Source organism: Alosa pseudoharengus, unplaced genomic scaffold, assembly GCF_046254945.1.
Source record: "Alosa pseudoharengus isolate Yale_2024_CS ecotype anadromous, Long Island Sound unplaced genomic scaffold, YU_APseudo_1.1 YU_APseudo_1.1_scf_5, whole genome shotgun sequence".
In the NCBI taxonomy this organism is placed as follows: domain Eukaryota; kingdom Metazoa; phylum Chordata; class Actinopteri; order Clupeiformes; family Clupeidae; genus Alosa; species Alosa pseudoharengus.
The window spans coordinates 33,075,550-33,135,549 of record NW_027468837.1 but is presented as its reverse complement, the minus strand read 5'-3'; the positions used below and the strand labels follow the sequence as shown (position 1 = coordinate 33,135,549).

The window sequence follows — 60,000 nt, the reverse complement described above, 5'->3', positions numbered from 1 at the left end:
ACAGTAAGCGTTCCTAAGGCATTTCTGGAGGCACAGAAACATTTATTGAGCTAATGGTACTGTAACATGGGGACAAACAAAAATAGAGTAAAAAGACAAATTTTACATAAAGTCAACTTTTTGTAGAACATTACTGTAAGCTAAAGTCCGATTACTGTATTTTCTCTATTTTCAAAGTATCTGCATTGGTTCTGAATATTTCAACCGGAAATCCTCTAGGAGCAGATTGAAAGGGTCTATACCTATATATATCTATTCATAGGCCTATACTAAGGCAATGATTGGATGGTGTTCAGTAAAGTGTTTGCACATGTGAAGAGAAAGAGTGAAGCACTGGTGATTTAGTGTGGCATTTTGATGGGTTGTGTTTGAAGAACGAAATCAAGTTACTTCCTGTTAGATTTTTATGTGTTAGGTAGAAAATTGTGTGTGGTGTTTTGCAAAATGTGTTTTAGTCCATTGAAAACTGAGTCAAACACTGAGAATTAGTGTATGGTTTTGCAGATTTGGTGTGGGGTTATGATGTTTGGAAGACATGTTTAGAAAATTGTGTGACAAGAAAAGATTTAGTGTGTAAGCAGTTGAAAAAAACTGTAAAATTTCGAACTTTGTTGGAATATGTTAGTTTGATGCACATCTGATGGACTGTTGAGTTTTGAACACTAATGTTAGAAAATATCTCACGAAGCTATCTGACGATCTTCATGATATCAGCTGAGTGCTTTGAGACAGTCTGCCCATCAAATAACATTATATATCTGATCTGGGTAGTTTCGTCAATATTTGAGGGGTGTGTGTTCTGGCATTCACATAAACACATATCTTTGTTGATTAACCAGACGTAGATAAACCAGCACAGCCCACACAACGATGACCGCTGGAACAGGCATGTTCCTGAATGAAAATAGTAGCAGGCTACTACCGGTAGACACGTCGGCGCTGCGCGTGACGTAGGTGAGCACGTTCGCTACGCTAATTTGCATATAGTGATGTCCCAATTTATAGGGAAAGATCTTAACCTCCACTTTCCTTGTCGAGGGGGCTTTAATGTTGAGGGCAATCAAAACCAAGTGGAAGTTTTAAGGGGGGAGAAATGGGACGGACCCATATGTATTCATAGGCCTATAGACCCTTTCAACTGCAGAAACAAACAATTCTACAGTAAGCGTTCCTAAGGCATTTCTGGAGGCACAGAAAAATGTATTGAGCTAATGGTACTGTAACACGGGGACAAACAAAAATAGAGTAAAAAGACAAATTCTACATAGAGCCAACTTTTTGTAGAACATTACTGTAAGCTAAAGTCTAATTACTGTATTTTCTCTATTTTTAAAGTATCTGCATTGGTTCTGAATATTTCAACCGGAAATCCTCTAGGAGCAGATTGAAAGGGTCTATACCTATATAGAGAGTATATCTATTCATAGACCTATACTAAGGCAATGATTGGATGGTGTTCAGTAAAGTAAAGAGTGTTTGCACATGTGAAGAGAAAGAGTGAAGCACTGGTGATTTAGTGTGGCATTTTGATGGGTTGTGTTTGAAGAACGAAATCAAGTTACTTCCTGTTAGATTTTTGTGTGTTAGGTAGAAAATTGTGTGTGGTGTTTTGCAAAATGTGTTTTAGTCAATTGAAAACTGAGTAAAACACTGAGAATTAGTGTATGGTTTTGCAGATTTGGTGTCGGGTTATGATGTTTAGAGGACATGTTTAGAAAATTGTGTGACAAGCAAAGATTTAGTGTGTAAGCAGTTGAAAAAAACTGTAAAAGTATGACAGCCAAAACGGGCAGCCTGCAGGAATAAATGTTATGGCACAGACTACACAGCCATACAGTATCTACCGGTAGCCTATGTATAGGTTCGCGCATGCATAAAAGTTACCTTAGTTCGTTGTGTTTGTGACTTTAAACAGTGGATGTGCTTTAGTAAAGCTTTGTGCTTCATTCAGCATTATAAACCAGTTCTTACGCTAACGTTTTGACCAGCAATGTATCTCTCTCTTGTCTACCTTGCCTCACCATTTCTGTTTTCGAAAGAAAGATGTATGTCCATGGCCTTCAAATCTTATCCTAGTGTTCTAATCCTTGGTGCTTGCACTCTTATTCTCATTCTCTCTCCTGCGCAAACATTATGTCCTGCATGCCTACTGCGTAGTTCTACTGCATAAAGTTTCGCAAATAAATTAGTTTGTTTTACAGAAATGGCCTACTGTCACACTGCATGCAGGCTATAACCAAAAGCACACATTTTGTAAATAAGCGGGTCGGATCGCGGGTCGGGTATAATTTTGTCCTAATTAATATTCGCGGCCCGAGTTGCGGTCGGGTTGATTAAAATATCGGGCGACCGCGGGCCGCTTGTGAGAGCCCACAACACTAGTGTATATGTGTGTGTGTGTGTGTGTGTGTGTGTGTGTGTGTGTGTGTGCGTGTGTGCGTGCGTATTTACTCCTGCTCCACGTAGAGCAGGACTGGAGACACGGCCTTGAACTAGCCTCCCCCAATCCCCCTCGACACACAGACACACACACACACACACACACACACACACACAGCCACACACACACACACACATACACACACACACACACACACACACACAACACACACACACACACACACACACACACACACACACAGACACACACACACACACACACAGCCACACACACACACACACACACACACACACAACACACAACACACACACACACACACACACACACACACGCACTCCCCTCTTGTTGACCATATTGACTGATGCACAGCCCCATTAGCCCACACCATCTAAGCCCCACCGCCACTCTCTGTTCTCACACCATGGCACTGGTGGCAGAGGGCAACAGTGGGCACTCTCCCATAATGGGCATCCACTGGCATGCTGCACTCATTTACCCCAGAGGGTCTATTCAGCTGCGGCATGAGTGTGTCATTCAAACACCTCAAGCACAGGTGAAAGAAGGTGACAAACATAGGATCATGATTACGACCAATGATGGAGCTCTTTCTTTCTTTTCATTTGGCCCACTCCAATACAGTGATGTAGTGCAACCCTTCACACTAAACCCACAGAGAGCTAAATGGAGCTTTTTTCTCATTTTGTGCATTGCACAACTGAAATGAAATCTGATTAGACTAGCGAGTCTGAATAAATCACACGACAAAAAATAGCAGTATTTCATTACAGTAAATAACAGTAGAAATATAAATGGCACTAATGCACAAAGAGAGCCCACTACATCTTCTATAAATGCATGGCATGCTATATTTATCATTGCTGACATAAAAACAAGATTTACATAATCAGGCTCAGCACTTGAATGTAGCCTTTGTTAAGGTCTTAGGTGCTAATCCACAGCCAACGGCAGATAAAAACAACTCAAGGGGACTTAGCTGAGGTGAAGGTTAGCGTTAGCGGTTGCTACATGTCTTAACTAAGAAAGGCCACCACCCTGAACCAGAGCCACGCCTAGACAACAGAGCTCATAGTTCAGCTGAGCGTCATATAGACATAGGCCTATATTCTGAAGACAATCCCCCAGACTGCAGCTGTTATTAGCATGAATTCAGATATAATCTGGTATGAATTTGCACCCAGTCAGAGTCAGATCAGGCACAGGTTTATTTCTTTACGACTAAGGAATGTTATGATGCTATGACCTGGCAATGGAACAATGTGTTGTGTATCTAAGCTCTGTCTGTCTTTTGTTATATGTAAATACTGTGGTATTCTCTAGCTAGATGACGTGGGTTCAGACCTACCATGTTTAAATCTGTTATGTCTGGTGCTCTTGATGAAGAGATAGCATCTTCATATCCTTCACGTCACGCGGATTTACGGCACGTTCCCCTCAGCAGGGTGATTGTATTCTCCCAGCTTCATTTCAGAGGAAAAACCATCTATAAATCCCCTTTCTCCCGCTCCACGGTTGGAGATATACAAAGGCGGAGCAAAGACGGGAGAAAACACATTCTGTCCAGGCCTGTGCATGAACAGGTACAGAACTCAATGCCAAAGACAATAGTTATAAGTACTGTGCGGTGTTGCACACAGTCATAAATAACTCCTAATGTAATTATTATTTCTGGGCTAAACACCAAACAGTGTTTGGGAAAGCACCGACAGGTAACATTTTAAGATCTGCAGAAGCAAAACAGTATTATTTCGTAACGCTGTTAAGCTCAGGCTTGCCCAATCTAATTCACCTGAAACATTTTTGTTGTTCAGGACATACAGATAACAATCCAAAGCAGAGAATCTTAATATGATTCCAGAATCGTTGTCCTATTCTGGAACATTAACACAATTTCCATTCATGTAGCTCTTCACTGCGCCTATTTACGAGCTTAACACTTCACTTGTAGGGCTGTGTAAATGGGCAGGGCCATACTTCACATGCATCAATGCCAGGCTAGGCATTAGACATATTTCTCTCACACACATTCATCATATAGTGAGTGTGTATGTGTGTGTGTGAGCGTGTGTCTCTGTCCATAAACGTTCAATAAATCACAAGGAGGACATGCCCAAGTAGCCCTTACCCAGCAGTCTCGGTGCTGGATCCAGTGAGAGAGCCCATACACTGGACTGATTCCTTCACTTTGCATTCTCTGTGTTGAGTTCATGCTGTCTCTAACAGAAACAACTAAAATACTACATCAAAAACAAAAATGAATCTGTAAAGTTCTATATTCTTAAGATTGAAATAAGTACATATACTTTATATGCACCAGAAATGGCTGCAATGTGATTTTCAGCATTGTGTCTTTTTTTTATTTGATTGTTTTGGTAATCTGTTATGCTGTTAGAGCCAGTTTGTGAATTATTAGCAGCCATCATCTGACTGTTAATGATAAACACTGACTCCCACAAATCTGTTAACTGTATCACATTTCATGAAATTAATTCTTAAATAAATGCACAAGGTGGCAGGGCTACAGGACCACGTGTGCTGCCCTTTTTTCATCTGTGGTGAGAACATCACGGGAGCTAAAAGATGATCAAAAGCAGGTTAACTATCATGAGCAGAGCACCAGGCACTACATGCAGGTAAAAGTGGAGAAAGATGATCAAAAGCAGGTTAACTATCATGAGCAGAGCACCAGGCACTCTATATGCAGGAAACAGTGGGGATGAAAACACAGTGTAAACACAGCCCTGGTGTCTAGCCTTGGAGTCTGGGCCTGTGTGTGTGTGGATGTGTGTGTGTGTGTGTGTGTGTGTACGCGCATGTGTGTGTGTGTGTGTGTGTGTGTGTGAACGCATCTCTCTCTCTCAGTCAACCGCTGGGATTCTTCGCAGGTGAGGTAATGAGGCCCAACTCTGGACTGGACACTGGCAACTGTCCATGTCTGTGCCCACCGGGGGGGGGGGGGGGGGGGGGGGTGATGTCGTGTGGGGCGGACTGGAGCTGAGCCCTTCAGGAAGTGATTGCGTGTGAGCGATGAGGACACAGTGATGGGTGAATCTGAGTGGGGAGTCTGGGCCACAGCACGGCAGAGAGATGGTGCTCTTCTCCTCTCTTCCTCCTCTCTCTCTCTTTCACTCTTTTTCATTCTCTCTATCACTGGACAGAGCATGACAGAGGGATGGTTCTCCTCTCCTCTCAGGACAAGAGTGCTTTCTGTCTCGCTACCACTTCATTGTTTCGCCTTCCTGAGTTAGTGAGTCAGCACATGCCTTTACACAGAGGCAAGGGAGAGACAAGGGCTGTGTGACTCTCTCTCTCTCTCTCTCTCTCTCTCTCTCTCTCTCTCTCCATCTCTCTCTCTGTATGTGTGTATGTGTGTGAATGCGTGTGTTTTGAGGCCACGGGTTGACTCAGTGAAAGTAGGTCCACACAGCAGGACATCAGGCCATCTAGCATGGTTAAGCTTCTAAGCTTGCTCTCTCTCTCTCACACACACACACACACACGCGCGCGCGCGCGCACGCATGCACTCACACGCACTCACATGCGCGCACACACACGTACACTCACGTACACACACACACACACACACACACACACACACACACACACACACACACACACACACACACACACACACACACACACAGAGACACACAGAAATGTATGACTGAACACTGCGTGAGGGCCTTTTCTTACACGCACCAAGTGATGAAAGAAACAAACAACAACAATGACAGAAACAAACAACAACAAAGATGTTCTCTCAGATTATTCAAAGCACCTCACCCACAAGCCAGTCCCTCTTGCCTGGGCATGGCTGATATCTGTGGCCACTTATTGGTTCATTTCCAATAAGCACCACTGCCACTTTCTGTGATTAAGATAGAAAGTTCCTAAATATGGACTTTCTCACATCAGGGGCTGAAACTGACACATCTGTGCTGGATCTGCTGTACTTATTGGCCACGACAATAAATTATTGCAGCGTTAGACGCCAGCGGTCATGAATAAAACATCCACCACCAGCTCAATGGGCTTCAGCATAATCACTTTTTGCTATGTTCGAATGGGAACAGACTTAGCTTACCACCACCTACAAACACAAGCAGGCCTGCTGCTGCAAGTAAACTTTCTCTTTACAGACAAGGGTTTTTTTTCATTTCTGTGCATCTTTCACAATGAAGCAGTGATGCAAGACTTGCAAGGTGGTCCATGTTTTTGGACAAGGTGGCCCAACAGTAAAAGTCTATGGACACACACACACACACACACACACACACACACACACACACACACCATGTCAATCTATCCAAAACTACATTATCTACATTTTTGAGCCCCAAATCAGGTTGGAGTCTTCTGGCTTTTTAAACCATGTAACCGTGTTCATGTTTGTAACCCACTATGTACATTTACACAATGTGTTAACTTACTTCCATTCATGGTCACTTTAAACTGAAACTGTCACAGACTGGCAATCACTTCTTGCATGCTGTTCTGCTGCCAATATATTTTACTGCAATGAATCAGGTTGCCTTGGGCCTATACGAATCACTTCCACAACAACACTAGTGTTGTATAGCCTACGTTCCACTGATTCCTGCCACTGGCAGTGCAATAACATGTAAGTATTTATTGCAGACAGACAGAGACGTAAGTTATACGCATTTTGATGCAGTGATTAAAACATGCGGCTGGCTGGCACTCATTAAATGAATGCAGCACTTTGGATGGGATAGGCTACTCACTTTCTCTTGTAGTCGTCTCTTTCCCGTTTGACTTTGGCCAGAACATTGTACAGCGCTCTGAGTTCTGGGGTGATGGTGTCAATCTGGACCCCAACCCCGTCCGGATGGTTCCACGACACGCCGGGGCCCTGAAGAGTTTCCAAACGCTCGCCCTGTCTCCTCACGTGTGTGAAACTCCAGATGGTCCCGGGGAGTCGGGACTCCAGTGAATCCGTCTGAACGCCCACCTCACGAGAAAAGTAACCCTGGTAACGCGACTGCTCCAGTGCCTCTTGTAACTGGTTCTCCAGCAATTTATTTCTTCTCTCCAGTTCATGGACTTTGGCGAGGAAGCAGCGGAACCTCAGGTTGAGCGTCTTCAGGACGTGGATATTGGAGCCCAGATCGTTCCGCAGGGCACTTGTCACCGCACCCGACCCAGAAGTGGAGGCACCGCTGACTGGTATTGTTGCTATCATGCTGGCCGGCAAATTATCACCATAAAAATACGAGTTCATTCTTTGTGTAAAATATAAACCGCACACGCTGGTTTCGTTCACTTGGGTCAGAGTAGGCTATACAACTCCGTCACATTTCAGTCCCTCATACATAGGCCAGGCAATCCGTTCCTCTAACAGAAAAGAAAGTGATGCAACCATTGTTTCTTTCCTTTTCTAATAAATGCAGTTCTTTTTCTATTCAAAACAACGCGCCTGCTAGCTACTAACAGCAGTGTCCAAAAATAGCTGTCTGTCAGCTCATTTTCTTGAGCCTGAAATTCAGGAGCAGCGGGTGTGCGACTGATGCATCCTGCGCAGAAATAAGAAAACAGCCCTTCGTGATCCCAGCAGCCCGTGATCAGGTGTGACTGATGCCGACTCCTGGTTAATCTCCTCTCCTTCCTTGGTTAGTTCCGATGTCTTTCATTTAGTTGCTGTCCTACCGGCATGGTAACGGCAGGCTTGGGCTATATGTTGACTCCGCCGCCCGCGGGGTTCGGATTACAAGCTGCTAAAAAGGGGATGCTACCGCATCAGCTACCCCGCCCCCGACACACGCGCTCACTGCGAGTGCTCGCGCGAGCCGGTGGCAGAGCCAGAGGGATTGGGGTAACTTCACCACTGCACCACACGATGCCACTGTTTTTAAAGAAACAGACAGACACTGTCATTTTCAAAGATTGGTTTGTTTGGTGACTGATTGTTTTACCTGACTAAATTAATTAGACACCATAAGAGAAAGAAAGAGAGAGAGAGAGATTTACACTTTCACACACTCTCACAAATGCAGGCTTGCGCACGCAAGCACGCAAACACACACACACACACATGATTGTATTTGAAAATGTGCACAAGTGATGATTCCACAAAAAATGTGGTTTTGATAGCTTTCTTAGTCTTACCACCACAAACGTTAGCTATGTATTATGTTGAGGTCTGACCATGAGTGTTTTAGTGCCTTGGATAACTAATATGTTTGTGGTTATTGACTATTGTTATTATTTTATGGATAGGAAACTTAATTTTAATGACAGTGTGTAGGCGTATTGTTATTATTGCCCGTTTGTTGTTTAGGACGAAAGCGTCTGGAACATTACCATAAACATTATGAAAGGAGTGTTGTTTTGAGGTGAATGACATCCTAATTACTATTCAATGCATATACATTTAAAGGGACACCATTTAACGTATAGGCTAGTTTAATGCATAAAAGGCAGCTCATTTCCTATACCACAAATGCAACATTTTTTTAGAATTCTTCAGTAAATGATTTGTTCTCATGTGTTATTCTCATGCTCATGTAAAACCAGATAAAGCCATCATAAACATATTTATTTAAAACATCAATATATTTATCAATATCAATATATCAATTCAAATGAGACATGAACAATTGAAACTACAGTCGTAATACTTATTACCTATTCAACCACTTGCATAGAATATACAAGTATTATACATATTCATATGCAAGTCAGTTTTTCCATGTAACACATGGCCTATAGTAATAACACATATTCTTCAGCTTTTTTACCAGCAGATGTCGAAAAACACACAAGTTCTAATATATCATGACCTATGAAACCAGGTCCACTCCAAGTATTCATATGATTCCCATCCCAGGTGATACCATTGTTTTTGTTCTGGTAGGATTATTTTGTTTACCAGAAGGTGTCGACACAGAGCCTGGTGCAAAAGTCACAGACTGAAAAACATAACAGCTGTCTTTCCTTTGACATCATTGAAGAAAAACCAGGCCGTTTTCTGTGAAACACATACATACACACACACACACACACACACACACACACACACACACACACACACACACACTCACTCACTCACTCACTCACTCACACACAAACACACACACACACAGACACACACACACACACACACACACACACACACACACACACACACACATGAACAAACCATTGGGGAGATACACAGTGCTCTCAATAAGTGCCCAACAACTCAACAAATATAACAAAATTATATCGCATTACAATACACTACAACCATCATACACAGCACTTGGGTATCAGAGGTTAACTCACATTTGACGTAGTAGAGCGGCCACGATGCAAAGCAAAGTTATTAAGTTGTACAGAATGCTCTAGCCACCACAACAATAGCCCTGCCTGAACAGACTCATGCTGCCACAGGCAGCTATAGCATACTCTCTCATAAGACTACTTGTCACAAAATGTATAATAACCTAAGAAACACAAACATTGAAGCATATCAAAGTATAAGCCTCATCATAGTTTGGTAATACACATACTGTACATCTTATAACAAAAAGCAGTAAGGGCATTGAACACATTTACTCTATGTTTGCTGTTAAGAGTTTGTAAAAAGCAAAACTTGCACTTGGCACATATGACATAAATAACAAGATGTCAATCTTGCACAAGAGTGACATCATGATAGTGAGCCGCTATACTCATTCAGAGTATTTGCTTCCCCATTATACGCACAGCATCAGTGCAGGTTTTATACAGATTTGTAAAAATTAACGATAAAACAAATGAACAACTATTAGAACATTGAAATTACATAATTTGTTGCCACTGTTTGTACCAATACATTCTGTACATGCATAGACACTGCATAAGAAACAATATTTGTTTATAAGTTCATGCTTTGATATGTAAAAAATTAACAATGGAATGAACTGATTGAAACGAACCAACTGAGAACTATAAATTACGGAAATTTGAGAGCATGCATTTGTCGGGAGGTTAAGTGTGGCGCAATTAACTAGTGTCAAGCAAAGAAAGGTGACTTCTGATTAGTGAGTTTTCCCCATGAGATGTTTCCCATGGGTGTTTCCCTGTAAACAAAAGGACCAGCTGTGTGGTCACTCTTTGCTCTCCCTTATTTCGTGTATGGGTGGTCTCTCCTAAAGCTATTTAAGGCTCGGCCAGCTGAGCTCTGAGGGTTCTTCTTCCCCCCAAAGCTGCCTTTCTGCATGACACTGCAGTCAGCTGTACACTGATTACAGTGCTTGTTCGAAATGAAGCCTCTTGGTGTGGCACGGACCTTTGACAGGATATGGCTGGACTCGCCAAAACAGAGCAACGCTGACAGCACAGCACTGTCACTTCTCTGTTTCTGAAAATCTGTCACAGGTGACTTCACAGGCGTGGGCATTATTTTGTCCTCTCACAGCTTGCATTAGAGGAGCCGAGCAATGTCACACAGCTGCCTCTCCAGACACTCACTGTCCCTGTGCTTTCTTCTGACGTGCCTGGACAGATTGAACAGCAACCTTGTTGAGGTTAATAGCTTAATTGGCAGGTTAAAACCTCATCCTGTGGATTTCTACGACTCTGAATTCTGAATTACAGTTTTTATCAACTGCTTACACAGTACAGTAAATCTTTGCTTGTCACACAATTTTCTGAACATGTCTTCCAAACATCATAACCCCACACCAAATCTGCAAAACCATACACTAATTATCAGTGTGTGACTCAGATTTCAATTTACTAAAAACACATTTTGCAAAACACCACTCACAATTCTTCAACATTTTGTTTTTCAAACTCAACCCATCAAAATGCCACACTAAATCACCAGTGCTTCACTCTCTCTTTTCACATGTGTAAACACTCATTACTTTACTGAACACCATCCAATCATTACCTCTGTTTACACACGTTTTCAAAACTCTGTGTCTATTTTTCAAAACTTCACACACAAAACCCACAATTGCTCACACAAAATGCAAAATGCCTCAAATCTCCAGCAAAATGACACACAACATTCAAAATGTCATAAACACTTACAGTTTTTTTTCTGATTGCTTAAGCACATTTTTTGTAACTATGGCTTTTTTTGCAAAACTCTACACACAAATAGGAAAACCTTTCACCAAATCAGCAAAATATTGTAGTTCTCTTGCAAAAGCTAACACACCTTGCTTAACTCTTCACACCTTTGTAAAAAATTATGTTTTCGTATCAAACAGTAAACACAAGCCATCACAATAGTAAGCACAATGTGCCAACTACACACTGATGGTCTGAATAAAAATGAGGTCATACTTTTGTCATAGTTCTGTAAACATACAGGGATCCAAACTTCAAGTATTGGTATTTATTCACACACATCAAAACAAGTCAAAACACAAAATAGCAATTTCACTGAGACAAAACAAATCAGTCTACATCGGTCGTCTCTCTCAAAATTCTGTCTACATCACATGCAATGTCCTAGTCCAAGACACCGGGAAAAATATATTCTGGAATGACGTATCCAGGCCTGACATGACAATATCCCCACATGTAGACTGTTTTTTTGTCTGTAAAAGGGCTATTTCTTTATCTTCTCACTCTTCCTGTTCCCTCCATTGTACCCATTGTACATTACCTGTGGCTTATTTATAGTGCTGCTTAGGCTGATTGCAAAGTGATCTAATTATCTAAAACAGTTTTCACATGAGAAAGTGTGCCAGAGAGTTGGCAAAATAGTGTAAATAATAGCCATACATGTGTATAGATTTGCTATAGCCCTCATGTTATCCTTGGGGTCAATTTGACCCCAAGCAACGTTTAACATCATAAAATATATAGTTCACTTTTTTTTTTTTTTTGCTTCATGTTTCATGACTTTTCCTCAATTGAAGGGTACAACAGAGTTAGCATGAAATTTGTACAATAATTGTACATTACCTGTGGCTTATTTATAGTGCTTAGGCTAATTGCAAAGTGAACTAATTATCTAAAACAGTTTTCACATGAGAAAGTGTGCAATGTTTGTGCTTTTAGTTTTGCGAACTCGGTGAGTGGTTTTGCTATATGTATAATAGTTTTAGGAATTGTGCTATAAGAATCACATTTGTGTTTAAGCATTCAGAAAAAACTGTATTTATACTATTTTGCCAACTTTGTAAGGAAAGCTGGCTCTGTCGTGGGAGCCGAACTGGAGTGCATCACTTCAATATCAGACAAAAGGACCCTGAACAAACTGATCAACATCTTGGACAATGAATGTCATCCACTATTACAGCACTATTACAAAGCAGAAGAGCTTGATCAGCTGGAGACTTCGCTCACTGTCATGTCAAGTGACAGACCGAGGAAGTCATTTGTCCCCAGGGCCATTGAACTGTTCAATGCTTCACTTAAGGGTAGAGGAGAGATAGACTTTTCTGCATAGTCTGTCTGCCTCTCCACCTTCTCCATGTGTGTGTACTGACTGTCCACTAGCCTACTGTTTTGCTGCTACACTGTTTACATGCTATATTAGCACATATGCATATCCCCTCCCTCCCTCCCACAGCCTGGATTGTGGCCGTACTTAATACTTAATACTTAATACTTAATACTTAATACTTTATACTTAATACTTGACCAATGGCTGTAACCCTATTACTTCAACCTATTCTTGCACTGATACCGTTTTTATACTTTGTCTACATTATTCTCTTATATGTCCATATGTTTTTTGTGCTGGTCTCTAGACTTTATTCTTGCAGTGTTGCACTGTTGGACTTATAGAGCACCTTACCATAGAGCAGTGGTTCTCAACCTTTTTTCAGAGATGTATGAGATTCATGATGAAATTTTTTTTACCGCTACGCTTCAACCACGACTCCATCGTTTGAGTTTTGACAGTGATTGACAGGTGATGGTGGGTAGCATGTGACAGGTTGGGTCGAACCATCCTAGTATGGGGGGGGGACTCTGGGTTTTTAGTATAATGAAATTGAATAGCCTACTGAAATATAAAATTAATTTTATTAACTTATATTTTCCTGAAATATTTATTAAATAATTGTTTTTAAAGTATTTTTGCATGGATTCTACTTTTTAAATATATGTATATTTTAAAATCTCACGTACCCCCTGGAGTGCCTTCACGTACCCCCAGGGGTACGCTTACCCCCATTTGAGAACCACTGAGAGCACCTTACCATGCATAGTCCCTGCCCTGTCACTGCAAGCGCCTCATGCTTGATCATCCTTAAGCACACTATGTGGATATTTGATTTATTTTATTTAGTATATTTAGTATTTAGTATTTTTTTTTTTATCTTCTACTGTATTGTGCAGTGGAGTTTTTTTATATTTATATACTTATATTACTTTTTCTGCTGTAAGTGCATGTTGTGTGTGATGTCTGTATGCTACTGAGACCTTGAATTTCCCCTTGGGGATCAATAAAGTATCTATCTATCTGTCTATCTCATTATTACCATGATATTCATACAACCAACATTTTCTTTAAAATGGGTGTGATGGCAGTGCATCTGCTGGTACAGCACCTCAGGTAAAGCCTGCTTTGTGGTGTGTGACAACCCCCTTCAGGTCTTGGCCTGTCAGTGCACTGGTAGGGAGAATGTGAATGTGGATGGAGTGGATACAATGAAAGTGTCTGCATGTTAGATATCTGAGAGTACAGAAGAGAGAAAATTAGGGACAGAGGGAGAACCTGTGTCAAGAAGGAAACAAATGCAAAGAAAAGTGCCAAAGAGCGCCTACTGAGAGAGAGAGAGAGAGAGAGAGAGAGTGAGAGAGAGAGAGAGAAAGAGAAGGCCCCTTTTATAGCCCCATCCCCAAATGTCTAAATAGGCCCAGCCCTGCCCATGCAGACCAGGAGATGGAGTAATGATAAGTAGAGACAAGGAACTGGGAAATACTATTTTGAGCTATCCGTATTGTTTTCTGAGTGGTGCAAAAATATGACTTACGTGTTTTAGGCTACTGCTGAATTTAATCAAATATACAGTTGTCTTCCACATCCATGCCTTAGTAAAATTTTTTAAATGTAAATTGTCATCACAAAATGTCAAGGTTGTCAAAAGGGAGTTAAATAGACTACAACATTGGGGTGAAAAACATAGCGAATATCAAAAGAAATAGTAGAGCTAATACCAGCTTGTTTATTTTCTTTATTACCAGTCCAGTGAAGAGGAGAAAGCTGCTCTCAACACATCTGCAGGGCCGAGTAGATGTACTTTTCACAACTTCTCAGAGTCATCCAATCCTCTCCCCTGACACTGACATTAGGGAGCATATATTTTATTTCACAAGATGGCGCCACCATGTCAATCAACTTCCACTGGAATATCAAAGCTATCACTACTTGCTGGCTGTCTGCTGGCAATAAACAGATTACAGTTTTTTCTGAATGCTTACAGTTTTTTCTGAATGCTTAAACACATTTTTTGTAACTATGGCTTTTTTGCAAAACTCTACACACAAATGGCAAAACCACTCACTGAGTTCGCAAAACTAAAAGCAAACACTGCTTTGCACTCAGTTTGCAATTTTGTAACACACACTTTGCACAACTGTAGGCACAATGGCAATTATTTATTTTGCCAACTCTCTGGCACACTTTCTCATGTGAAAACTGTTTTAGATAATTAGTTCACTTTGCAATCAGCCTAAGCACTATAAATAAGCCACAGGTAATGTACAATGGGTACAATGGAGTGAGCAGGAAGAGTGAGAAGAGAAAGAAATAGCCCTTTTACAGACAAAAAAACAGTCTACATGTGGGGATATTGTCATGTCAGGCCTGGATACATCATTCCAGAATATATTTTTCCCGGTGCCTTGTACTAGGACATTGCATGTGATGTAGACAGAATTTTGAGAGAGACGACCCGATGTAGACTGATTTGTTTTGTCTCAGTGAAATGCTATTTTGTGTTTTGACTTGGAAAAACACACTTGTGTTTGTTTTGATGTGTGTAAATAAACACTAATACTTGAAGTTTGGATCCCTGTATGTTTACAGAACTATGACAAAAGTATGACCTCAAACTGACATAGTCTACCTTGTGCACAGAGAAAGCAAAAGCCAGATGTGTTTTTTATTCATACCATCAGTGTGTTGTTGGCACATTGTGTGCTTACTATTGTGATGGCTTGTGTTTACTGTTAGATATGAAAACACCATTTTTACGAAGGTGTGAAGAGTTAAGCAAGGTGTGTTAGCTTTTGCAAGAGAACTACAATGTTTTGCTGATTGGGTGAGAGGTTTTGCCATTTGTGTGTAGAGTTTTGCAAAAAAAGCCATAGTTACAAAAAATGTGCTTAAGCAATCAGAAAAAACTGTAATTAAAATGCAGCATATTTTGTTTACACACATTTTCAAAACTGTGTCTATTTTTCAAAACTCCACACACAAAACCCACAATTGCTCACACAAAATGCAAAATGCCTCAAATCTCCAGCAAAATGGCACACAACATTCAAAATGTCATAAACACATAAATCATTAAATCAAATATTCGCCTCACATTATAAACACTTTTGTCATAATATGACATTTTGGATACATCATGTACACACACAAAACCTAAAGCTCTTCTGCCTTTCATTGGCTTTATATATGTATTTCCATGCAAGAGTGAATGTTATGGTATCTACAGAGAGAAGTTGAAATACACAGTAAAAATGTAAGCAATATTGAAACCAAAATTTGGTGAACTGTTGAAACTGTTGAAAATACAGTATTTTACAGCCAAGAAAAGAACAAGAAAAAAACTAAGGAAAATACAATGGAGTTTTGAAAAAGCTGATTTTGCCAGACAGAAATGACTGACTACTATCAAATTACTTTGCTTTGTGTGTGTCTGGGGGGGGGGTTGTGTATGTATTCATAGGTCAACTGCAGAAACAAAGATTCCTAAGCGTTCCTAAGGCATTTCTAGAGGCACAGATAAATGTATTGAGCTAATGGTAACTTGGGGAGAAACAAAAATAGAGTAAAAAAGACACGTTTTAATTACTGTAATTTCCCTTTCAAAGTATCTGCATTGGTTCTGAACATTTCAACCGGAAATCCTCTAGGAGCAGATTGAAAGGGTCCATATCTACATAGAGAGTATATATATTTATAGGCCTATACTACAGTTTTTTTTCAACTGCTTACACACTAAATCTTTGCTTGTCACAAAATTTTCTAAACATGTCTTCCAAACATCACAACCCCACACCAAATCTGCAAAACCATACACTAATTCTCAGTGTTTGACTCAGTTTTCATTTTCCGAAACACACACAATTTTCTACTTAACACACAAAAATCTATCAGGAAGTAACTTGATTTCAACCCATGGAAATGCCACACTAAATCACCAGTGCTTCACTCTCTCTCTTCACATGTGTAAACACTTTACTGAACACCATCCAATCATTGCCTTAGTGTAGATCTATGAATAGATATATGCTCTATAGGTATGGACCCTTTCAATCTGCTCCTAGAGGATTTCCGGTTGAAATGTTCAGAACCAATGCAGATAGGACAATGAAAGGAAAATTACAGTAATCGGACTTTAGCTTACAGTAATGTTCTACAAAAAGGACTTTATGTAAAACTCTTTTTACTCTATTTTTGTTTCTTGCCAAGTTACCATTACCAAGAATACCAATCTTACCAAGAATACATACATACCCCCCCCCCCCCCCACACACACACACACACACACACTTCTTTGGAAAAAGCTAAGTAATTTGATAGTAGTCAGTCATTTCCATCTTGTTGGCTGTAAAATGCTGTATTCGCAACAGCAAAATATTTGGGGAAAACCACTATTTTTGGTTTCAATATTGCTTGCATTGTTACTGTATATTTCAACTTCTCTCGGTAGATAACATAACTTTCACTTATCTATGGAAATATATATGTAAAGCCTATGAAAGACAGAAGAGCTTTAGGTTTTGAGCAACAGTGTGTACATGATGTATCCAAAATGTCATATTATGATAAAAGTGTTTATAATGTGAGGCGTATGTTTGATTTACTGTAAGCACACAATGTGCCAACTACACACTGATGGTATGAATAAAAACACATCTTTCTTTTGCTTTCTCTGTGCACAAGGTAGATGTCAGTTTGAGGTCATACTTTTGTCATAGTTCTGTAAACATACAGGGATCGAAACTTCAAGTATTGGTATTTATTTACACAAACAAACACAAGTGTGTTTTTCCAAGTCAAAACACAAAATAGCAACAAAACAAATCTCTCTCAAAATTTCGTCTACATCACATCCAATGTCCTAGTCCAAGGCACCGGGAAAAATATATTCTGGAATGACGTATCCAGGCCTGACGTGACAATATCCCCACATGTAGACTGTTTTTTTTTTGTCTGTAAAAGGGCTATTTCTTTCTCTTCACACTCTTCCTGCTCCCTCCATTGTACCCATTGTACATTACCTGTGGCTTATTTATAGTGCTTAGGCTGATTGCAAAGTGAACTAATTATCTAAAACAGTTTTCACATGAGAAAGTGTGCCAGAGAGTTGGCAAAATAGTGTAAATAATAGCCATACATGTGCATAGATTTGCTAGGAGTGTGTTGATCATTTGGAAATTGAGTGTAAAGCATGAGTTGTGTTTACAGTTCCGCAAAAAGAGTGCTGTGCAGTGAATTGTGCCTACAGTTGTGCAAAGTGTGTTACAAAATTGGAAACTGAGTGCAAAGCAGTGTTTGTGCTTTTAGTTTTGCAAACTCAGTTTTCCTATAAGTATTAATAGTTTTAGAAATTGTGCTATAAGAATCACAGTTGTGTTTAAGCATTCAGAAAAAACTGTAATTAGTCTGTTCATTTCAAAGGGAACGAATGTCTAAATGTCTCTGTGTTATTCTGATTACACCATCATGGGGTGTTATCTTCTATATGTTGTCTCCCCCTAGTGGTGATTGTAGTTACAACATATTCTTGGTAAAGATATGCCAGTCTATGAGACTGTGAAGCGACTAAGATCTATGCTAAGCGGAACTAAACAGTCTGGCCATTGAAAACAGTTCTATAAAGAGTCCATTCGTGATACTTCTTTTAATGTTGCTGGAATAAACGAAACTGGCAAATTCAATGTTGCTCTAAACCAGATGAGGTAAAAAAAGTAAACAAAAGAAAGCCTAAACACATTTTTTTTATTCCTTTGAAACAGAGATGTGGTCATAAACATGAGGCTGTTTTCCTGAAATCAGCCCCTTAGTAGGCCTATGCAATTTGTGAGTATTAAACAGTGCCACCCTTACCCATGGTGAAGCAAAGAATTAGCTGGAGCTGATTGTTTCACTACACAGATATCTTTGTCCGTCACTTTCAGTGTGAATGCAGACAAGAACCTGGTGGCTCGATGTTTTCTAGGTTTAAAAGTACTCTTGTTATAGCAGATAATTCCCACCCATGAAACAGTGACTACGGTATGTAATGTAATAGGCTACAGCTACCAGAATCAGAATCAACTGCTTCCTTGTTGTCCCTGTCAAGGTTGCCAAGTCGTGGACACCTCAACAGGCACAGGCAAGATGCAATATACTGTAAAATTAAAAATAAATATAATGCAAGGCAGTTCAGTGCAATATAGTGCAAGGCAGTTCAGTGCAATGATAATCTATTAATAACACTATTGTAACTGTAAGGTTGAGCAGATGAGCAGAAGTGTTGATTGACTTTGTTCAGAGTAAGGGTGGGGGCTGTTACTGAGTGTTCAACAGAGTGACTGCTTGGGGGAAGAAGCTGTCTTTGTATCGGCTGGTTTTGGCAAACAGTGCCCTGTATTGTCTACCAGAGGGAACGAGGTTGAACAGTTTATGACCAGGATGTGAGGGGTCTGTAGAGATTTTTGCTGCCCTTTTCCTGACCCTGGAAAAGGGCAGCAACATGAATGCAATGAATATTTACTTTCACCCAGAGCCATAGAAAGAGAGAGTTGCGACACACTTTGATGTCACCGCCACGTGATCAATAGCTCCAAAAAACCTGTGCTGAATGGCTGTATCATAGGAAGGTGGGATGTATTTCTAGATGTTGGAGGGTGTAATCTAGTAACCCATTGGCTACTGACCAAGTGATTGGCAGTTGTTTTCAGTTCCAAAACTGTCTCCTTAACCTGGAAACTGGCATGGAAAAGTGCTGCCATGTTTTTCCATGGTCTCTTATGGGAGTGTCCCCACTCTGTTTTCTCTACCACTCTGGTTTAGGCAGCAGCCAGACCAACAGATACCCTGTCTTAGCTGAACTACCGAAGCTAAGCCACTGAAGCTAAGCCGGTGTGGGCCTGGTTACTAATTGGATGGGAGACCTCCTTGGAAAAGTAGGTTGCTGCTGGAAGTGGTGTTGGTGGGTGGCCAGTAGGCGGCACTCAAAAGATCAACCCCAATGCCCCAGTGAAGTGACCGGGACACTGTACTGTAGGAGATGCCGTCCTTTGGATGTGATGTTAAACTGAGGTCCTGGTCATTAAAGATCCCATGGCAATTATCGCAAAGAGTAGGGGGTTCCCCAGTGTCCTGGCTAAATTCCCAACCTGGCTCATTCAATCTGGCCCCCTAATCATCCCCCATAGACCAGTATAATTGGCTCATTCACTCCCTCACTCTCCACCTCAAGCTGGTGTATGGTGAGCGTTCTGGCGCATAATGGCTACCGTGCATCACCCAGGCGGGTGCTACACATTGGTGGCGGTTAGTGAGGTTCCCTCTTCCCTGTCAAGCGCTTTGAGTGTTGAGAAAAGCACTATATAAATGTAACGTGTTGTTGGTTTCACCAAACAATTTGGTCAGCAGCCACCACTGGTCTAAACCCTGCTGGCACTCATTCCAAACCTTTTGTTGTGCCTGTTATTTGTGCTTGCTTACAGATTTAATCTTGTTAAAGTCCCTGTAAACTAAAAAAATAAATGTGCTCTGAGTTTGTCCCACCACAGACAAAAGTGTCACACCACAGACAAATCTGGTATCAAAATCATTAAAAAGGTAGGTACACTCTGGTCTCAAATGCTGTGGGCCGGTCTGCTGATGCTTGTTCGTCTGCTTACTCAACTCTGAAGGGAAGGGTATGGTAAATGGAGAAATATTTAAAGCATAACCTTGATCAGAAAACATTCATAACAAAAAGACCTTATAGCTTAGAAGTTACCTTTAGTTTAGGAAAGGGCCGTTGGGTTTGTAAGGCAAAATCCAGTCTGAGAATGATTACATCTAGATGAATGGACAATGACGTTATTTGCCCGGGTGGCCAAAAAGACAAGGCACCCCACAGCTTCCCAACTTGAACTGTTTGAATCCATGAACTGATTACAGTTTTTTACAATTGTTTACACACGAATGTATTCATAGGTCTATAGAAAAAATTATTGAGCTAATGGTAACTTGGGGAGACACAAAAATATAGTAAAAAAGACAAGTTTTACTGTACATAAAGTCAACTTTTTGTAGAACATTCCTTTCAAAGTATCTGCATTGGTTCTGAACATTTCAACTTTATTGGATTTCAATCCATACCTACATAGAGTACAGTATGTCTACTCATAGGCCTATACTAAGGCAATGATTGGATGGTGTTCAGTAAAGTAATGAGTGTTTACACATGTGAAGAGAGAGAGTGAAGCACTGGTTATTTAGTGTGACATTTTGATGGGTTGTGTTTGAAAAATGAAATCAAGTTACTTCCTGTTCGATTTTTGTGTGTTAAGTAGAAAATTGTGTGTGGTGTTTTGCAAAATGTGTTTTAGTCAATTGAAAACTGAGTCAAACACTGAGAATTAGTGTATGGTTTTGCAGATTTGGTGTGGGGTTATGATGTTTGGAAGACATGTTTAGAAAATTGTGTGACAAGCAAAGATTTACTGTACTGTGTAAGCAGTTGATAAAAACTGTAATTCAGAATTCAGAGTCGTAGAAATCCACAGGATGAGGTTTTAACCTGCCAATTAAGCTATTAACCTCAACAAGGTTGCTGTTCAATCTGTCCAGGCACGTCAGAAGAAAGCACAGGGACAGTGAGTGTCTGGAGAGGCAGCTGTGTGACATTGCTGTGTGACATAAGCATTTGAAAAAAACTGTATATCAGACACCCAAGGTCTGGTCACAATGCTGCTAATTGCATCTCCTGTGTCCTTTGATCATTTGATCCAGCCCTTCACCAGGGTCAGAGATCTGTTTGATCTATAATTGATCCATGTTATATGGGCAGCAGTCTGATCATGGTTTCATTACAATCTGAGATATGTTCCATAGTTTTATAGCTCAACTAGTCCACTGTGATCTCTACTGGGCCTTGATTAATGGTTGGTATAGTGTTATCTTAGGGCATCACAGGAATTGGTCACTGGCAAATGCATAGGAATGAGTTTTAGTGTATAAAACCAAACATCTAAGAGTGTGCGTAAGCCTGGCTTCTCTGCCCTGCTCACCTCATTCTTTCACACTCTTTTCACTCACTCCCCTTTTCTCTCACTCATTCATCCCAGGTTTGGTTTTGTGTTTACTTGACATCTGTAACATTTAAGCTACCGTGTATTGCAGTATTAAACTGTTTCTCCCATACATATAACTCTTGGTGTGCCATGCCTTTGTGTTTAACATTTGGTTTGAAAACTGTTTAGTGATATTGTAGGTTGTTTACTAATTATGGAGTCAGATTACAAATGTTTTCTACAATATTCACAAGTCTAATGCATCTTACTGTCCCATAAAGTTCTGACATGCCTGAACCTTCCCGTCAGCTGTTTTCTGTCGTTGGTAACATTTTGACGACCTTTACAGGTTAATTTGCTCAACTTGAATAAACCAACTTGAAATATTTATTCTTGGGAACTTTGATACCAACATTACTGTAAACCAAGGTCTAATGATGACCTTGGATGACCAAGGCCTGATAATGCAGCCATTACCTTAAACCAAGGTAATGTTCGCATCGTTAGGCCTACTTACAAATAATAGAATAATAACAGCTCAGTGTAAAAAAACAGAGTAGAGTTGTTGAATAGAAAACAGCAAAACCTTTAAAATAAATATAAGTTTGCTGTACTTAAACTATGAGTTGTATTTACCAATTTAAGTTAATTAATTCCATCGCAGGTTACACACTTGAAAAACCTCTCCACACTGACAACCAAACACCAGCTTGGTTTAGGTCAAATTTCTCCACAGACAAGACAAACAAGTTCAAACAAGTTCAGTTTTCAACCATGTTTATTTGGCCAGAATAATGAGCACCTTAACACACAAGAGCTTACACAAGCTAGAAGTCCTCTTAGTACAAATGGTGACACGTGATGGTCTCCCCAGGGGAAACGCAGTGAAACCATCAATAAATGTCATGACATGTCACTACAGACAAAGCCATAGTCAAATGGTGTGCTCCTACCAGATAGGCCTCAAATGTAGGACACCTGCAACCACCAGGTGCTTTTGAAGAGACTGGCATTAACCATGCCACTAATCATAATGCACATTAATAACACTGAGCTGCTTAATATTGTTATCAATAAATATGATCAGACAGGTGAAGTTATTCCATATAAAGATATAAAACTGTGACAAAATATTGCAGTATAAAAATGGGCACAGCTATCCCTCAATAATAGGCCAATTAATTCCCACTATGCTTCAAGCAATAGAGTACATTGAATTAGACACCTGATACAGCAGTTAAATTGCACTTAAATTTCTTGTTTATATAACATATATAATTCTTATTATATATATTATATATTAATGTGAACCCCCTGATAATATTGAAACATTTCAATGCCTCAACAAACTGAAGGTATGAAATGGCACAACAGACTTGTTGAGAGAGGACTTGTTTTTCCATTGATCTGTTTTTTTTCCAATACTCTTTACCACATATAAAACGATTATATTAAAAACATTAAAAAGGAAAAGAAACTACTTGTCTCCTCAGTACTGCTATACACATCACCAGACCATCCAAATACAAAGGTTACAAGACACTCAGTAAATGCTTGCAGTTACACCTTCTTTTGCAGTAATTGCTCTAATCCACACTGGGTCACTTGTTTTCCTCACAAGTCACGTTAGCTTAGCTTTCAAACAATAGCATAAATAAGGTTTACCACAGATATCCTGAAGCCGCAGCAGCACATGCATGCTAGCAGGAGGGGATAGGTAGAGTTCAATACAAATATCCATCACCTCAATACTCCAGTAAAACTACCTCACAAAAACGGGTGGTTTTTGCTCTCTGGTTAAAGAAAAAAAACTAACTTATTTCTGAAGAAATAAAAGGCACTCATGGCGTACTACTGAGACAGAAGAGGAGAGGAAGCAAAAAAGAAAGAAAACAAACAAAAATATAACTATATTATGTAATTCCGGCGTGGAATCTTGCGGTTGTGCTTCCGGTAAAATTGTTCCATCCGTTCATTCTTTCAATAGGCTGACCCCAGAGTCCAAAGGTAGACATTGCTAGATTAAACTTGGATACAGGTTAACACGAAGTGTCATAAATACATACTTTTTTGTTTGCTCTCCCTGGATTCTGTTCATAACATGGCAGTTAAACATGCAAAATGTTATTGAAACACCATACAACCATACATATATTAATGAAATAAAAAAACAGTTCCTATTACATATGACAAACAAAAACAAAGCTCAAAGACTCATCACGAGCATATCAACAGGAATACACTGCCCATCCACAACCCACGGCTATTAGCCAAACCCCCGTCATTGAGCAGGGGGATCCACATAAGCTCAATTTAAGGCCAATAGATTAAGTCCAGACTTCCTAAGTGCACTCTGCAGATGCTTTGGGCACTGAAGCACGTCAGAACAGTTTTTGCAATTAGTGTCATCCCCACTTATTTAAGTGTGATCAATTTGAAATATAGTGAGCCATGTGGTATATCTTGCATAGGCGGGAGTTGCTTGAGGGGCAAGTGTACACGAGAAAGTGCAATTTGAGGAAAGATGCAAAAACAAAATATGTAACAGAACAAAAACAAATGAATGTGAATAATGCACACATGGAGAGCAAGTCGGCTCAGGGTTGGAAATTAGGGTGGACTTTCCAATGTACCTTGAGCCCCAGTTTCCAACTGACTTACTATAAGGAAACTGCATCGACACAGCTAAGGAGTTCATTTAGGATTAGGGATACTGTAAATACTAGGCTATGCCTGTCTGTCTGTTTGTCTGTGTGTGTGTGTGTGTGTGTGTGAGAGTGTCATATGCATCTTTATCAATGCGAGTGTGTCGGTGCTGTGCATATTTTGGTGGAGCAATCAGAACGCTCGGGAGCTATAATGTCACAGGGAGGCTCTACTGTAGGAAGCGTCGGCAGGAATCAGGGGATCACCATCAGGGAAATCACAACATCCAGCTCAACTACGTTACTGCAAAACCAAAAGATAAACACACAGGGTCAACAACTGAGCTAACCAGATTATTATTATTCACAGTAGTGTACAACCAAGACAGCGAGAGTCTCACTGAGGACAGGAGAGGACTGAGCGTGCATATGAGAGGTTACATGAGTGAGTGGGACTTTAAAGTATGACAATGCCGACTCACCAGGAAGGGCTATTTCAGCATGCAAGCCGTTTTAAGAAGCTACATATGAGTGACAGATGGAGGGATGAATTTAGAGAGCAATGTTAATACACATAACATGGAAAAAAAGAGATGCCCCAACCTCACCCCCCTCCCTCCCACACACACACACACACACACAGAGGCTTGACAACAGCAATGCTGAGGACAGCTCAGCATGAAAGACCAAAACAGCGCACATAGTCCTGCTTTGAAGACAGTGGGGTGATGTATAAGAACTGGAGGGGGGGGCTACAGCATTAACCACAGGTAGAGACCGGCGTGGACATGCATTCATCTGCAGCCGTGTTAAACAAATGGTCATTCCAGGGTGAAGCCACATATCTCGGTGTGTCCCTGCATGCAGCGGTCTCCTGCCAGGCCTTTTGTCAGCCTGGCCTAGAGAGGTGATCATTAGCTTGGGGGTGAAGCAGATGTAGGTTATGGGGGTGCAATGAAGCAGGCAGGCAGATGAGTGGTGGTAGTGATGGTGAGGTTTTGGGGTGGTAGTGATGGTGAGGTTTTGGGGGTGGGGGTGGGGGTAGGGGACATGGCTCAGGGGTCACATACGATCTTATATTTCTCGCTGCAGAAGACCATGGGTGCTCCCATGACGGCGCGGGGCTGCTGGCGACCCCTGCAGGTCAGCCGGGGACTTACATGGGGGCTGGAGTGGGCGGAGTGGGCGGAGGAGGTGGAGGAGGTGGCGCCTCTCCTGCGGCCGGAGGAGGTGGTCTTGGACAGGCCGCCGGCCCCCCCTCCTCCGCCTCCCCCGCTGGTGCGGCGCGCCTGCTCGTGGTCAAACTCCAGGTCCTCCAGCCGCTGGGTCAGCGCCAGCTTCTGCTGGATGGCCATGCGCAGCAGCGAGTTCAGCGTCTTCTTCTCGTCCTCGGCGGCGGCCAGCTGCCGCTGCATGTCGTCCAACTGGGTCACGTACTCGTCACAGCTGAGGATTGCGGAACAAAAGGAGAGGAGAGACAGGAAGAGAGGAGGGGGGGGGGACGGGGGGTTGGTCAAGTGTTACAAACAAAGAATTGAAGAGGGAACAATTCAAATGAGACAATGTACTGTACTGTGCAGCCATCTAAGGCTGTGCATTTTCATATATAGACGCATAATGGCAGTGAGTGTAAGTGCAGTTGTGTGTATGTGTATGTGTCTGTTCATCTGCTGGTGTGCTGGGAGGCATCGTACCGTGTGGCAAACATAGCGCGCAGAGAGGAGAAGGTGGCGGCATCCTCCTTCAGGGCCTTGAGCTCGTTCCTCAGCTTCATCATGGTCTCCGTCACCATGGCCTTCTCATTGTCGTACTTGCTCTTCAGATTGGCCAGAGCCACCTCGGCTGTCTAGACACACAAAGGGAGAATGGGACTCAGGAGTGGTCACTCAAGGTCAGGATCCTGAGAGACGCGTAGAGAGAGAGCACACAGGAGGGATGTCTATTGGAGCGTACCTGTTTGTTGGCCTTGAGGACGGTCCTCAGGGTGGCGATCTGCTCCCGCTTGGTGCTGAGCAGGGACTTGAGCTTGAGGATCTCCTCCATGCAGGCCTCCTTGTCCTTATCAGGCACGGCGGAGAGCTCCAGCGAAGCCACCCTCTGACGGGACAGTTCGGTGGTGCGGTCCACGGCCTGCTGCAGGTGGCGGATCTGGTCGCGGATGATGGCCACCAAGTTGTAGATGTCCATGGGCTCCTTGCGGGTGTCGTCCATAGCGAGGGTGAGGGGCGGTGGCGAGGTGATTGTGTCTCGGCCGTTGGGGACTTGGCCTGGGCCGGCCTTGCCCTCCTTGTAGAAGTCCAGCATGACGCGCTGGGGGGTTTCGTTGTTGCACATGCAGACGTGGTGGTACAGGTTGGCCAGCTCCTCGCTGAAGGCCACCAGCTCGTCCTGGGCCACGCTCAGGCTGCCCTGGGACTCGCCCGCCACCGCGCTGGTCTCCCGCAGCTCCTTCTCCAGCCGGGTGGCGCGCTGACGCTCCTCGCGGCTAACGCTCTCCAGGGAGGCCAGCTGACCGCTCAGATCACGCACCTGACGCGCGCACGCACACACACACACACACACACACGTAAGCTTGTAAGTTAAAAATCGCTAAACATCTTTTACTGTATATTCCATTTTCTACAGAAAAGAAAATCCGATGTTTCTACTGTACGTAGTTTCTACTGACATGTGTAACAACCGTTTACTATTATGTCTCACAGTTTCATTTGTCATCTGACAGAAGGTAACACATTTGTCATCCTGATTATTTTGACAAACATGAAAATCTGTGGGTAAACATTTTTTTTATCCAGACACAGACAGTAAAGGTGATGACGCATGGGGCAAATTTTTGAGCAATGTTGCTGGGCAACCACATAACCAATTCCTTTTATTCTGATTGGATGATTTGACAATTGCCTACTGATGATTAAAGTTCTCTAGAAAATAATCTGTTGCCCAATATCAATGGGAACATGCCAGGACCACAATGGCGAATATTGCCAAGCAACATCGCTCAAAAAGTTCCCCCATGTATTATCAGCTTGAACGTTTCTTTCAGCTGTTTGTTGCCTATGGCTTATAATTATAGACCCTTTCAACAATAAAAACAAAAACAATGCTTGAACGTTCTATTTGGTTCCCAATCTACTTCCTCTGCATTAAGATGGAATGTTAAAACGGAAGCCTTGAGGGGCCAACTATGATGCTGATAATGGAACTCTCTTGAAAGGGTCTATACTGCTGAGCAGGACAACATGGGCAGCAGTATTCCCAATGAAGCTCCGATACGCACCTGGGACTCCAGGCGTGACCGCTCCTGCTGGTAATGAGTGGTCTGCTCTTGCTGTTCCTCCTTCAGGCCCTTCAGCTCGGCCCTCAGCTCGCCAGCCTCGTTCACCGCCACCTCGTACTTGCAGCGCAGGATCTCCGGTCCGTTGATGTCCAGCTCGTAATAATCCCCGTCGCCGTCCTCGCGGCTGTCCCGCTCACGCTCGCTGTCCAGGGCCGAGTGGCGCTCCTTGCTGGCCTGCAGTCGCCGCATGGCCCCCAGGTCCTGGTTGAGGCGGCCGTTGGCCTCCTGTTGCTCAGCCAGCGACCCGCGGGCCTGCTCCAGCTGCTTCTGGCTGTCCTGCAGTGTGGAGAGCAGGGCCACTTTCTCACGCTCCACCTGCAACAGAACCAGAACCAGCATTAGACAACAGAAGCAGGACAGAACTTGTCTACAAGATAACTGCTCGCAATTCTAATACAATGAAAAGGAGGAAGAGTAGAAGTGCCACACCTCAGATGAGAACTATAGAGATTGCTAAGACACGTGACCAAGATTATAGGTACGTTTGGCCGTTTACATTGGTTTACATGGGCATGGATTGCCGCGGATCCCCAAAATGCTTTGCGTTCACCAATGGGAAAATGCCATGATGACAACACATTCTCAATCTCTATACAAGGACACAGAATCAAGCGTCACGCTCTTCCACAGCGTGCACCTGCTCACTGAATGAATGTGTCTACTGTAAGTAAGGGTGTCACGATTTCGATTTTATATCGAAATCGTTCGAAATTACATCTCAATCTCGAACTTCGAATTTAAAAGTAGAATCGACGATGCAGCCACACCCCCAATGTCACATCCAGCATGTATGCCAAGACGCACAAACGCACGTGCTGAACTGCAGCATCAACATTCCTCTAATTGTAGGCTGCAGCCAGTTAAAATATACACATCAACCTACCGAAATCAAAGCCCCTCTTGCTACTTTGAAATCACCGGTGTGGAAGTACTCGTTCATTCACGTCAATTAAAACTAACTTACCCTACTCAACTTAGCAAGTGAAAAGATGATCTAGTTACAGTCCAAAGTTACTTTAAGGCTTAAAATGCACATTGATAAGTATCCATGAACACTAACCTTGGGTCTCGTCAAAGTGTGCTGAAACGATCAAATTATAATTCTGTGTTGTTTCATTTCACTATGTTCACGTCTCTGTTTTAGCCTAATGTTGGTTCTGTTTACATTACAACCTCGCGGTTGGAACGGTTTCAAAATAAAAAGCGGTTTCAAAATAAAAGCCCCCCCGAAACAGAAAAGGAAAAGGCCAAAAAGAGTAAATAACATATAAGTAATGCATTAATAGTAATGTTGAAAAAAAGATCGAAAATCGAAATCGAATCGTGACTTTAAAATCGAAAATTGCATCGAATCGAGGATTTGGAGAATCGTGACACCCCTAACTGTAAGTAAGCTACAGCACAGGCGATTGGGACAGTTACCTGGAGCAGTTGTTGTTTGAGTTTCTGGATCTCGGAGATGTTGAGCTCACTCAGCAGGTCATCCACCAGGCTGGGGGCTGGACGGAAGTTATCGGACTTCTTGGGCGTGGACGCGCGGTTGTCGAGGGCTTGCGCTTCGGTCATCTTGGCCAGGCCGTTCTCAAAGGTGCGGATGACGTCGTCGTCGTTGTTGGGCTCGTCGGCGTTCAGCTTGAGGCCGTCCAGCGAGACGGCGAGCAGCGAGTCGCCCAGCGTCATGTGCTGCGTCAGCTCCTTGCGCAGGGCGGCCTTCTGCTCGCGCTCCGTCTTGAGCGTCTCCAGGGCCTCGGCCAGCTGCCGCTCGCAGATCTCCCGCAGGCGCAGCGCCTCCTCCAGCTGGCTGTTCAGGTACTGACCCTCCTCCTCCAGACGCCGCAGCTCATGCTTGACCCCCTCAAACTCCACCTGCGGACCAGCAGCACACGCCAGAGGGAGCAGAAGGAGCAAGAGATGGAGCAAAGAGACAGGTGTGAGTGCAGGTACAGGCAGACATACTCCAGGTCAGATATCAGAAAGCTAGATACCGCATTGAGCTCCAGAACGTACGTAAATAGCGACGCCATCTTGATGGGGGCAACAATCACTGGAGGCCAGTGGAGAAGCATGTGACCGACTGGAAATCAGTCACACGGACTGCAGTATCTAGCTTTCTAATATCTATGCTCCAGGTAACCAGAGCGGGGCTCCAGGTGACTAGACTACTGGGTTAGAGGGACTCACCTGGCCTTGCTTGAGCAGAGAGACTTGTTTCTGGAGGGTGATGTTCTCCTCCTCGAGCTCGGTGTAGTCCTGCAGCAGCCGGGCCTCGCGGATTTTATACTCCCGAACGTCATCGCGAAGACGAGCCCTCTGGAGCTCCACCATCTCGTTACTCTGCAGACAGACAGCTCAAATCAGCGCTTCAGCTTTCACAGAAATAAAAACATGATGCCCCTGTTGATGGTAATGATTCAGTATGTTTGGTAATGTGACAAAAAAACCTGACTCATTGGTCTTCACCAGATCTGTTTTTTTTTTGTTGAGAAAGTTTCAGCTAAAGTCCTCGTGATTGGCTGGGTGACATAATTGTGTCAGCCTATTTAAGGTCAGCATAGTTATTTGAAGTTTATTCGTAAAAGGCAAAAACTGTGCCCCAGACATCCCTTATCATCTATCATCGGAGAATAGTCAGCAATGCATCATTCATAATTTCCCAAAAGGCAATGGCATACAGCTAAAACATTTACGTTTAACAACAAAAGTTAACACAGGTTATGAGGAAAAGGATGATTTTCACAATAACACTGCTATAAAGCATATTCAACAGGATTTTCATGGAATATGGTTCTCTCAAAGATGAAGAAGAACCCTAGTACTTCCTAGATCTATGAGAGCGATTGACTCTGATTTTGTCATGCACAGCCCAGTCTTTCCGTCTACATTAAAGGTCATCAACAATGAATCAGCGGAAATAGAAATGACTGATGAGGCTGATCTCACCACGGAATGCCCCTAAGACCATTTACTCTCAGCAGAGGTTCCTCTTTATGAAGAGAAATAAATAGAATTTCATAATGTTAACAGAAGTTTCATTTCCTCCTGTTCACATTCTCATCCCTTCCTTGGCCACAGTCATACTTGTAGAGATTACATTTACCTATGACTAAAACTGCCCTACAGAGACACAGTCTTATATAGACAGGAGCAGAAGATCAAACGTTCACTGAGGTTCTCAGAATCCCAGTCCATCTCAAAAAAGTAAGATACCTGGTCACTGGCGGGTGATTGGAATGGTCATTGACTTACAGAACAGGGTTCAATCTGATTTCTTTGGGTAGGTATGGTGAAACAACAGAATGAATTCAACCAAGGAAATAATGGTCAATCTCATGATTCCCTTAACATTTATGAGGACAATCATGAATCATTAATTCCAAAGGAATGTATGACATCATTAGGTTACAATGACTCATCTTTTGGACAGTCTATGATGGTATGGTACTACAGTTTTATATACTTATATTTCAATTTATGCTGCGTTCCAAACAGCATGGTATTTCCAACTTGAAATGTCCAAATAACGTTCCAATTTCCTACCAGAAAATAAGTAGGCTACAATGGAACACCACTCAAAGCTGATATACCTACGGACTCGGATAAAGTCCATCTTCCGACTTATGAGTTATCTGTAATCCAGGATCAGTGTTACAATGCTAAAATAATTAATCATTTGTATATTGAATACTTCAAGAACCATGTTCCTAAAGGAGAATTTCCAGGATTTCCAAAAAATGTCCAAAGCATTTGCCCTTTCTCACCTCCCGGAGCTCCAGGGCCATGCTGGCCAGTCTCTCATTCTCCGAGCGGGTGTTGCTCAGGTCATTCTTGGTCTGTCTCAGCTCGTTCTGCAGCTCCTGGACACGTTGCTCGTAGTATGCCTCTTTGGAGGCCGACTCCAAGATCAGCGATTCCTCGCGGCTTTCCCCGTCCGCTGCCACCTTCCTGTGGGCCGAGTAGGCTTGTCCAAAGGCCTGGGAAAGACGGAGCAGGACAATAAAAACCTTTTTTAGATGTGCCATTATGTTTAGAGAGGAGCTAAGCAGCGACAACAATGGGAGGTGGGTGCTGAGTAGAATATAGCATAATGGTCTATGGAAAACACAAACAAAATGTTATGTGGTGAAAGAAGTTAAGACCAATGTAACATTCATTTACAAGTAAAAGGTACAATGAACCACGTACAAGTTGAAATTTTAACAGACGAGTGACCTGCTTGTTAAAATCAAACTGCACTGAGTGAGTGAAGTCACACAGTTCTTTTCCCTCTAATTCCATCACCTACTTCTTAGCCTTTGTCCCCCTCAACTGCCGACTTAGGTCTCTGAATAGAGCACAGACAAGCACACAAAACATAGCTTGACAAACAGTGTTTTTTCCCGTCTTTGTCACTTTTCTTTCGGTCCTTTACGTTTCAGTGAACAGAGCTACAATTGAACCAGATTCTGGAATAACAATGAAGCTTCTATTTATCAAGACACTGAAAATCCTCTGGAACGACTTCTCTGCATTCAGCAGGAAATACAAATATATCACAATGTCCAGAATAAAGGAGGTTGCCCTTTAGGAATTCTTATGTATGCCATAGCTCTGGTGTTTCGTAGGGTTAACTGGGACATGGCCCACAGGTACAAAGGATCATGGAGTCATTGCCATGTGGATATACAAAGGGGTTGGCTGAATCTTTGGAAATACAATTATCACACACACTAATCCATGATTACAAAGGCACTGAGAATACAACAGGCCTAACAGACAAAGGGAAAGAATGAGAGAGCAAGGGCATCAGGATTAAAGAAGGCCAAAAATACTAGTCTAATTGTCATCCTATTCCCGTAACTCAATATGTGCATTTAGACATTGGCATTCAAAGTAAACAGAGCTAAGACTTTGAAATAAATACAATTAATTCCATTGAGTTTAGAGAGAAAACACATTTTCTTGTGGGCAACAAGAAAGCGAAAAAAAAAAAGGCCTGATGTACAGAAGAGTGAAGTGAGGGAGTGATTTTTCCTTTCACAGTGCAACACAAAGCGCTTTACTGTACACTGAGGACATAAGCACACAATAAAGAAATGGCCGCTTCTTCGGTCTTAGCCGCACAGGCCGGTGGAGTGACCTGAGCCGGGGTTGATCCCTGCGTACTGATGGCCAGCCAGCTGCTCTACTGACTTGCTCTGGGCTGCCGCCATATGGGGCATCTTGGTTGCCATGACACCACACCTCCTCTTCAACCTGAGCCGGATTCCGCCCCTCACAGATCCTCTGGTTGCGGCCACCCCAGCTGTCCCCAGTTTTCTTACAAGTGAGAAGGCTCCTCTGACAATCGCACCAAGATCAGCAATCACTTTATAGGGATCATACATGAAGGTCCACCACAAAAGATCACGACTGATGAAAGCTACACATAGTTCACATATGGCAAGCACACCATAACTGAGAAAGACCTTCTGAATCCTACTTTTTTTTTAAAAGTTTAAGCTTTTTTTTTTATCCAAGTGCAACAATGACAAACCAGGAATGAAGGCATTATTGATTGAGCTCATGTATCTCCGGACTTGTGACAATGGCTTTGCCAGTGTCATACTCTACCAGCTGGGAAGATAGGTTGTAGCACTCACTACAAGCTTATTGTCACTCTTATATTCAAAAGCTTAAAAAGGACTGCTATATTCAGGGCCTATAAACAACTTGGAGACCTCAGCCATTGAAGAATTCTTGGTGATCACAGCCACAAACTAACTCATCTGGTAGTAACACTAGACCATACATGGGCAACATACGGCCCGCGGGCCACATCCGGCCCGTGGGCTTTCCCTGACCGGCCCACGTAAGGTCCGTGAAAGAACAGTAGTCAAGAGCCTAGCATAGAGATAATGCACGCAAATCAATATCGTTGCTTTTATTTTGAAAGCGACTGCTATTTGTACGCCCATACATTTGTGCGTGGATGCATACGATGTAAACACCCTCACTGATGTGCTGGTGAATAGAATTTATGTTTCTGCGTCGACACAATGCAGTTGCCTTTAAGTCGGCGTAAACCTTTCAAAGTTTTGTGTCTCTTATGTCTGCGTCGCTCACCACCGCAAATGTTGTCAGAACGAACTCCTGCTATTTGTTGGTGATACGAAGTGTTAATTTCAAAACGTTACTGGCAGATAGACAGTTTACATTCGGATAACCCCGTCACTGTAACCAAAATATGTCTGAGTTTATTTGCAAAGCTTATGTTAGTGAACTAGTATGATGCTACTACCCACAGGTTGCTTGAAGCAGCCGGCTCAACACACAGGGCGAGTTGACCAATCACAGTTTTGTGCATAAAGTTATGGTTATGGTTATGGTTATGGATTTAGCAGACGCCTTTGTCCAAAGCGACATATAAATACAAAACAACATAATAATATTTAAAAATGAACAGGGAACAGATTAAAATCTAGGTCAAATATAGTAAGGAGAATAGTTGTAGTACACAATAATATCAATTCAATCAATAGCCTAATAAAAAAAGCAATGTAAAAAAGGGGAAAGGCAATAATAAAACAATAATGTCAATTCAATCAATAATATAAAAACAATAACATGCTAAGACTACATTAAGGAGAATATCAATAATAAACAATAATGTCAAATTAATTAACAGCCCAATTAAAATAAAAACAACATTATATAAACCATAACACATAAGCGCTTAAACAACTAAGTATATATTGAATAGGAATGTCTTTAGACCCCTCTTAAACGACCCAAAACTACCACAGGAACGGAGAGCACTGGGCAGTTCATTCCACCAACATGGAACCACTGAAGAAAAGAGTCTGGAATTAGACCCAGTTTTTATGACTGGTCGACACAACATACGCTCACCAGAAGACCGCAGTGGGCGGTTGGGCATGTAAGTAAATAAAGTTAAAGCAAAAACATAGCCTACATTTTTAAAATAGTTTTCTTTGTGCATGTTGATTAACTAATGACAGCCTACTATTGTCTGCTCCACATTTTCATAGTCTAATTCTGCATAGAGTTAATTTAATGATGGTAATGATTTAATGATGAAATATTGCTGAGTGTTGATAAAATGGTGGCACAGGCCTATGGTTGTGTGAATCCTTCACATTTTCATGGCCTACCCTAATTATATAGATATTGTAGTACTTTTTTATATCAGTCTTTGAAAACTGAAAAAAAAAGTCAAAAAATCATTTTTGAGAATGAGGATTAAATACTGGACATAGAATAAATAGCCTATTGCTGTTTTTCCTTGGTCTCCCTCACATTTTCATCTGTTCTTACGAGTAGTAAACAAAACCATATGATTTACTTAATGTTATACAAGAACAGAATAGAATTGGACAGAATTGAGTTCAGACTTGAGTTCGGTATTTTGGGTCCGGCCCTCCTCAACAGTCCCAGTTTGTCATGTGGCCCCTTGGGGAAATTAGTTGCCCACCCCTGCTAGACTATGCTTGACAGACTTCTTAAGCAGACATGGTGGAATAAGGACCCATCATTCATCTTGCACAACTATGACAGGCACAAAGGGCAGCTGGCAGCAGCAAACCTGGTCTGCCTGAATCAGTTGGCTAGTTGACCAAGTTAAGCTATGACCTCAGCACTTCCAGTGCATGGCCCCATGTTAAACACAATCCTGTAAACAAAAACACATCTCTGCCAACAAGCAATGGAAAAAGGCAGGACTCACTCATCCCTGTATATTCCAACTCAACAACAGCATGTGTGCTGCCAAAGATCTTTAGACATTCTTTACCTTGGCATGTGATAAATTAAGATTTGATCATCTCCAAGCCATCATGTAGTACAAGTTGTCAGTATTAGAACTGAACCTATGGCTTTGAAAGAGCAACCTGGCGCTCAACTACAAGGTGGTAGAATAACTAGTATGGTTTATGATACTGTTCCATGTTGCACGATTCTAAGAAACACTGTATGGACTTTTCATTTATTAATTAGCTCAGGCTGCACAAGAAGTAGTGTCATAATTAATGTTATGATTCTTCTCAATGCATCACCATCTTCACTACAGTAGACTGAGTAATCCAAAAAATAAACTTTATCTCAAATTAACTGAAACTTGTCCTCTCTTTTGAATCACTAAATATCAATTACATTAAAGCAACAATATACAACAATTTGCCATTATGTGAGCTAGTCTATGTCATAATGAGCATCTACTGTTGTTATCTTCTGACGGAATGTAGTCATGTCAAGGGAAGATAAAATAGCAGTCATTCCCACCAGCCATCCAGGCTACGCACAAGTTCTAGAGCTCAAACATAGAGGACAAACACTGTCACCTGAATTTACGATCAAACATCTTACACCATACAATATAACATATAACATTCTAATTAAAAATATACACTACTGCTCTCTCAGACTATATGTATGTAACACCTTATTTTTGTAAACATGCCTCCATTTTTCTGTAATGGCTTTCTGACCATCACCCTGAGTGTAGCAGAAATTATGCACAGGACATATATGACACTATGCTATCACAACAACCTCTGAGATTCAAATTAAAATGTAGCCTACAAGCAAGTAAAATCGTCACTCCTCCTTCCTACACAGAGGAAATGTTCTTGTCTGGAGAATGTCTTTTGTCTCACAAGAAAACAAAATGCAGCTGTTATTGAGATCTGACCTGTTTATCTGATTGAGATGGTAACATCTCAAAGATGTTGAGATAAAGTTGAGAGTTGGGTTTTTTGTCAGGAGCTGAAATGACAAAGTATGAGAAAATGACAAAAATCTCATACTGATGTTAAACTGAGCTCAATTATGACGTGGATAAATACGCTTGACGAAGGAGAGATCTCACTCTCTGGGAATCTTAACCCCATTATGTTTTCTCTTAATAGATACATAATCCATGGCATTCTTGTTTGTAAATTGTAGTCAGTGTTGGGTCAGATTACTGAAATGTAATCCATTACAGAGCACAGACTACACACCAATTTTTGTCATCAGTAACGTAATCCATTGGATTACAAAAATAATGTAAAGTAATCTGTATACTTTTGGATTACTTCAAATTAAAAAACTCAAAAATGAAATACATTGAATAAAAAAGACAGAGCTTACAAATACATTAAATAAAAAAGACAGGGCTTACAGATAGCAAGCAGCACTTGCTGCAAGGTTGTGCTGGATTGAGCAAATGGCCCAAAGATTTGTGTTGTGGTGCTATTTCTGCTACTTTTTCAACACCTTTTCAACACAAATTACTTGTTCATGTCTAAACCTCACTCCTGATCTGGGTCATGGCACCAATGCCTTGTGCTGATTTGCACGGCTCAGCCATGCACACGCTCAGACTCGAACCCACAAAGAGCAGCATCTTGGATTCAAGAGTCAAGCGTGCTAACAATCGAGCTAAACATTGGGGGGTGTCCTCATTTTGGCCAATTTGTCCTCACTTTATAGATAACTTTTCCTCCTTTTCAGTGTCTGGTTGGTGGTCACCAATTTGTCCTCACTTTATAGATAACTTTTCCTCCTTTTCAGTGTCTGGTTGGTGGTCACCCTAGTTCTGCTACATTATAGCACACATTTATGTAGCCCTATACTTCCCCTTTTAAACACAAATTATGACTATCAACTGGCCTTGTATTTCTGCACAAAACCACTCACATGAAGTGGAAAAAATAGGCGTCCATTTTATTCTCTAGCTGGGTTGCAGTTGGGTGTGCTAAAAGGCAATAACCCCTTAAATTATGACTTCTGGCAAGTTTTGTGCAAATAAATGACAGATTGAGACTTATAATATAACCATCAACACATTTAAGGCATCTTGCTGTGAAAAAAGATGGCAATTACAAAGCATGATTATCACATATAGCGTGACCCGTGTTATTTGAATGAGGGGCCCCATTTAGATATCAGGGTGAATAATATAACCTATGTCATATGATTGAGGGGCCCTATTAAGACATATCTCATAACATAACCTATGTTATTTGACTGAGGGGCTCTATTCCGTTAACAGGGCCTACAGGAAATGTTTGGGATAAAAAGCTGATTTAGAAAGTGTTCCATGCCCCATTGAAAAAAGTATTTTGAGTATTTTCAAAATACAAAAACACAGAATTTTAGATAGATAGATAGATAGATAGATAGATAGATGCACTGGGGTTGGGGTTCCTTCATTTTTATATCTATTGAGCCATATGCACATACTGGATCAGTACATACCAAGGACTTATTTGACATCAGAAATCTGCATCAAGGATGCAGGATCTGCAAAAAAGAATTGGCCCATGTTGTGGAGCACCCAGGTGCTCCAAAACAAACAAAAACCTCTTTTCCGATGTAACTATTGACTGTTTCAGTTCAAATAATAGATAATAGTAACAGTCCTAGGCTCAACTGTATATTAGGAAGATATTCAGAGATTTAATATTTAAATTACGCTTGAAATTAAATCTCTAAATGTCTTCCTTTGTAGGATATGCTGTGCTTTGACTGCCACAAAATACCTCTCACTAGGCCATTGATGTTTGGAGCAGCTGCAATTGTTTTGTGGAGAAGAAGTTATAAGCAGAACTCTGTTTTTGTGCTAACCGTCCCCTTTAGTACAGAGCCGTTCCACCCAACTCCCACTTCAACATTCCCAATAGACAAGATCAAATGCCACTCCTCGACACAGTAACTGATGTCTTGCGCAGATGTGCAGAAACTTCCTGCTTGCATGAAACCACTCTGGGTGCAACTGCAACCATGACTGAGATTAGCACAGTTTCACTCCAGTGTCTTTACGGATGCTAAGGCACTCCAATTCGATTCTTTGAAGAGAGCAAGTGAGTCCGACTCTTGGGCTGAGGAGATTAGTCCCCACCTTTGTCCGCATGTCTGATCCCATGTCTGAGCCTGTGCCCTGCTGGGATGTGTTTAGTGAGTTTGAGCTTGTCCAGTGAACCTTTGTTCACTTACCAGCAATCTATGTATGGGTGACCGGCGATGAATGTAAACAAACAAGTAGCAGAAAAATCAAGGCAGTTTAGTACTGCATCAAATTTAAGTGCTTCAAAAGGTCCCTTGTCAAATGTGCCCTTAGCCTAATGGTGTAGGATGTAAGCTAGGACTTATAAGTTATTGGTTGTTTAGAGATTTTAGGATATCTTTCAAATAAAAGAAAACCTTCAGAGAACTCCAAATGTAGGCCATAAGGGGACAGTATTTAATTAAATAATCTGCATCTGTCAGGCCTGAAAATTCTTGAAAATCTCAAACTCCCCAAACTGGATTTTTTACATGGTGTGTTAAAGGTTCGAGACAATCAACTTCTCATGGAGAACTGAAACATTTAGCCAGAGATTCATTGTTTGTCTCCCATGAACATTGTTTGTCTCCCATGAGTTTTTTCATACTGGTGCATAAACATCCTGTTTAATTGGAAATACATTCCCCACAATCCCCTACTGCTTGACATATAGGCACTCATGGGCGCACTTCCAGACTGGACATCTTTTTTTAGAATGACAACCACATATCCGCTTACTGGGGGATTTGCCTCTTGATGTAGTACCATTAAGAGCTGAGGAGTTTGGAGCCCCCAACACTTTGACTGGGGTGTCTACAATTGTTCCAGAGAGTTTAAGAACAAGGACAACAGTGAGAAAGAGGGTAAGAAAGTATGCGTGAGAAAGCCACTGGCTCTGTAGGTCATACACAGAAGTTGCTCTTCTGCATATTTCTGCTAAGAACAAACACACCTAGTGGCGCCAAATTCAAATTCAAATTTGTTGAACACTGAACTGTTTGTACACCGTCCAGTGACTGAGAGCTCAAGGTCATGGCTAATGGTCTATGCATCAAATCAGGTGACCTAATCACTTCAGCAACTTATGTGGAGTGGCCAAAAACAAGGGAGGCACACTTGGATTCTCTGAAATTATATCATTAACTTTGGCTAGATACATTATTACATTTCGCCATGTAGCATTCCTGCCAGGCTGTCATTTCACATTGACCTGATGGGTTTGTCAGTAGAAATGTTGATTCATTTCCTTACAGACACTTATTGTGGGCAATCAGCTTGTCATTCATTTTCTTTCCTCTATTCTGTGGTGACTGTTGTGATAGTGAAGCAAATTTCACGAAGTTCAGTTTTAAATCTTGTCATAGTATGTAGTAGGTTGACAGCCAGTTTACAGCTTGACATCCAGATGGAAGTGGGATTGGGATCTAATGAAGAGCACCTCATGGATGTGTGTTTTTCATACATTGATCCCAAGGAATTGCATGCCAAGTATCCAATTATAAGGCTTTATAGTAGAGCTAGAGTTAATTAGTTGATCAACAACACAAGCCTAATTTTGGCAACGTCTGTTCCCAATTGCATCCACTAAACACGTTGACGAAATGTGATTTTCTTCTCAAATAAGTACACTAAAGTCATATATACTTTTGCTGCTGATTTTATGTTTCTATGCAGCAATTTCTAGAGCTATTTGAACTAGGCTAACTGCAAAGGTTGCAATTAATCATGCAACTCTGCCCGAAATTGGGAATATTGAACTGAAGCTAAACTTTAAAACATAATATTGCAAATCAAATCGCAATGACAATATGAACATCGCAATTAGACATTCCCCCATGTAGTGCAGCCTTACATGTGATATTTTCTAAATGTTATGGATAACTAATGGAACGAAATAACAAGGAATCAGTGATAGCTTTAACATAACCTAAACGTTAGGCCTAATCATACCTGCTGTCAAAAGCAACAGAAAAAATCTGGTAAAGGTTAACTTACATGAATGTTAGGCTAATCATGCCGACTGTTCTCTGTAGAAGATCTTACAAGCATGACAACTTAATAAAGGCAGTATAGGCCTAGCGTCGACCCACTAAACAAATTTAGCCAGGCTAACACTTCAAGAACACCGGCTGGTTGGCTAGCATAGCTTGCCATTAAAATAAGCCTGAATATTTGGGAATTGTTACAGCGTTACCACAACAGCTCAGTCAAACTGCAGTGGTAGGGCCATAGCCATCACACATAATGGCCATTTTATTGCCTTTCCTCTGAAGAATACTGAAAAGCTAACTCCATCGAATCTAGCTTTCGATCATTCACACAGATTTGTGGTTCTCTACAGAATACTGCATTTGAGCATTCGTGCACATTTCACGAAAGGTTCGATTTTAGGGTTCCTAAAAGTAACTTATGTGTGTAAAATTGTAACGTTTATCAGGGTGATGGACTGGGGAAAACAAACAATGGACGTTTCAGTGCCACTATGTTGCCAGATAGGCCGAACCATCGGCCTCTCGACACATTACCAACTCTGTAATTTCAGACCGCAAAAAGTAGGCCTACCCGTGGACGAATTACGTTAGTCAATACGCAGCTTCCCAAAAATCTGTAGGCTAGGCCTATTACAGATTGCTGGAATCGAAGAATCCTTTCCCCTTTAAGTTTGCCTACCTCTTTGAGCTGGTCAAGTTCTTGTCGAGCAGACTCGTAATCGCTCTCCAGGTCGTCATATCGCTGTTTGAGCTGCTGCTTCTCCTCGAGAACGACAAGGCCATACTCCGCAGCTTGAATTTTCTCGCGGGTCGTCTCGCTCAACTCCTTGGACAAACGCTCGATCTCTGACCGGAGCCATTGCGGCCCGGACTCCATGACTAGCTTCGCGTCGGGGAATTCCTCCTCATCTCCAGACATCTTGGCCGGCCGGCAGACAGCTGACACGATAACGGACCCTGCCCGTTATTGTAGTGCATTAACACCACCAGTCTTTTCCGAAGCCGAATTCCATAGCTGCTCTCGGTGAAATCCCGATTCTTCCTCTAGAAACTTGTCCGCTGCGCGGTTTTGCATATACTTAAAAGATAATAGACTAGTTTTTCTAGCTTTGCTTCATTTTTTTCTCCACCACCCCTTATTGTCACTTTCCGCTCGAAACGGGGGGAGTGGAGAACTCAAGCTGAGATCATCCATCTGAAAAGACGCAGTGCCCAAAGACGATTGTGGGGATTCTTGGGAGGTACAGTACTTGCATGCAAGGACACTGCGCAGAATGCATGAACGTATTTGGAGCTATGACTACCACTCCCGTGATGCATTGCCATTTGTAGACGAATACACAAATCCCTGGCTGTCTCAATCCTGGGCAACGTCATCCTCCTTGCTATGCGGCTTGTTGACCGCTGGGATGGAAACTGAATAGGAATTCTGACGAGGCCCACAACTCTATTGCCCTCTGCTGGTTTTAGGTAGCCTGTAACATGTTGGCAAATGTGCATTGCGGATAAAATACGGAGATAGGCCTACTCACATTGAGACTGATTTTGTCAGAGAAAATTATTCTGATACCACTGAATAACAGTTTTCCAGACTGAATCGTGATTGCTATGATTAGGCCCTCTTGAACATACAATTATTTACAATTATATTGTTGCATAGGCCTTCCTGTTTTCTTTCACAATAGGCATGCTAGTGGAGGAGGACACACACAGAAGCCCTCTAATTCTATGGTTTCTTTCTCTACCTGACATGCCCTTACAAATCCCTAACGAAAGGAGAACCCTGATATAGGGGATTTCAGTAGTCTTATCATGGGCACATTTTGGCACTTGGATTTTCTGCATAATATGAATTTTCCATTTGCAATAGGAATTTTAATACCATGTTTGGGATTACCACAGTACAAAGACTTTGTGTCCAGTCACAATGAAGTTACATTAAATCATTTGTGGCACTCCGGAGAAAAAAATGCTGACTGTAGCAGTTGCAAAAGGAGTTCAATTATTTTCCAGGTCCTGTTTTCAGTTCTCTCATTTTTGTTTGTTTGTTTGTTTGTCAAACAGTTTCTCATTTATGTTGCATATACACACTGTTCATTTAAGTGAAACACACTAATCCCAGCGCAGTGAGCTGCCTGCAACAACAGCGGAGCTTGGAGAGCAGTTAGGGGTTAGGTGCCTTGCTCAAGGGCACTTCAGCCATGCCTACTGGTTGGGGTTTGAACCGGCAACCCTCCGGTTACAAGTCCAAGGCACTAACCAGTAGGCAACGGCTGCCCCAGTGTTGAGTCACATCATAGCTGGTCAGCCTAAGTCAGGGTCTAAAACTCTTTTATTTATATATATATACATGCTTATCATGTAGACTACACAAGTGGGGAAAAACACTGTTCACCAAGTCATGATGATCTCTATTGTGTGGCGCAGCAGCAGTTTGTGATATTTGCTGAATATAGGCTAATCTTAGGCTATGTCATGTATGAATATAGTATTGCCATACTACAATTAAATATACTATTGCCGTGGCTCGCTTTGGATAAAAGTGCCATTGTTGAGTCCCATAAATGGATGACCAATTTAAGAACAAATCATGGATGTGAACAAAAAGGAAGTGAAATTAATTTATTTACAGCTTCAAGTCTGAGCCACATATTCACGGTTCCTTTAGTGTCTTTCCTTCTGATGACATCACAAATGACCTGTGAACTTTACGGACTGGAACTGGTTTGGTGAAGGGACTTCCTTATTCTTTTGTGATTAGTACCAAAGTCCTTTTAGACAAGTCCCTCCACTCGGCGGCCATATACCAACGTTTTATGGGCACTCATCGGGCACAGTCTTTGGGTCGAACTGCGCGTGCGCAAGGCTTCACGACACCAATCTTGCTCCAGCGGCGAGATCACAACACATGATTGGCACGATGTCTTCACAACACACCATATGATTGGCTCAATGTATTCACATGTCGACGTTCTGCCGAGGAAGGGGTGGGATATGTGTAGACAACGGCCATATTGGCGTGACAAACTAGCCCCATGCATTTCTATGGAGGATTTTTTGAGTGCTGTGTCTCCTCATTAGAAAGTCTCTGTTAGTACTCACACACCCAACTGGTTGGCACGATGCACTGGCAGGTGTGAGGCAATGGCTTTTAACTGCCTAAAATAAGTAGGACAGGGACAGAACATAGTTCTTATTTAACATGCATTCAATGAGAGAGAAATGTTGAACCTCTACAGTCATTGTAAGTTTGCTTGAATCTGCCTTAAACTGAAAGAGAAACTGGTTGAAGTAGCCTGCCTTGTGGTCTGCATTTTATCTTGTCTTATGGTAAGCTTTCTTTTTTTGAAAGACAAATTCCATCATTTTTTCTCCTGTTGTTTTGGATTGGGATGTGGACTTGTCAGCTTCAGGCCATACCAAAGTGAGTAACCTGCCTATGTTACTGATGACAAATTAAGTCAAAATTAAAGTGTAAGTCAACAAACTTGGTTGACAATGCTCTTTACAAAGAATATCAAATGAATTGAATTGAAATATGATTGTCTTGGCAGGTTTATTGATGCCATCTTTCCTGGCTGTATTTTTTACAGTTGTTTTTGAAATAGCTGGCATATCATTGGGTGAGATGGCTCTGTTCTAACTCATCCAAACATGTGCACATAACACATGATAAATGAGGCATGTCTTGGTGTGGAATTAGATCAAAGACAAAATGTGCGTTACCTGAAGAATCAAACAATGCTAGCTTTTTCTCAGGTGTACTCTACCCATGGGAACTAAAACAAGGTCATACATGTCTCACTTAAAAGACTAACTTGCAATCAAATGTTGAGAAGCTCTTGTTGAATTTCACAGGACTACCTCTTCACACTAGGAAATGCAAGGGTCCACCATACAAAAGGAAAGGTAAGCCCATCCACTCACCCCACCCCCACCACCAATACCCTCACCCTTCTGTCTTGCTACTGGTCTTTGCTTGTTCTCAACCTGTTTCTGCTTATCAGATGTGTACTGGGGACTTTGTGCTGCTGTGCCTATGGCTCTATTCAACCTTGACGCTCGTCACGGTATGTGTCATTACAACTTTCAATCATCAAGCAACTGATTCAATCATCAATGGCATTCTTTGCAGATATTGTCATTACCAATTCCTTGATCTACTAACAATTGCTATTATCCTTGTCTTAGTCTGTACTCTCTCCTATGGCTGTGGCCTGATTGTCTTTTCAATCCGCGGAGAAATGCGTAAATTCAAATCCCTGTGGTGAGTTCAAAACATTCTAAATGTTTCTCTCTAATGACAACAAACCATCCAGAAACAATCCCACTAAACATATTTACACCTAGAGTGAGTAGAAACGTTTGATGAAATATGCATCCAATGCATCTAAAAGGTGTATTAGCATCTTATAAATTTGATACTTATTTTTGTGGAAAATTACTGCTCTTATTTTGTGCTCTGGTGTTCCCAGGAAGAAGCACAGGAGATACTATTATTGGAAATACTCCTAATAGATTGCATGTATCTTATGGTAAGCTAGACAATTAATCATCAAATCAAAACTAACCCAACCCTTTGGCCTAAACCTCATCTGACCGTCACTTATTTTCCTAGAGACACTTGTGTTTATGAGGTTAATGGGAGAAATAACCAGCACTCATGGGTCCTTCTCATCCTCACCGATCTGCATATGGGCGTCATGACGACAGAAGTGCGCTGGTCATTTCCACGCCCTGTCAAGCTTATGATTTGGACCTAAAGGTGACTGAATTATTTCTCAAGATAGCTGGGACTAATTCCATACAAATAAGATTGTATGGTTTTGAAAATAAGAACACCATTGAAAACACCACTGATAAACAGAGATTAAAGAAAACAGAGTCAAAGAAACCCCGTTTGACTGGGCAGTATTCCATATAATATTGAAACAATATGTTGACAATTGTTTAGAATTCTTTGTTTGGTTTATCTAAATTATGATAACTATTATACATGGATTTATTAGTTTATCAAGCATTAAAAGCTTAACATGTTAAAATTACAATTGGCCTCTCAGTGATTTAGAAACAACCAAAAGACAGTCACCGCAGTTCAGTTATCCTAGCTGGTTGGGTTGGTTTCCGGGCTACAGTTATCGACACATACATCTACAGCAAACTCCTGATGTGCAAGAGCTACTTATCATGTGAAGGATTACAGAGCAAATACACCAGTACACAACAATACACAGCTCACTCACCAAGTCAAATGCAGAGGGCTTTAATCAATGGCAAAAAGGTTCATACATAGATAAAAAAAGTAACAGAGGAGGTGTGCTTTTAGTTCACAGTTCTGATGGTAGGACATGCTGCTGGTTACTAGTCTGGTCCCTGGCTGAATGCCATGTCTCTAGGTGTCCTCTCTCCTCCCTGGCTGAATGACCGGTCTCTAGGCATTCTCCCTCTCCACAACATCCCCAAACCTTTGCTCTGAATCAGCCGATCAATGTTTAGGGCCCCCCCCCCCCCAGAATGATAAACGTTGATCTGTATGATTCAGGGGTTGGATGGATAATGCCACACATACATTTGTATTTCCTGCTAATATCTACTCACTTCACACTAGTAATAATATTCTGACTACCACAGTTGTCATTTATCACCTACGCTATCCCTGTCCTGTGTCCCTGAATCTGCGCCCTGCCCCATACATCCAAACTACATCGGAACAATATAAAAAATAGTAAAATATAATGCTGAAAACTGTATATTTTGTTGAGTTAGACAAGAACTGTCCTGGTTTATGCAAAAACACATCACAAACATGGTACACAAAAATTGACATGGATACTGAGAACAAGTGACTATCAGTACTGCAAACTCGTGGATTCAGGCAGAGGACCCTATTCAATCTCAAGTCTGACCTAAATGAAGTGACATACCTCGAAACAGTGAGGGACTGTGAGTATGTGTGACAAGTAAATTTGCCGCTGTGCGTGTGTGTGTGTGTGTGTGTGTGTGTGTGTGTGTGTGTGTGTGTGTTTCACTGCATGTGACAAGTCTGTTGATATTTTTGGTCTTTGTCTGGATATATGCATTTGTGTATGTGTCTGTGTGGAGCTGGAAGAAAGAGGCAATCCTGGACAGTCTGGAGGATACTTCAAGATGTACATTACAGCACTCACATTACAATAGTACTCACATTAGGGCTATTACAGTGAGGGGGTGTGGGAAAACAAAAACATTTTTTGGGGTGTTGTGATGCACTGTCCCTGTTTTACACTGGGGGTTGGGTTCAGTGGAGTGGGCAGGGCAGGTTGGGCATTGACGGGTTACTTGGCGTTGGCAGAGGAGCTCAGCATCTTGCGCACGGCCTGGGTGATAGCGTCACGGTCAATACCATAAGCCTTGAGCAGTTCGGCCGGCTTGCCACTTCGTGGCACATGAGAAACTGCCATGCGGTGCAGAGAGAAGCCCTGCTCGTTCACCACAGCTGAGCACACTGCCTCCCCCAGGCCACCTGAGGAATTGCACAAAACACAATTCAGACTGAGATGTGCAGTTTAATCAGTTACAAAGACATATGGGAATTTCAGTTCAAGTTTGCTTTCAAGACAGTGTTAGTGTTGCAACCTCTCAACATACAAGGTCACATATTTGTAATTTTTAATTCATTGACAGTGAACTACTCACACAATAAGCTCAACCTAAATCAATTCATTTTTCAGCATTTGAAAACTGATAGCATGTTTACTATTCATTACAATCTCTTTATCTTTATGTCTCCATTTCCCTTCTAGTTTTATGCTCTGACTCATTTATTTTCATCCCACTCCATTTCTGGCATCCTTTTCTCTTTCTCCCTCTCTCTCTCTCTCTCCTCACTCTGTCTTTCTTGTTCCCCACTCCCCTTTCTCTTTCACCTCATCCTCTGGAGGTTTCCCCCGTTAGCAGCTGCTTCAGGAGCAGCTCTGGTCGAGATCTGGCTGCTGTTTTACATCACAATCTTTTGCTGCTAGCCTTTCCCTACCCTCACCAAACTCACAAACATTCAGTTTTTTTTTTTTTTCTTTCCATTTTTTCTCTGTGTCTCTCTGTATGCCCATGCGCACCCGCACACACACACACACACACACACACACACACACACACTGGAGAGGAGTGGTGCAAGGCTGCCTGTATTATCTAGGTCACCCACAGCCTCACGGGCGCACACTCACTTAAGAAGACCTGACAGCAGGCTACCCCTCTCCATGCCCTCTCACACACACACACGCGCACACACACACACACACACACACACACACACACACACACACACTCATAAACACATTCACACAGCCACACTCTCACACTTTTCACATACACACATGCGCAAATGTTGAGCCTGGATGACAAATTTGCCCTCCATGACAACACACTGCACATTCCCTTGACCAATAAGCGGATGCCACCACATGACCGTGTGAACCCTCTAGCCAATGGAAACATTTAAGCACAGCACGTCACAGCATTTGAACCAATAAGAGTACACTTGCGGCAAAATGCAGTGCCATGAGGCGAGTAGGCCTCGCAGAGCAGTCAGACAAATGTGAACTGACATTCAATTTGAAAAATGAACATGTTGAGACAGCACAAAGGACACACCCACCCTCATAGTAGTGGTCCTCCACAGTGATGATGCGCCCCCTGGTGGATCTTGCATTATCGATTATGGTCTTAGCATCCAGTGGTTTGATGGTGAAGGGATCGATAACACAAATAAAGATCCTCTCTGTGGAGTCATAAATCATAATTAACAAGGCACTCGTGGATGAAACTGTGAATTACAACAAAAGCTCATCATGTTTATCACAGTACAGTTTGTGCATTATGGGGCTCAGTATAAGAAAATCGTTAGTTAGCACCCTAGTGCCTGATTGATTGGCTGCTTTGTCATTTAATGGCTGCCTAAAGCTACTATAAAAGAAATGTAGCTGGGCCATTCCAGCCCAAGGTCATGCTAGCCTGACTCCCTAGCCTCATCCACTCTACTTACGTTGGCACGTTCGCTTAGAGCATTCATAATGCAGAGCAAAGGGCTAGCATACATCACTCAGGCAGTGGATCAGAGTGGATTATAAAACCTTGAAAGCCCTAACAGCAGAGAAACACATGCTGTATTCCTAGCTTCCAAAAAGCAACTTGGAAATGTGTGTCTGAAATAAATTATGCTTCCAATATTTTTTTTTCAATATAAAATATAACATTGTGAAAAATAAGAAAAAATAGGCATGGCACAACAAAACAGATAATTATGTTGAAGAAGATAAAGTAAAAGATTCCATGAGAACCCCCACCCCCCTAAACAACACACAAGTGCTTTCTGCTTTCTGTACTAAAGAAGAGAACAAGAATATTCAGGTTGTGAGGCCGTATCTGTCCATACCTTTCTTCAGCTGCTCCGCAGCAGCAAGAGCCTCGTGGAGGGTCACTCCTGCTCCAACCACGGTCACCTGGTCATCCTTACTCTGGCACACCACCTGGAACACAACATAGGTGTGTCGTGTGTGCAGGTAAGATGTGGAACACAACATAGGTGTGTGTACACACAGATGTAGAATACAACATAGGTGTGTGCAGGTAAGATGTGGAACACAACACACATTCAATATATACTTCTCTTTATCTGACTACGATTGTTTGTTTGTTTGTTTTTATGTTTAATTTAAGGCCATTTGAGCAACTAAGGCTATTTAATGGCCAGACTAAGATTGTGAACCTTAGCCCAGACCTTACCTCAGATGACCTACAACAACCCTAGGCCTAAACATCATTACCTTACTATTCAAGGGGATAAAACCTAATATTATCTTACATTTCTCACTGTTGACACATTCACTACATCGGTAGAGTATAAGTTCAGAATCAGAGTTGGGCTCTAAGATCTGGAAATAAGAAGCATCTCCATACTTTTTGTCATAATATAAAACACAGAGATAGTAGCACAGACCTTTTGGGTTACCATGTGATATGCACTATAACATTATACAAGTGTCATACATACTTTTTCCAGTGCTTCAAGTTGTTTTCAGGGCATTGTATTTTGACTGACAAAATAGTGTGTATTGGTGAGGAGTGAGGACTTCTGGTTGAAGTATGAAGAGTTTGGGTGGTTTAAGTTATTTTTGTATGAACGCTAAACTAATATGCTCAGGCGTGTGTTGGTAAAGAGTGATAAATGTGTGAAAACGATTGCAGAAAGCCGTAACTCACTTTGGCTTGTCCAACATGGAAGTCCTCATTGCTGTTGTAGATGATGGAGGTCTCAGGTCCGCTGGTCCTCACGTAACACACTCCCTGGCAAGAGAAGCACAACAACAGGTCTCAGAGCAGCTGAGGGACAGAGAAGATCTACTGTATGGTGGTGTAGAGGAGGGGGCCGCATCATAAACATGCAGTGAGCTGGGCTAAGATACAGCTCAGTTTTTATATAGGGTAAAAGGACATAGGGGACAGGTGTCCACCTTTGCGTTTGCGGCAAGCTCAACAGCCCTCTCAGTGGACACCCCATCACTGGGGTAGAAGACGGTGGAGTTGGGGATGGACCTGAACATGGCCATGTCCTCCAGACCCATCTGGGAAGGCCCGTCCTCACCTAGGACACAAGTGAACATGCATTCACATACATACACACAGTACAATTCACACCTATTCACAATGCACACACGCACACGCACGCACGCACGCACACACACATACACACACACACTCATGCACGCACGCACGCATGCACGCACACACACACACACACACACACACACACACACATACAAACATTTGCACATATAAACAAATACCTCCACACATAGTTAAAGACAGAGTCAAAAGAATATGTCAATTTAAAGACAAGTAACAAGGTAAAGAGTAGGGCATGCAGACAACGGTCAACGGTGGACAGTCAAGAGTAGCATGCAGTGTACCTGGGCTAACGGAAGGACACCTGGTCACCCGGAGACAGCCTCCGAGATGGACAGGGGGAGTGAGGGAGGGAGGGACTGGGTGCTTAAGAGTGCACAACCTCCAGAAGGTAGGAAGGGAGGGAGTGAGGGAGAAAACAACACACATTAGAGAAACAGAGAAAGACATCAGGAGAAGGGGGGGTCACCAGTAGCTCAACATTGGCTGCTACAGTGGCCTATTAGGGAACATTTTGAAAAATACAGTAACAGTGGACAGTATTCAAGGGGCAAAGTCTGCCTGTCGGTTTGGTCATGAATTCTTAACAGGACGTTCCTGTAGAGCCCTAAATGCTGCCTGCCTTTTTTTTTGTCTCTCTCTTTTTTTTCTTTAGTACTTTTAAGTTACATAAACAAGCTAAAACAAGTGCAGTGTGTCTGGCCTTAAGGGAGCTACAGGAACAGTGGCAACTGACTGTGGAGCAAAGCTGGGTGTGGTCGTGTGGAGGTGAGGTAGCAGTTCAAGGAGGTGAAAACACACGGGAGAGGACCCTGGAAGGTGCACAGGTGCATGGCCACAGAGGGGGTTAGGGGCGTGTGGGGGTGCCTGGGAACTGGGAAGAGGTGTGATTGGCCAGAGTGGACGGGAGAGCTCACCAATGGAGAGGCCGCAGTGCGAGCCGCACAGGTTGATGTTGCTCTCGGAGATGGCGGCCATGCGCAGCTGGTCGTAGGCGCGCGTGAAGAAGGAGGCGAGGGTGCTGGCGAACACCACGTTCCTCTCACGCGCCGCACAGCCCATGGCAACGCTCACCTGAAAGGGAGAAGAGAAAGGGTTCAACCACAGGTAGAGCTCATTACCCATCATGCTTCTGGGTGGAGCAGGTTGGACTTGGCTCATACACCAATCGAGATAAAGGAAAAGCAGGCACACCTCCTTCACTAAAGGCTATGAGGCATCTGCCCAGCAGGAGGTGTTTCAGCAGTACCCTGGAATGACAGCTCAGGGGCACACATGAGCGGGATCAGTGGCCGCGCCCGTGCGCGCTGCCCAGCCGAGCTCATTTCCTATTTCCTGCGCCTGTCCTCCAGCTCAAATCCTCCTGCATATTTTCAGAGCTCAACTTCACGGTGCTAGCCGTCTGAAATCTCTCAGTGATATAGGCACCTAGAATAACCCATACCATAACCCGCTCCATGATCCTGTCACATCATCCGAAATACAGAAGGAACTCTGGAGGGGGAAATACTGATAGGCACATTGAGCATAAACGATCTGTATTGCCAATAAGTAAAGAACTAAATTCAGTTATTATACAGAATTTTTGTTTAAACATTTTGCTAATTAAAATGAGTAATGTCAAAAGGAAAAGTAAATTAACTGTCTATCATATTACTATGTATTTACTTAATATTAATGTCAGTGTATTGTAATTAGTTGTGTCTGTTGTGATTATTTACGCTCCATTGTGTAGGCCTGTCTCTAATTAGGATCGGTTATGGCTCTGATGAGGGGTGCAAGGCTTCGGGAAAATGGTCAGCCAATCAAATACATAGCTCCGCCCACTGCACACATTAATATTCAACTTCTCAGCAGACCTGTCACAGCCAATAATCACCCTCCCCCCAAAATGCCTGACCTACATCCTTTTGGCTGACTCTACTGCATGATAAAACCGCACTCAGAAAGCAAGTGGACTGATCACAAAATTCTACTCTTTTGTGAGAGATAGAGAGGCCGACAGTTGTTCATAGATAGAATGGACATAGTGCAAGAGGCTTGACAGAGAAAGTGGACATTTGGGAGAGTATTGATTAGAGTGAGAGACAGAAATGATCTGTGCTAGGAAGAGATATGACTCGTATGTATGATAAGGAAAGAAGAAGAGAAAGAGGTTATTTCCCTATGCTTGGCTATCAGGAAGCGTGCTGATGCAGTGGATTCGGAGGCGTAAGTGGGTCACGTCTTCACCAGTGTTACATTATGGATGGGCAGACATGCATTATTCAGCGAACCAGCAACAGAGAGAGAGACCCAGAGAGGCATTTAACCCAGCCAACCATACTGCTGACAGCAAGACTGCCATCTATAGCAGAGGGGAGTCCTCCAGATATTACATACATCCCCAGCCTTATAGCTTCACATCTGGTGCTCTATGAAATATACATTGAGGTGATGTCCTCAATTACAATCGCCCCCCAGAGAGAGAGCCCTATTTCTGTTCCATTCAGCAACTGCCGCAGATCGCACGATTGCTAGCGTATCGCACACTCTCATGACCGACCCAGTGAGGCATCTGATAAAGCCTACGGAGCAGAGTTCTGCTTGAAGGGGCTCTAGACTATCGCGTGGGAAGGACAGAGGCCTCTTACCATGTTCTGCTGGGCGATGTAGCACTCCACGTAACGGTTGGGGTGCTCGTTCTTGAAGATCTCTGAGTAGGTGAGGTTCTTGGTGTCTCCATCCAAGGCCACCACGCGCTCGTTGTAACGGCCGAGCTTGGCCAGAGCCATCCCATAGGCCTTCCGCGTGGACATCTAAGGTGAAAAGGAGCAAAAGGCACACACCTGATTCTGACCATTTAGGGGCAGCCGTGGCCTACTGGTTAGCACCTCGGATTTGTAACCGGAGGGTTGCCGTTTTGAACCCCGACCAGTAGGCACGGCTGAAGTGTCCTTGAGCAAGGCACCTTACCCCTCACTGCTCCCCGAGCGCCGCTGTTGTTGCAGGCAGCTCACTGCGCCGGGATTAGTGTGTGCTTCACCTCACTGTGTGTTGACTGTGTGCTGAGTGTGTTTCACTAATTCACGGATTGGGATAAATGCAGAGACCAAATTTCCCTCACAGGATCAAAAGAGTATATACTTATTTGGAACACACCTTGAAATATTGTACACGTTTCTATGGTGATATACAGTACAGAAGTGTTATAATCTGGACGAGAGATTCCTATCGATCATAAAACACAACAGTTCGATTTAAATTGTGTATTTATGTAGAGTTATACATATTAGAAAAATACATTTTGTCTGTCATAACTAAGACTGAGGGGTAAAAAAACGGGGGTGATCAAACTGATATAGCCTGGTGGGTCATAGAGGGTCACACCTTCTCGCCAGGCTTGTAGCTGGGGCCACTGGGCATGCGCACGTTGCGCAGGCTGACCGGTGGGGCGTCTTCGGCGGGCGTGGCCGGGTACATGCGCTTGTTGCTGTTCAGGATGCGGCTCTGCAGGTCACGCATCACACTCTCGGCCATGTCTTTGGGCAGCGGCTTGGCATGCCAGCCCATCTTATCCTCCGCCACTGTACACACACACGACACACACACACACACACGCAGGCACACACACACACACACACACACACACACACACACACACACACACACACACACACACACACACACACACACACACACACACGTGAGAAAATGAGGAGAATGAAGAAACACACATAAGTAAGGGCAGATGTTACTGTCTGTTTTCTGGAAGTTAGACATACTGAGTGATACGATCAGTGTTTAGTGCTGAGCATGTTCACCTGGGATGCCTTTGCCCTTGATGGTCTTGGCGATGATGGCGGTGGGCTGGTGCCTGGGCTGAGACAGAGCTTTGCACAGCTCCTCCACGCTGTGGCCGTCCACAACGATGGCGTGCCACCTGGAGACACACAGCCAAAGGGGATCAAACTGATGCTTGAATCATTCATGATACATACTATACTTCACAAACTGTAAACCCATACAGAAACTACCCATAACTATACCACCACACACATACAAACTCCCACCCAACACACACACACACACACACAAATGCACTAACCCAAAGGCTTCACATCGTTTCTGGTACTTCTCCACATGGTGTTGAAGGGGAGCAGGTTCACTCTGGCCCAGGCGGTTGATGTCCAATATGGCCACCAGGTTATCCAGCTGATAATAGGAGGCGAAGGACATGGCCTCCCACACCGCCCCCTCAGACATCTCTCCATCGCCAAGCAGGCAGTACACTCGGTAGCTACACACACACACACACACACACACACACACACACACACACAGACGAACACACACACAGACACAGTCCACACCAATTAGTCAAGCATCTGGTTGCATTCATACATACAATAGACAAGTGTGCTTAAAATGGAAATTTGTTCACCTAATGACATTTTGGGATATTAGCATTGTGATGATAATACTCTTTGCTATTCATAAAGTCACAACCATGTTCTTCTGTTCTGCTACACCATCAGCTTTTCCTATCATTTAAGGACTGCATATTCACCTCATTTAGAATACTCTCAATATTGCACAATAACCCATGCATTAACGAGTAGAGCTTCATGAATATGTTTTTAGACCTTGTAGTCAAGGTGACTCACATCAAAATGAAGGCGTACACGTTGCATCTAGTACTGTGTAGTAAATTACTGATGTTCTTCCATGTGTGATAAACCTGAGAAGCCATTATTGACTAGAATACCAGAGGGAGGTGGTGGCTCAGAACACTCTGGAAACCCCCTCGGTCCCCTTCTCTCTTTGTCATGACTTAATTTGACATGACACACATTCCAGTCAAACCTGTTCAATTCCATTAAAGGTGAGAGACCCAGGGCTGTGAACGGACTGGGGAATTGACTGTCTGTGCTTCGCAACCCCCCCCCTCCTCCTCTCTCTCACACACACACTCGTACACAGCGTTACTCTCTCTATTCTGATATCTTTTCTTACTCCTCCTCTGACAATCATCAGTATACAGTCAGCCCAAGTTTGGTCCTTACTTCCATAAAACACAATTACACGGTTGGATTTGTTGGTTTTGTTTGAAAATAGGATTGGTTGAGGTGAGCATCTTTGCTAATGTCAATGGTACAGTTATGGTTACACATGGAAGCTCCCTTTCACAGTCCACAGCATTTCTCCGTTTGGGGAGCCTGACACCTATTTAAGCACATGGGTTTGGATTTGGATTTGGATTTGAATCTGCATCTCCCTCTGAAATCCAATTTTGTCTGGATAGTATAAATAACTAGGCGACCGCCGCTGGGGCCTCTGGTTATTGGAGCAGAAGATCTGGGGAGGGCAGCGCATGCCGCAACTACACACCCCAAAAAGCTTTAGCTAAAATTAACACACACATGCACACACACACACACACACACGCACACACACACACACACACACACACACACACACACACACACACACACACACACACTAGCACAAAAAAGAAAAAGGAAGGTGTGTCTCTTGGCACATCAAGTTCACAATTCAGCTCAGGTGTGCAGCGAAAGGTCATGTAAGGTTGTCATATTTTATCAATCTGGTTTGAGTCACTCTGTAGCACCACCATGCCTCCATCTTACCTGGACTTATCAAAGTACTTGCCGGTGTAGGCCATTCCACAGGCCACACCAAGGCCCTGACCCAGCGATCCGGTGGCTACATCCACAAATGGCTGCTTCTGGAATTACAATTCACAAACACACATATCAGTTGCATTGCATTTTTCCAATGGGAAGTTATGTAAGGCATGCATGAATCTGTGACACTGCAGGTACAAACTGTGAACAGCCGCAAGGTGAGATAAAGCCAGAAAGGGAGTATCAGGATGTGTGTCCCCTCAGGATGAACGCTAATATCCTTGTGCTTGTGTGATGGATTGTGTCAACTGTGTGTGTGTGTGTGTGTGTGTGTGTGTGTGTGTGTGTGTGTGTGTGTGTGTGTGTGTGTGTGTGTGTTTGTGTGTGTGTGTGTGTGTGTTGTGTGTGTGTGTGTGTGTGTGTGTGTGTGTGTGTTTGTGTGTGTGTGTTTGTGCGTGTGCGTGTGCGTGTGCATGTGTGTGTATGTGTGTGCGACGTGTGCGTGTGTGTGTGTGTGTGTGTTGGGGTGGTACTCACGGGGGTGGGGTGTCCCTCTAAGGTGGAATCCACCTGACACAGGCTCATGAGCTCACTCTCCTTCAGGAAGCCAGTCTCCGCCCACATGGAGTAGAGTGCTGGAGCAGCATGGCCCTATATGCAGGGGGTACGGTACACACACCACACACACACACACACACACACCAACATTACAATACACATCCCAGAATACAACCTCAACACACTACTGGGTAGGCATGCACTCTAAGAGCAAAATAATTAACATTAAACATCATTTTATTGATTTGTATGTATTATATTACATAATAATTACATAATCTAAATAATCTAAAATAATTGAAATGGCCACAACTATTGAAATATCAACACACAATTAGAAAGGAAGAATTCAATTACTCTGATCATTCATTATTCACAATCATTCCATGAGCATAAAAGCCAGAGGAAACAAACAAACAAACAGCAGGATTATTCTGGAGTGTTTACCTTGGACAAAATGAATCGGTCATTATTGGGGTTTTTGGGGTCCTCAGGTCGGTATCTCATGGTGTGGAAGAAGAGGACAGACATAATCTCAGCTGCGCTGCAGCATGAGGTAGGGTACCTGAGTTTTAACAGATAGGGCAGGCTGGTCAGGTCACTTATTCTCAAACACATGCACGCACGCACGCTCACGGTAGTAATGCTCCCAGTGACACTGAAAAGTCAATTTATTATACGGGGGATTAAAATCAGATTTTTTTTCTTGATGCCATCTCCTCAGTGACAATTTTAACCTGTGATGTCAATGCACCCATCTACAGCAATAAATAGAAGCAGGGAAGTCATGCTTTTTCTAACAGTGGGATATCGGCATTGCATTTTAGCAAATTACTGTTTCATGAGGCAGAACGCCGCCATTCGGTTTAACTTGAACAGCGCGTGCCACAGCTGCCTCCTCTCCCTCAGTCTGTCCGGTCTTACGTAACCCAACCCCATTTTCCCCTCTGATACCGAGGCAGCTGTGGACAACGGTGGGCACAGCACAACATTTCACAGCAATCGAGGATAAATCACAGAGGATTAATAATAAAAATGCTAAAGTAATGTGTTTCACCCAAACATTTTTTTTCTGAGACCGGATACGATGTGTGTTCTTTACAAACTCCTAGGCATACATAGTAGCCTACCCGCCGCTGTTTGATTTTGAGACATCCAAATCCATCAGTAGTCTTTCATGCGGCGCCTAATCTGATGCAGGTGTTTGTTCTCTTCACGGGCTTCATCAGGTTAGAGTAGCCTAAGCTAAAGAGCAGTTATTCTACAACCGAATCCCCATTCAGTGAGAATATGTCTAGCATCTATTAAATATGTTCAGAAAATAGCCTATATCTAGGCCTATGTATCGTACACTCAAAGAGAGCTGTATTCACATTCAAAACATTATTGCAGATAATTTCTTCCTTCATTTAAAACCAAAAAATATGAAAACATTTTTATTCATATCAAGAATCCCGATAAAATTGTATGTGACATTTTGGGAAGATTTAACGGTTTCTTTGGCTGACTGGGTGAACTAGGCCTACTCTTAGTTCGTGACACTAAAATAAAAAGGTACTTGAACAATGCTAGTTGGCACGCGCAGCTCCTCGCGCGCGCTCCTACGACAAAGCGGAGATTCCGAGCCTTGCTGCGCGCGAGGTGCTTCGGAAGCCAGTGCGCTACTTTGCACATTTATTTCATAGTGACCACTTGGCTATAGTCTACACAAATATGACTTCTTACGTAATAGATATAACAAATATTACCATTCAAGAATAAAAGTAAACCTAGACAATAATTGCTGAAGGCAAATAAATATGTTTCTATTTTCTTTCTCGGATAGAAGCGATATCTCCACAAATAATTTTAAACAGTCAATCTCCCAATCCTTCCACATTTCAGAAGTCTTCATATCATAATGTCATTGTCTTCCTATGCACAGTGCACAATGAGCACAATGAAGTAATGTGTGTGTGTGTGTGTGTGTGTGTGTGTGTGTGTGTGTGTGTGTGCATGCATGTTGCATGTGTATTTGTGTGCATGTGTGCAAGCATCTGCTTTTGCATTTATGTGTGTATCATGTGTGTAAAATAGCATGTGAGGGAACACTTTGTACATGTGTTCCACATGCCTCAGATCAAAGAATCTGACTCTCTGTGACTCTCTGTGCCCTCAGAGTTTGCCAGGCGTGAGAGTGAGGCTTTTTGTGTATTAGAACACTGACCTTTCTATTGTTTTAGGGTAATAGAGCAAAAGAAGACCTACCCACTGCCTGCTGCTGTTGTGGCTTTGATGGAGTTGATCCGCAAGCGATTGGCAATGTTCCTCAGAGCCTGGACAGTCTGTTGGTCAGGTTTATGGTAGTCCTCCATCATTACAATTTGTCAAAAAAGCAACCAAAATGCACCACTGAAAAGCACGGATAGATACAAATTAATCAGTGGAGCTATAACCACTTGAGTGTACACTTGTGCGTGTGTGTGAGAGAGAAAGAGAGAAAGGGAGGGAGAGGAGATTTGGGGGAGAAGAGGTAGAGGAGGAGGAGGAGGAGGAAGAGACGGAGGCTGGATTTATCCAGCCACACACACAGTGAAGCGTCAAACGCGTAATGTTGATGGGTGAGTCTCGTGGTACAGGAGGAGCAGAACACAGTGCCCTGGCTCTGTCAGGGTGTGTTCATGAGGGTGAGAGAGAGAGTGAGAGAGAGACAGAGAGAAAGAGGGAGAGAGAGGGGGGGAGAAAGACAGCGCACGAGAGAGAGAGACAGAGAGAGAGAGAGAGAGAGAGAGAGAGACAGACAGAGAGAGAGGGAGAGAGACAGCTTGAGAAAGAGGGAGAGAGAGGGAGAGAGAGAGAGAGAGTGAGAGAGGGAGATAGAGACAGAGAGAGAGAGAGAGGGAGAGGGAGAAAGAGAGAGAGAGAGATTAAGAGGAGTTTTGAGCAGCCATCCAAAATAATCTTTGGCTACTGGATGCAAACTCATTAGCAGATTTGTGAAGTGTCCCCTGTCCTTTGTCTCCATGACAGACATCATAAAACACTGTGTTCCAGTTCAGACCTCTGTGGACATTGATGTGGGCAGTGCACTTGTTATCTGGGGACATTGATGTGCACTTGCTATCTGGGGACATTGATGTGTGCACTTGTTATCTGTTGGTGAGGAAGGATAAGATAGGGGAAAAAGGAATAAGTTAGAAAACGCCATCCATTCATCTGTCAAATATATTTATTTTTTCCATGTTTGCAAAAGTAAAAAATAAAGTATGTTTTGGAATATACATGTAGGCATTTGCACTATGTATTTTTCATATGTATTATGTATGTATCATTAACTATGGTAGTAATAATACTATTTATGTAACTAATTAATTGTACTTCCCTTCACATTTTTGCTTACATCCAAACATTTGAAATGCTTTAGATGAATGCAGGACATTAAGGGAGTGAGAGAGACAAAGAAAAGTACATTGTGTTCCTTCCCTTGCATTGTGTGGAGCGTCTGCCTCGTGGTGCTGCATGCAACTGAACTCATGCGGATGCCCCTTCAGTCCATCTGGAATGCTGCAGATCTGCATCCACATTGTTTGTAAATCA

General features: G+C 42.5%; 3 protein-coding genes and 1 long non-coding RNA gene across 7 annotated transcripts in view; 1 reads left to right on the top strand and 3 right to left on the bottom strand.

The window, feature by feature from the left end:
- The window catches only part of iffo2b (intermediate filament family orphan 2b), a 46,111-nt gene extending 38,016 nt beyond the window's left edge, over positions 1-8,095 (bottom strand). The window contains exon 1 of the mRNA XM_076268495.1: positions 7,165-8,095. Coding sequence (XP_076124610.1) covers positions 7,165-7,661 — 497 coding nt within the window. The 5' untranslated portion in view covers positions 7,662-8,095. The remainder of the gene's footprint in view (positions 1-7,164) is intronic.
- A 14,488-nt stretch (positions 8,096-22,583) lies between these two features.
- Positions 22,584-41,780, bottom strand: LOC143104713 (protein bicaudal D homolog 2-like). Of its 2 annotated transcripts, none has more exons than XM_076268963.1 (9): positions 41,259-41,780; positions 31,564-31,776; positions 29,987-30,139; positions 29,228-29,671; positions 27,746-28,120; positions 26,422-26,997; positions 26,163-26,314; positions 25,539-25,914; positions 22,584-24,772 (listed from the first exon to the last, which is right to left on the bottom strand). In XM_076268963.1, exons 1-9 carry the CDS (start codon positions 41,496-41,498, stop codon positions 24,770-24,772), a joined length of 2,532 nt encoding a protein of 843 aa, XP_076125078.1. In that variant the 5' UTR covers positions 41,499-41,780; the 3' UTR covers positions 22,584-24,769. The 2 variants fall into 2 exon arrangements, with proteins under 2 accessions (XP_076125078.1, XP_076125079.1); XM_076268964.1 differs by having other exon boundaries at positions 25,629-25,914.
- A 1,569-nt stretch (positions 41,781-43,349) lies between these two features.
- LOC143104714 (uncharacterized) lies at positions 43,350-46,027 on the top strand. Of its 3 annotated transcripts, none has more exons than XR_012983120.1 (7): positions 43,350-43,823; positions 43,932-44,003; positions 44,134-44,202; positions 44,438-44,488; positions 44,587-44,649; positions 44,771-44,846; positions 45,055-46,027. It is a non-coding gene; the product is annotated as an uncharacterized LOC143104714 (long non-coding RNA). The 3 variants fall into 3 exon arrangements; XR_012983121.1 differs by having other exon boundaries at positions 43,350-44,003; positions 45,055-45,114; positions 45,198-46,027; XR_012983119.1 differs by having other exon boundaries at positions 43,350-44,003.
- Positions 46,028-46,893: 866 nt separating this feature from the next.
- On the bottom strand, positions 46,894-58,781 carry LOC143104068 (transketolase-like). The gene is made up of 14 exons (XM_076268000.1): positions 58,672-58,781; positions 56,872-56,989; positions 56,404-56,517; positions 55,870-55,967; positions 54,327-54,518; positions 54,043-54,161; positions 53,609-53,805; positions 52,873-53,037; positions 51,157-51,313; positions 50,068-50,198; positions 49,817-49,900; positions 48,990-49,083; positions 48,213-48,335; positions 46,894-47,081 (listed from the first exon to the last, which is right to left on the bottom strand). Exons 1-14 carry the CDS (start codon positions 58,779-58,781, stop codon positions 46,894-46,896), a joined length of 1,890 nt encoding a protein of 629 aa, XP_076124115.1.
- Positions 58,782-60,000: the final 1,219 nt, after the last annotated feature.

Coding starts and splice junctions, on each gene's coding strand:
- LOC143104068 (XM_076268000.1), bottom strand. CDS start 58,781: ATGATGGAGGACTACCATAAACCTGACCAACAGACTGTCCAGGCTCTG. Junction 54,519..55,869: donor AAGTACTTTGATAAGTCCAG/GTAAGATGGAGG, acceptor GTGTGTGTGTAG/CTACCGAGTGTACTGCCTGC. Junction 53,806..54,042: donor CAAGGGCAAAGGCATCCCAG/GTGAACATGCTC, acceptor GTGTGTGTACAG/TGGCGGAGGATAAGATGGGC.
- LOC143104713 (XM_076268963.1), bottom strand. CDS start 41,498: ATGTCTGGAGATGAGGAGGAATTCCCCGACGCGAAGCTAGTCATGGAG. Junction 29,672..29,986: donor CTCTGCTCAAGCAAGGCCAG/GTGAGTCCCTCT, acceptor GCTGGTCCGCAG/GTGGAGTTTGAGGGGGTCAA. Junction 26,315..26,421: donor TCCTCAAGGCCAACAAACAG/GTACGCTCCAAT, acceptor TTGTGTGTCTAG/ACAGCCGAGGTGGCTCTGGC.